General features: G+C 28.5%; 3 protein-coding genes and 3 long non-coding RNA genes across 9 annotated transcripts; 2 read left to right on the forward strand and 4 right to left on the reverse strand.

Moving 5' to 3' along the window:
* Window positions 1-1703: 1703 nt before the first annotated feature.
* LOC139425895 (uncharacterized) lies at window positions 1704-5838 on the reverse strand. Its single transcript, XR_011636982.1, has 2 exons — window positions 5705-5838; window positions 1704-4896 (listed from the first exon to the last, which is right to left on the reverse strand). It is a non-coding gene; the product is annotated as an uncharacterized lncRNA (long non-coding RNA).
* Window positions 4804-6134, forward strand: LOC139425894 (uncharacterized). Its single transcript, XR_011636981.1, has 2 exons — window positions 4804-4924; window positions 5733-6134. It is a non-coding gene; the product is annotated as an uncharacterized lncRNA (long non-coding RNA).
* Window positions 6135-8002: 1868 nt separating this feature from the next.
* LOC107442976 (zinc finger protein ZFP2-like) lies at window positions 8003-9947 on the reverse strand. Its single transcript, XM_016056696.3, has 2 exons — window positions 9851-9947; window positions 8003-9689 (listed from the first exon to the last, which is right to left on the reverse strand). The coding sequence occupies exon 2, from the start codon at window positions 9180-9182 to the stop codon at window positions 8112-8114; it is 1071 nt and encodes a 356-aa protein (XP_015912182.2). The 5' UTR covers window positions 9183-9689; window positions 9851-9947; the 3' UTR covers window positions 8003-8111.
* Window positions 9948-15294: 5347 nt separating this feature from the next.
* Window positions 15295-17164, reverse strand: LOC107442983 (zinc finger protein ZFP2). The gene has a single exon (XM_016056704.3). The coding sequence runs from the start codon at window positions 16416-16418 to the stop codon at window positions 15435-15437; it is 984 nt and encodes a 327-aa protein (XP_015912190.1). The 5' UTR covers window positions 16419-17164; the 3' UTR covers window positions 15295-15434.
* Window positions 17165-17277: 113 nt separating this feature from the next.
* LOC107442980 (protein prune homolog 2) lies at window positions 17278-43076 on the forward strand. 4 transcript variants are annotated; one of them, XM_016056700.3, is made up of 11 exons: window positions 17303-17518; window positions 20168-20309; window positions 24749-24911; window positions 26190-26366; window positions 27383-27541; window positions 29885-29987; window positions 31408-31539; window positions 33915-34001; window positions 35883-35981; window positions 37926-37970; window positions 41377-43076. In XM_016056700.3, coding segments are annotated over exons 1-11 (1113 nt in total). In that variant the 5' UTR covers window positions 17303-17513; the 3' UTR covers window positions 41378-43076. The 4 variants fall into 4 exon arrangements, with proteins under 4 accessions (XP_015912184.1, XP_015912186.1, XP_071038290.1 ...); XM_071182189.1 differs by having other exon boundaries at window positions 17306-17518; window positions 24749-24905; XM_016056698.3 differs by lacking the exon at window positions 37926-37970 and having other exon boundaries at window positions 17278-17518.
* Window positions 43077-54276: 11200 nt separating this feature from the next.
* Window positions 54277-60330, reverse strand: LOC107442977 (uncharacterized). Its single transcript, XR_011636983.1, has 2 exons — window positions 60191-60330; window positions 54277-54612 (listed from the first exon to the last, which is right to left on the reverse strand). It is a non-coding gene; the product is annotated as an uncharacterized lncRNA (long non-coding RNA).
* Window positions 60331-71321: the final 10991 nt, after the last annotated feature.

Genomic DNA, 71321 nt, shown 5'->3' on the forward strand with positions numbered 1-71321 from the left:
AAAAAAAAAAAAAAAGAAGGTAGAACGAATTTGAGATGGACAGAAGGTCTAGAAAAAAAAACTTTTGGTCTTAAAAACTAGAAAATGCTAACAGGAAAAAGGTTTGCTTGGAAAAACTTTTCGAGAAGGCAAAGGTACACCCTGGGCTGTCGAGTCATTGTTTATTGAATAACTCAATGTTCCATGATTTTTGTAGCATATAATGCATGTTAATAAAAATAACTCATAACATTTCTATGCACAAAGTTTATTTCAAGAACATGCACAAAGTTCTGCAATTTAAATACATAAAAATCACTTCATAAGCTTCATGTGAGAGAACTCTCCTTTTGTTTCAACCATGCTACTATTATGAATAACTGCTACAAACTGACAAAACTTATAAGAATACATTTTATTTGTTAAAAAGTATTTCATTTAGCAAAAGACTTCAGAAACAACCAACCATATGTTTGAAAAAATTACAAACTCAAATTTCTTCAGGGTTAAAATATTAGAAAATAAAAAAAGAATTCTATGCATGAAATTTTAAAAAAAATTGAAGTTACAGACACTTAGTGTCATGATGGATGTAACATATCTACATCAGTTACAAATCAATAAATTTAATTTAAAAAAATAATAAATATTAAAAAAGGCACTCGTTAGTCATAAATATATTTGAGAGAGATAAAACTACTCTATTAACTCTTGTCCTTTTTAATTATCCCAAAATTCAATTCAAATTCGATATCATTTAGACTTAAATATATTTGCAAGGTAAATATTTTCAGATGAAGTGTTTTACTTAGAACTTTAAAAGAAATTGCATTTTAAATATTGACAACATTATTTGATGTCAGGACTTAGTTGTTCCAAGCGTGTTAAAATGAGACTCAGATCACCGTAAAATATTTAACAATGGTCCTTCAGACCAGCACATTTCATCATAATTGTGCAATCACATAAACTCTATATTAAAATTTTTCAAATCAAATTATTTTATTAACTAGAAATAATAGAGACAGATAAATGAACCAGGGAAAATGTGTATAGACTATAGTCGCACTGGAGCGAAAGGTAGGAAATGTAATACTCCGCCTTTGAAAAGTAGTTCTTCGCTATTTTGGAATTAATTGCAGTTTAAATGCGCGTACAAATATAAATAAATGTTGTATAGTAAGAAAAGTTTGTCTTGAAACATGCATTAGAAGTTTTTCATGTTTAAATGTATTTAACTTATAAATATCTTCTCAGTAAAGCTGATGTACAAAGAAGAAGGTGTTTTATTTTGGCGCTGAATTAGTTTTCAAGGCCAAGGAATCGGCTCGTTGGCTATGTTTCTACACTAGTCAGCCAGCTTTTCCATTCTCCTTGGCTTTGCTTAAGTGTCCTATCTCTTGTGCAGTTCTTATTTCGTTTTGTATTTGATTATTTAATTTTCTAAATATTAACCTCATCTGTACAATATTTAATGAACAATTTTTTCCCCTGAGAATGAATGAAAAAAAAAAACACCCTAATAGACAGGTGAATATTAATTGGAAAAACTTTTCGAGAAGGCAAAGGTCCACCCTGGGCTGTCGAGCCATTGTTTATTGAATATGTTCCATGTTTATTGAATATGTTGAATATGTTCCATGTTTATTGAATATGTTCCATTGTTTATTGTTCCATGATTTTTTGTAGCATATAATGCATGTTAATAAAAATAACTCATAACATTTCTATGCACAAAGTTTATTTCAAAAACATACACAAAGTTCTGCAATTTAAAGACATAAAAATCACTTCATAAGCATGTGAGAGAACTCTCCTTATGTTTCAAGCATGCTACTATTATGAATAACTGCTACAAACTGACAAAACTTATAAGAATACATTTTATTTGTTAAAAGGTATTTCATTTAGCAAAATACTTCAGAAACAACCAACCATATGTTCGAAAAAATTACAAACTCAAATTTCTTCAGGGTTAAAATATTAGAAAATAAAAAAAAAATTCTAAGCATGAAATTTTAAAAAAAAAATTGAAGTTACAGACACTTAGTGTCATGATGGATGTAACATATCTACATCAGTTACAAATCAATAAATTTAATTTAAAAAAATAATAAATATTAAAAATGGCACTCGTTAGTCATAAATATATTTGAGAGAGATAAAACTACTCTATTAACTCTTGTCCTTTTTAATTATCCCAAAATTCAATTCAAATTCGATATCATTTAGACTTAAATATATATTTGCAAGGTAAATATTTTCAGATGAAGTGTTTTACTTAGAACTTTAAAAGAAATTGCATTTTAAATATTGACAACATTATTTGATGTCAGGACTTGAAATTAACATAGAGGTGGAAATTAATGGTGGTTAGTTGTTCCAAGCGTGTTAAAATGAGACTCAGATCACCGTAAAATATTTAACAATGGTCCTTCAGACCAGCACATTTCATCATAATTGTGCAATCACATAAACTCTATATTAAAATTTTTCATATCAATTTATTTTATTAACTAAAAATAATAGAGACAGATAAATGAACCAGGGAAAATGTGTGTAGACTATAGTCCATTCCACCTTAAGTTGGCACTGGAGAGAAAGGTAGGAAATGTAATACTCCGCCTTTGAAAAGTAGTTCTTCGCTATTTTGGAATTAATTGCAGTTTAAATGCGCGTACAAATATAAATAAATGTTGTATAGTAAGAAAAGTCTGTCTTGAAACATGCATTAGAAGTTTTTCATGTTTAAATGTATTTAACTTATAAATACCTTCTCAGTAAAGCGAATGTACAAAGAAGAAGGTGTTTTAGTTTGGCGCTGAATTAGTTTTCAAGGCCAAGGAATCGGCTCGTTGGCTATGTTTCTACCAGCCACATACCTGCCAACTTTTACGCATTTGGCGTAAAATTTTATTTTTATATTTAAAGTGGTAGTAAATACATATTTTCTTTACTTTAATAAACTTAATTTTTAAATGATTTTGATCACCAGTATTCTTAAAAAAATTAGGCATATATATTAATATGTGTTACTCCCATGGTCGTCATCTTAAGCTTTTTCAAATACAACGTATTTCTTTGCTTAAAATTGAAATTTTAATTCCATTTCAATACCACTGGGAAAAATCATAATGGAAGGGATTAAAAGTTGGCAGGTATGCAGCCAGCTTTTCCATTCTCCTTGACTTTGCTTAAGTGTCCTATCTCTTGTGCAGTTCTTATTTCGCTCTCTTTTTGTATTTGATTATTTAATTTTCTAAATATTAACCTCATCTGTACAATATTTAATGAACAATTTTTTCCCCTCAGAATGAATGAAAAAAAAAAAAACACCCCAATAGACAGGTGAATATTATTAAACTGATGACAGTTGAGCATATTTGCTGAGTAGCTAATTCAATATGTGATTTTATTATTATTTTTTTACTGCAAATGTAAAAATTGTTTTCGCTTTATTCAATCTTTGTGAAGATTCAAACTTTGCGCCATGTGTAGCTCTGAAGTACAATTCGCTTTTTATAGGAACTTAAATAATGTGATGGCAGAAATTTAAGCTTTTTAGTTTGTTCAATTAAAGGGACTTTTAAATATTATCTGAAATACAATTTCCATAATAGAAGTGTGCAAATCCGTTAGTTATAAACTAATAAAATGTATAGGAATTGAAATAATTTCAAAAAAGACGCAAAATTTGAATCATTAATTTTTTTTAAACATCGAAAGGTTAATTTAAACCAATCAATATTTTAATAATTATTTTTGAAATACAAAGCCAAAAAAGCTGAGAAATCCTTTCTCTTATGTAGAAAATATTAAGATATTTCAGTATCTGACAAAATATTTCGACACTAACTAATTCTACCATACTTAAATAACAAATTATACGGATTTTTCTCTTAAGCCTCCTTTCACCCGCAAAGGTCCTGAAAAGTAAAGGAAAGTTCTGATATTTCAAAATATGTATTTTCTTTTGAAGAAATGCGCCTACCCATCCAAGTAGAATTTCGCCTGATGAGAAATTGTGGATTGAATTCAATTCAGGGCTACCCCACAAAGAGTTTGCAGAAGGAACTGTCAACTGTTAAAATATTAAATGAATAACATGATAACCACCAGGATAGATGGTTATCATGTTATTCAAAGAGTTCCTGTTGAGTCTAAGAGGGTGGGATATGACAGCTGAAAACATGGGTGGGGGGCGTACAAGCAGTATGCGCCCCCCATGTGGATAATACTAATTATTTTTTTTAGGTAAGCTCTTTTGTCTCTTAGAAGTAAATATATTTCAGAAAAAAAATATTTTTATAGTAAAAAAAAAACTTTTCTGAAAATTTTTTACTTATAAAAAAAAAGAACAGTAAATATTAAAAAAAAAACATAGGTATGATATTTTTCATGATCAATGATTTCCTGCCTATGTTGACTTTTTCTTCCCCAACAAAACACCAATGAGGGATAAATTAATGTACATTAATCTACAAAAAATAAGCATATAAAAATAAATATTTAAAACAAAGTATTTATGCGCATCTATGCATTTCGTTTTTTTTTTACTTAGATTTCAGCAAAAAAGAATTTTTTTAAATATATTTTTTTCTTCTGTTGTTTAAAATTAGTTTCGTTTAGTTAAAAAATCATAAGAAAAATCTGCTTCTTAAATACTAATTAAGAAATTAGCTTACAACTAGTATCTTAAAATAATAATTAAGAGAAATGCTCTAAAAAATCGTGCTCTTTTCCGTATTCTGTACAAAATTTTAGTACGATTCTTGGTTTAAAAAAAAAAAAAAAATTGGCGTTTTGCTTTCTTAAACGCCAATACTGGCCATTGTCTCTCCCTTTTTTGCTACCTCATTCCCATAATGACTTAAAGAGTAACCCAATTTCCATGACAATGGCTGTAATCCGGTCTACCTACCTTTCTCTCTAGTGCCAACTTAAGGTGGAATGGACTATAATGATANGAGTCTAAGAGGGTGGGATATGACAGCTGAAAACATGGGGGGGGGGCATACAAGCAGTACGCCCCCCATGTGGATAATACTAATTATTTTTTTTAGGTAAGCTCTTTTGTCTCTTAGAAGCAAATATATTTCAGAAAAAAATTATTTTTATAGTAAAAAAAAAACTTTTCTGAAAATTTTTTTTTAAATTTTTTACTTATAAAAAAAAAGAACAGTAAATATTAAAAAAAAAACATAGGTATGATATTTTTCATGATCAGTGATTTCCTGCCTATGTTGACTTTTTCTTCCCCAACAAAACACCAATGAGGGATAAATTAATGTACATTAATCTACAAAAAATAAACATATAAAAATAAATATTTTAAACAAAGTATTTATGCGCATCTATGCATTTCTTTTTTTTACTTAGATTTCAGCAAAAAAGAATCTTTTTAAATATATATATTTTTTTCTGTTGTTTAAAATTAGTTTCGTTTAGTTAAAAAATCATAATAAGAAAATCTGCTTCTTAAATACTAATTAAGAAATCAGCTTACAACTAGTATCTTAAAATAATAATTAAGAGAAATGCTTTAAAAAATTGTGCTCTTTTCCGTATTCTGTACAAAGATTTAGTACGATTCTTGGTTTTAAAAAAAAAAAATTGGCGTTTTGCTTTCTTAAACGCCAATACTGGCCATTTTCTCTCCCTTTTTTGCTTCCTCATCCCCGTACTGACTTAAAGAGTAACCCAATTTCCATGTAATCAAGTCTACCTACCTTTCTCTCCAGTGCCAACTTAAGGTGGAATGGACTATAATGATATCTTTTAGTCACTGGTCCCTGAGGCCAGTAATTAAGTTTTCTTATTTTTAACCTTTTTTTTTCTTAGTATGTCATTAGTCCTAAAATCTTTAATAAATTACCAAATTTGTCTTCAAATAAACGTAAGAAATACATTTTTTTATTATATTGTTTGTAAAATAGTGGTATTTTTTAGGATATAATATAAAAAGTTGAAACTAATCTAAATTTAATTTACTAAAACATTAAAGTGCTTAAAACCTAACAGAAATTTCTATTTCTTGAACATTGGTACATAAAAACAGAACAACAGCTTTACTTTGGAGAAGGCAAAAATCAGATACGAGATAAAAAGATGTAGCTACTTATCAGGTGGATTACAGAGAGAACTTATGCGGGGGGGGGACGCACTGGACAAATGACAAAGCTACACAGCAAATACATACATTATAAGAGGTATATATTCATATGCAATGATCTCAGATCATATGCCGTTTGACAATTTATTTACAAATCTGAGAAAATAAATTTAATTTTCATTATGTCAATATTATTTCTGTTACAGCACATTTTAAACAATGATAGAAATAATTGATTAAAAAAAATACTAGCTGAGCATATTCAAAAGATCTGACTAGCCTATCACAGATTTAACTTTTTAGATTTCTTCCTATTATAAGATTCTTTATGTCATGGTAAATTAAGTAATATTTAATACAACATTAATTACTTCTTATATAATCACAACATGATCAAAAAACAAACTTTTCACTTCTTTGCATAATTATTTCTTTTATAAAAGATGTGTACAAAAAGTAATTGTTTCATTCAAAAATTTGTTAATAAAATGCTTTCTTGTTTATCACATATGTTCAGAAAATCATTAAGACTATTTATTCTTAATTATAAGTCATTCTCCTTCATAATCTTTTATTTATTTACGGTTTCCACTTTGAAAAAGTTAATCTATTATTTATCATATAATGTAACATCCGCAACACCAAATGTTACTTCCATAACAAATTAATTTGCATTTCTTATAATTATAAAAAAAAAATTTTTTTTTTAAAAACTAGAATGTTTTTGAATTGCATAATCCCCTAAATATATATATTAAAAAACTTTTTTGTTTTCAAATTTTGAAATAAATCATTAAAATAGGAAAATTAATTGCCTACTGTGCAATTTTGATATTTGAGAGTTACAACATCCGTAAAAGTAGATTTTTATGTTTAAAAAAATTTCAAATTCTGGAAGATAAGAAAGAAAGTTTTAGAACAAATAGACGGGACCCCAAGAAAAGTATTAAAGCTATTTTATGACTTTTAAGATATAAGCATTAAAAAGTCGACAAATGCAAAGTCCTTAACAGTTGCCTAATTGCTCCAAAGTAAGACTGGTCCAACCAATATCTAAATAAGAAATCATATATTTTCAGAGGCAAGCAATAACAAATAATTTTTTAATTATATAAAATAAAACCAATGCAAAAATAAAAAAATTAATTAGCAAAAATGTTGGAGATGTAACATAATTTAAATGATTCAGATAAATAGAAGATTCTATAAAGCAGTGTTCCCCAACCCCTGGTCCGTAGATCAAATGGTACCGGGCCGCCTATTTCATTGAAACTAAATTTAAATTCCCAGTTCATAGTTTGATTAGTTAAATTCTTAGTTTGAATTCCTGGATATAAGCAACACACTTCGGTGTCATTGTCTCCGATTACCCCCAGAGGGAACCGTCTTGTTGCACAGAAACAAGCTCAGGATTCTCATTGATTTAACGTTCTACTAAGTTAAAAAACTTTATATTTATTTTTTGGTGTAACTGTATTTTATTTTGAAGGCATGTTTAAATANTTAGTTTGAATTCCTGGACATAAGCAACACCCTTCGGGTGTCATTGTCTCGGATTACCCCCAGAGGGAACCGTCTCATTGCACAGAAACAAGCTCAGGATTCTCATTGATTTAACGTTCTAGTAAGTTAAAAAACTTTATATTTGTTTTTTGGTGTAACTGTATTTTATTTTGAAGGCATGTTTAAATACAATTAAATTAGAATTAATAAATCAAAATAATCTAAAATATAAACAATCTACGCCCCCCCCCCTTAGTTGGCCACAGTAAAATTATGAAACGTTGTCAGGTCCGCGATGATAAAAAGGTTGGGGAACACTGCTATAAAGTATATACTACGGATAACAACTGACAAAAGAAAATTTTCACTATTAGCAAAAATGAGAAAGAGTAAAAACAAGAAATTATTCCCCCACCACTTTTTAATGCATAAGTTTTACTCTAAATACTGTACATATGATTATTATGCATATGACAGTACATATGATTATTATTCATAATAACAAGACTATGTTGAGTTAAATTACTTTTGATGGGAAAATGTTACACAGTAGACAACAATAGGGTTTTATGCTAGTATGAAGTTTATAATGCTTATCTAAGCTTTCCTTCAGCAAAAATCTTTTTTTGCATATATTACAAGGATAAGGTAATTCATTTGAATGAACAACTCTGTGTCTCATTAAATTTCTGTGTTGCGTAAAACCTTTATTGCACACTATACAAGAATAATTTTTTTCTCTAATATGAATAAGATTATGTCTCTCTAAATACTGCTTTTGAGCAAATCTTTTATCACATACATTACAAGAGAATACCTCTTTTTTATTCTTAGAATGATCAGACATATGTTTAGTTAACCGCGATTTTATTGCAAATCTTTTATTACATAAATTACATGAAAATGGCTTGGTATGAATCATACGATGACTGTACAAATTGTTTCCAGTTGTGAACCTTTTTTGACATATACTACAAGAGTAAGGCTTCTCTTCAGAATGACGACGACTGTGTTTTCTTAAATATGCCTTCACAGCAAAACTTTTATTACATATCTTACATGAATATAGCTTCTGTCCAGTATGAATAATATTATGATCCCTGAGAGTAGGCATCGAAGTAAACTTTTTATGACATATGTTACAAGAATATGGTTTCTCTCCTACATGAAATCTCAAATGATGGTTCAGAGAGCTCTTATTTGTAAACTTTTTATCACATATATTACAAGAATATGGTTTCTCTCCTGTATGAAATCTCAAATGAAGGTTCAGAGAGTTCGTACTTATAAACCTTTGATTACATATGCAACACAAATATGGTTTCTCTCCAGTATGAGTTCTGTAATGTATGTTCAGGTGGTTCTTCATGGAAAACTTTTTATCACATATATTACAAGAATAAGGATATTCTCCAGTGTGAATATGAGAATGCATTGTTAAAGTTGTCTTGTAGGAAAATTTTTTATCACATATATTGCAAGAAAAAGGCTTTTCCTTACAGTGAACTACAGAATGCCGAATCAATAAATTTTTTTGACGAAACGATTTATGACATATGTCACATGAAATTGAGTTTTTTGCAGACATGGATGCAAATATAAAATATTTTCAGTAGTTTTTTTTTTCCAGCAGAAGCAGCACTGAATATTGTTCCTTCCTTTGAACTTGATAATTTATAAATATTTCCTTTTTTTTTTCAATCTAAATTGGTTAGCTTCTGTCTAAGTTATTAGTGAATGAAATTTTTTTAATGCACAACAAATACAACTGCTTAAAATATGTATACTTGCAATATGATTTAAATACTAAGACAATGTTTTCTAAACCAACAAAGAATTATCAAAAATAAAAAAATTCTCCCAAGAATCAATGCAATTCAATTAAAATATTTTTTTTTCCTTTACTTAAATTTAACAGAGGTCTTATAAACAGAAATACTTAAATTTATGAAATAGAAATGTCTTTGTAAATTATTATGCTTTTAATGATCAGTAGCGATTACTTTCAGATAACTGTACCATCAATATATCATCAAGGAGTGAAATATCTTCCCCTCTTGGTGTAAAAACGGATCTCCTGAAAAAGGCTGAAGAACTATGAAAGAAAAAGGAGAATTTAACTCAAAGAATTTTAAGAACAAAGAAAATTTAACTATGCAGACAGATATTTAAAAGTTGACATTTTTGTATGCACAAAAATTCTTAAAATCATAACTTATTTCAAATATTATTCAAAATAATAAATATATAACTAACTTTTTTAACATGCACTTGTGTTTATCTTAAGTATCAATTTTAAAGATATATGTAGACAATAAACATCTGCTTATAGCTTTCTTAGTAGTAATATCTTAATGTGACAGAAATAGGCCAAGGGGCAGGGTTGCCATGCGTAATATTTTTTCACCAAAAAATAGGGATGTGGTATTGGCGATCGAAATGGGCTGCAGGTGGCGTAAAGCAGAACTCTCTACGTATGGCAACACTTTACATGCCTTCATTAGCTTTTGGAGAGTCTTAGAGGAAGGAAGAATAGTTTCTCTCTTGATATTCACATAGATTAGAATCTTTTAAAATGGAAAATTATCTGGAACTGAAAACTACATGTTACTAACTATGGTTAATAGTTCTAAAGAAAAGTATCACGGAAATTTTAAATATTTTTTATTGAATAAAAAGGGAAAATATCGTAGTACATTCCTATACAACTGAAAAGAGGAGGAGAGGGAAGAGAGAAGGGCCAAAGGCATGAAATCGGTCTCTCCCCAGATGACTTATTCGAGCGTTGCGAAAGCCAATTTTTCGTAGTATTTTTTTAAATAAAAGTAGTGTATGTTTTTATTGCTTTTATCAATTTTTTAATCAAAGAGAAGAAGTTCCACTCTAGTTTCTTCAAGTAAAAAGCAATTTTTGAAATAAGCCAATCGGATAAATACATCTCGATTTCCACGGCATCTGCGATAAGCTGTCAGATATAGAAGTCACATACTAAATGCGAAGATTGGATATAGAAGCTACGTACATACTTTTGAACTCTATCTGACAGCAAAGTTTCTTCACAATCCAATTTCAATAAAAATAATACTGACTTTAAAATAACTTATTTCCATTTATGTATTAAATAACTTCTTTTTTAATTTTATATTATGTAAAAGTATTTAAATTAGAGCAGATTTTCAGTTGTTAACCTGCAACTTTATTTAAATTATTTTATATTTATTACTTTGTTGATCGAAAATAATTTTAATTTTCTTTGACAGTTATATGCTTATTTTTGTAAAATTTAGTAACCTTTTATTTTTTATAATAGTTATTTTCTAATAAATATTACAATGTGACGATTACAAAAACCATAGAGAGAACTAGTTTATGAAAGATATTGCAAATTCTAGAACTAGTATATTGCAACTTCATATCAAATCCTGGTTCAGCCTTTACATACATCATATATAATTGAATCAAATATGAGCTTATCTCCAAATGATTATAATTCTTTGAAGGTGTTTTTTGAACTGATTAAAAATCTCTATTTAAAAATAAATCATTTTCAAAAAACTTTCATGATTCAAATGTAGGAATGAAATTATTAATAAAAATTAAAATGTGAATAAAAAGAAAATACAGTAATATATGTAAAAAAACAGTCTACAAAATTAAAATATATCAAAAGCCCTGAAGACACCGAAAAATTTGCACAAAATTAGAGCACATCGCAGTATGTCTCGACAGAATGTCAAGAAAGTGTGCACCCTCGTCCCTCTACCTACTGATTACATCTTATAGCAATCCTAGAAATGCACCCCTAAAATTCTAGGAAATTTTCCATGTAAAACATTTATAACCAGATCCAAACAAACAAGTTATCTTCTCCTCTACCTTATATAAAATATAGTAGATATGCCCCATCTCATAGCTATAGATAAAACAGAGTATTTTGAAGCTGCGAACATTTTCCTATCGTAAAAAAAGAATCGGCTAACTTTGTAGGCATACCACACGTGAGGATCCTGGGGTATTGTCCAAAGTATTGAGAGGGAAGAACAAATATTTTATATTTTTGAACAAGGAAGAGGTTCATTTGATGTCAATAAAATGATTTTGTAAGTGTTATTTTTTCTACCAAATAAAAGTAGAAAAATTTTTTAAACTATTATTTTTAATGAGTAGTTTGAGAAAATATTGAAAATTGTCCTTTACAATAGGGGGTGTTTGAACCCCCTTAATCCCTCCCTTACACGCATCCCTGAATACAAGTACCTAATGGACATGTTTCGTTTTAAATTTTTACGAGGGCATCTGGTTTTTGTTTCAGGTGTTATGTAAAATTTCAGATATTGAAAGAATAAAGTTATGTAAGCAATTCTTCATTTAATTTCAGTACAAAAAGTGGAAGAAATTTCATGGCAGTAAGTAATTTGATTATTTTTAAATTATTGTCTTTATTATTTCAAAAAATGGCAATTTAAAAATTCAAACAATATTATTTTAATTTTGAATAAATCTTTAAATAAAGCTATAGTTTCATTTTTGGAAATAAATGATATATAGCTATATTTTAGAATAGATTTTTTTTATGTTAAAATTTCCATTCAATTCAAATGAAAATATAACTTTACAACCATAGAATGCAGTTTTTAATCTATCTACAATTTCAGAATATTAATAATGTATGATAACTGTACAATTACAAAAAACTAAAGTAAAATGAGATATGACTAGAGTAATGACTTTTACAAAACTTGTTTAATGAACTAATAAATAAAATTGAGATTTTATTAAATGCATTTAAATTTAAAAATTTAACAGAAAACTCATTGTATAAAGAGAAGAAAAAAATTACTAATAAAAATTAAGCTACTCTATTATGTTTCTTACTTAAATTTGAAATAGTCATTTATATGAGATAGTTGGACACAAAATATAATTTAAATAAGGAAAAATTGATGGTAGCATAATTCGGTATAGTAATTTTACTTAGTATTTCTGTTTTGCTTAGTAAATAATGCATGTAATAACATTTTAAAACTATTCTTCTGCTTTTTACTTCTTCACAACAATACTTTTTTTTTATGATTCTATACTTTAAAAATACAAATAAAAAATATATTAACAAAAAGAAAATATGAAATAATAATTTAAAGTTATTTAATCCATATTTTAATTAATGCTGTATTATTTATAAGTGTCTTGCTATGCTTGAACTTTACTCATTTCATATAAATGATACAGCATGTTATTTTATTTATAATTAAGTCAATAGTACTTAAACCTTATGCAACTCATTTGTCATTTTTACTCTTTTTTATCATGGCATTAGTTTAAAATACTATTTTATTATCTTAAATACTTCATGCAGAATTTGTAATGAATGGGGAAAAAATGTGCATTTCCTAAAATTGGTTGATTCAAGGGTTATAAATTGTATACTGCTAAATGACATTAAATAACAATGATGGAGAATGTTTTTTTTTTTTTAAAAAAATCTAGTGCCCTTAATTGAAAGTAATTAAGCTATTATAAAGTACAAACATGAAAACTTTTTGAACTATTAATTAATATATTCTCAAAAAATAATTGAAAAATATCCACTTTCTTTCCATAAACATGCCGACATATTAAAAAAGAATGAATGAAATTTTTGAATATGCTTATACATTGCTTTACATTTCAACTTAAAAAACGAATAAAATTTTAACAGCAAAATGTTATATTAGTAATGTAAAGGAGAAGTTCAATTATCATCTAAACTTTGTTTGACACAAAATAGAAAAATGACACACTTAAGCATTGTTTAATACCATCAGTTAGAAGTATTCAATTTACATAATTTAATGGTCACGTATTTTTTTCATGAAAAATTTAAGGTAATATATATTTTTTCAATTAAAAAATATTTGAAACTAATGGAATGGTAATAATAAGATGATAAGAATTAAAAATGTCAAATGGAATGCATACATACACATAAAGTAGTGAAGTAAAGGGTATGCTTTAGTATTTAAAAAATAAATAAATAAATAAAGCATAAATTACTTTTTTGATATTTATTTTATCACACTGAAGATAAGCATAATTAGCAGTAAGCTCACTAAATATAACAAAGTTTTTAAATGTAGCATTAAATTAATCATTATTAAATTAATCATATATTTTCAATAAAATTTGAATAGTTTTTAATATTTTTTAATCATGCTCTAAGCATTAAAATTTGAAAATATTAGAATCATTAATATAAATATACTGCATATAACACATACAATAAAAGTTTGTTAACACTGATAACTGCAAAAATTATAAGAATAAACAGAAAAATAAAATAGAAATTCAGAATAATGAAATATATATTTTTATTAAAAAATTATATTTCTACAAAAGAGCAATATGTATACATTTAAAAATTTCATATCACACATCTCTATTTATAGTAATACAGTCATTAAACTCAAGATTTAAAAGATTTATATAAGAAAACTATTTTTTATTTACAGGGTACCTGTGGCATTTTAGGTTTTCAAATCCAAGAATTTTTCACGACTTATCGAAGTTACCATTTTCTCCGATAAAAACACAATAAATTTAAAATAAATGTTTATTGAAATGATAAGAATAACCAAAACTGTTACACTCTGCATAATCATATTTATAAATTTAAAAAACAGAGTAAAGAAAGGGTTGAAGCAATAAAATAGCTGAAAAAAATACAAAGGCAATTTTTTTTCTGCAGAATTATATTCTATAAAGAAAATTTTTTTGTTCATGGGAAAAGAAAGAAATATTAGTGATTTTTCTGTTCTCATTTCAGAATTAAAAAAATTCGCCAATAACTGGCTAGCTGCAGCTAGAATTTTAAACTGATAAAAAAAAAAAAATTCTGAAATCACAGAAGTTTAGAAGATAATTGATGAATAAGATAAATTAGGTTCTTTCTTTCATTTTTTGAAAGAACACCATAATTTTTAAAGAACATGATAAAAGCATTTTGTATTTTAAGAAATATGACTGTGAGTGGGGTGTTGTTACAAATTCAGACATTCAGAACGCTGTGAAATTGAAGAGGGGGGGGGGGATTCCATTTTAAAAATTAGATTTTTCAGCGACTTTTCATGGCTTTCTAGGATTTTTTTAAAAAAAAGTTAAAACCATGACAAATTTTGTTCAATACCAAAATCCATAACTTTCCAGGTGCGCAGATACCCTGTATTTAGTTATATTTAAAATAAAAGTATTTATATAAATAAAAGAGAAAGTTTTTAAAAATGCCTTTTTTTTAAAAACAAAACAAAACATTGGTTAAAATCAACCAACCTTTTACATATGCTGCTAACACATTATTTTATAATTTTTTATTTTATATTAATGCTAAGTGGAGGTGAAAAGTAATGTATATACATATTTAAAATCTTCATGTTCATGATAAACATATTTAGAATATTTATAGGTACTTTTTCGATTTCATGCTAGTATTTAAGGAACATAAATGAATATTTGTGAATTTTTATTGAAAATACTAATTAATAATTGAAAAAGTTTTTAAGGATTCTTTCAATAAATTAGTTACTTTTAATTTGAGGTATAAAATATAATTTAAGCATTTATTTTTAGTAAATTAAAATTTATTACAAAAAAATCATTTATCTTTCAACTATGCAGATAAAAACTGATGCCAAAATGAATTAGTTATTTTATTTATATATATATATATATATACACACACACAGACAGTTGTTTTTACTGATATGAAAATGTACATACAGATTACTTTTTAGAGTACAATTTTTACTCCCCCCCCCCAATCAATTGAATATATGATGTTTATTCATGTTAGCAAAACTATGTTAGTTTACATTACTTGCAAAGGAAAAATGTTACACAGTAAGCAACAAGGTTTTATGTTAGTATGAAGTCTATAATGTTTATCTAAGCTTTCCTTCTGCAAAAATCTTTTTTTGCATATATTACAAGGATAAGGTAATTCAGTTAAATGGACAACTCTGTGTTTAATTAAATTACTATGCTTGGTAAAACCTTTATTGCACACTATACAAGAATAAGTTTTATCTCCAATATGAACAAGATTATGCCTGTCTAAATGCTGCTTTTGAGCAAAACTTTTACCACATACATTACAAGAAAATGACTTTTTTTTATCCTCATAATGATCAGACATATGCTTAATGAAGCGCGATTTAACAGCAAATCTTTTATTACATAAATTACAAGACAATGGCCTGGTGTGAATCTTACGATGGGTGTTCAGCACTCCACCTCTTTTAAACCTCTTATTACATAAATTACAAGAGTAAGGTCTTTCTTCAGAATGAGAAAGGATGTGTTTCCTTAAATATGCCTTTACAGCAAAACTTTTATTACATATCTTACATGGATATGGCTTCTGCCCAGTATGAATTAAATAATGATCCTTGAGAGTTGGCAGTGAACTAATTTTTTTATGACATATATTACAAGAATATGGTTTCTCTCCTGTATGAAATCTCAAATGAAGGTTCAGATAGCTCTTACTCGCAAACTTTTTATCACATATGCAACACAAATATGGCTTCTCTTCAGTATGAGTTCTGTAATGTAGGTCCAGGCTTCTCTTCGTTGAAAACTTTTTATCACATATATTACAAGAATAAGGTTTTTCTCCAGTGTGAATACGAGAATGTACTGCTAAATATGTCTTGAAGGGAAATTTTTTACCACATATATTACAAGAAAAAGGCTTTTCTTTACTGTGAACTACAGAATGCCGAAGTAATAAATTTTTTTGACGAAACGATTTATGACATATGTCACACGAAATTGACTTTTTTTCAGACATGGATGCAAGTATATATTTTAATTGCTTATTGTTCAATTTTGTTTTTCAACAGAAACAACACTGGGTACATGAACTATGAGGAAAAACTCTTTGAAGACAATAATTAAGAAATGAATATGCTAGATTCTTAATAAATAGTTTAGATATAAAAAAATACAAGAAAATGGGCACTTGCAGGATTACTTTAATAGATATAAAAATGGCACTTAAACAAACAAATAATTACCATACATAGAAGCTTCAAGCTATAAAGGATAACACAATATCAAAAAAATTCTTCACAATTTTAACTTACAGAATTACCAAGTATAAGATTTTACTCATGTAACACCAAAAAACATAATTTTCTGTTACTTAAACATCTAACAGGCCTCATATACTAGCTCGTGACACAGTTAGAAACATGCAAAAAATTACATAAGCAAAACAAGTACAAGAATTTTTAAAAATTGAAAATACGAATTGAATGGTTATTATTACAATGTTCCATAAACGAACACAAAATTACCTTAAAGAAAAAGCTTCAAGTACAATACAATGTCCATAAAATAGATTTTTTTTATACATTTATTTTAGATAAATTTCATTATTTATTTTACGTAATAAGAATCAACTTATGTAACAGGAAAAAAGTAATTTTTTGAGACATTAGACGGGGATATTATCATAATATGATTGTAAATTAATAATTTTTGAAAAAGTTAAATATTTTTTGTGGATATTTTGCCGACGGATCAACAAAAAATGAGGGTGAGGCAAATCAATTTTTAAACTATACTTTGGCAATAAGCACTTGCTTGTAGCTTTATTTTTAGAAAACAGTGAAAATAAAGCTTTAGTTTCATTTAAGACGCTTATCCTAGTTTCAGATTAACTGTACCCTTAATTCTATAAATTTTGACAGGTTCCTGGAAAAATTGAAAATCAGAGTTGAGTTTGTCAACATAACATTCTACTTGCCACGCTTCCTCAATATCCGCCTTCTCAGATGTGATGTGGGTGTTATCAAATTCATTTTAGCTACCGTGTTAGAATTTAAAAGAATATGAAGCTTATTTACTTTTTATTGTGAGAAAAGCTAAAATCTTCGTCGATATGCTGTAAGTCAATTCTTATAATTTTTTTTTTAACTTGCACCTAAAAAATTAATAAGCTTTATTTTTAGAATGTATCTCGAAATTCATGTGTGAACAATAGATGTTAACTTTTTCTTACGTTTTTTAAAATTTTTTTCCATTTTGAAGTTAGGAGAATATATGACTATTTTTATTTATTTTTTCATCGCGCAGTCTCTTTTGAGTTTTGTTTATCCTTTAATACAAGTTACAATTTACATGAGTAAACATTACTTAGTGAAACTCTTTCTCATTAATGAAATGTTTAGCCTTGACTGCAATATTTTTTGAATTGATGTTAGCGTATATTTCGGTAAAAGTTAGCAATCTGGTATCCATTCCATTTTCGCGATTTTTTTGTGTTCTTTCAGAGAAAATAACGGTGGGATTTTCTAAGAATAGGGACGATTACTCTATCTTGATCTGCTACAGAATAATCGCCGAGCCATGACAACTTCCAGACGGAAAATACAAACTCGAGGTCAAATTAATAAGAAATTCGAGAATTTATTTACAATTAGAGCTCCAGGTCACTGTAGACATTTCAAGGGGTACCTTATTCTACTGTCTAGCCTTTATTTCCATTACTTTAGAATTTGACCTATGATGCAAGCTTTTAATGTTTGTCTTATAATAATTTTAAAAGTTTGTGTTTTTTATAATTTGCATTGACCTGCTTGTTAAACTTTGAAATAAAACTTTTATAGGCTTATGAGCTTATAAATCGAACTGGAAAAAGCAGTAATTAACAATAATTCCTAAACTTTTTTGGTTCTTTACTTTTTTATAAAAAATACTTCCTTGTGCCATCAAAATGAAAATGTACCTATATTTTAAGAAAAATATCCGATAAAATTCTAGAGAAAGTAGTTTTTTTATGAAGATGTATATAATTGTATTAATTTTGGTTATTGGCTTATTCAAATCTAAATTTTTGTCTAAAGTATTCAGACAGATTTATAATAAATTAAATATAAATGTGTCTGGTTTTTACAATTATTAAAATTAGAGTTGCTTTTAAGAAAATTTTCTTCCGTGCTGGTTCAAAAATCTAGAAACAAAATAGCCATGTCTTCACTTTTTATTTTATTTATTCGTTTGTCATCCAACATTTAATGACTGTGAATGTTGCTTGGCATTCATTTTAAGTTTTATTCTTTTGTGTTTAGCATTGAATTGTCGTGTGCAGCTCTTATATTTTTTAAAGCTGTCCAACTGAAACATTATTGATTAGGTCTTAACTTTTTAAATAAATATAGTAAGTTTTGGTCATCTAGTGAATTAATTTAAATTTGTTGAATCTTGTTTAACATTATCATTGAACTAAAATTGTAAGGATATTAAATGTAAATAAGTCAACTGAAATTAGCTCATATTTGTGGTGAATAGATTTCTGTTTATGTATTTATGCTAAAATAATGGCTCATTTCTTAATAAAACTGGGCAGGGGAACTGAAATAATAGAATCTAAAACGTAAGCAGTAAAAGTAAAAAATGAAGGTAAAGCTAGTAAAGACAAAAGGTACAAACATAATAGTAGGTATTAGTAGGACCTAGTAAGCATAAAAGGTTCATACTTTTTTTAAAATTTATTCAAAGCATAACTTGTCAGACTATCTTGTTACCTTGGCGATTTCTGTTAGCATGAACAGGTACCATGGCAAAAATGTAGTTTTTTGGGATTCAAAATTAAGTTATCTTATTACAACTTCCACATGGATATTTTTATATCCTAACTGTTTGCATAAACTACATTCATTAAGACACCAAAAGTTCTTGTATTTTCAAAATTTTTAAAAAAATATGCAATGGCTTGCCCTAGGATGAGTCCCTTTAAGTTTTTTAAAGTTCCTCCTTAGTCACTGCCCAATTGTAGCTAAACCTTTGTAATTGATTTGCCATAAGTATTAATGCCTTATAAAAATTACATTAAAATTCTTTTGTAATTATCTTTTTTTAAAATGTTTTAATAAAAACAGTTTGCCCTTTTACCTTTTTTTATAAAAAAAGAAAAAATGAAAGTAGAAATAGTTTAAGTTTTGTTATGAAAATGAAGTTTTATAATTTAATATTCAATTGTTAATATACTTTATTTTCCATATTTAAAGCAAAAGGATAATATTGATGTTTGTTTTGGCCATAGCTCCAAAAACTAGTGGCCAACTTATACCTGTAATTGTACAAAAGGAAAAAGTTTCAAAACCAAAAGTGTGTTACTACCCAAAGTATTTAGATAATAAAATAAAAACCAATTTATTTTATTTCATAACTGAGATTTAACAGCTGACCTAATTTTGACTTTATAACTACTATGCTGCCTTAGAATTTTGAGTTCAGGCCAGATGACTAGGGTATTCTTAGTTCAAAAATTAAAACAAAGTAGCCTTTGTGGTGTACTTTTTGCTGGAACTGACCAACATTTGTGTTACTTGGTAAGAAAAACCTCCATTGGAAAAGGAATCAAATTCATGAACATTCTGCCACTGAGGATATTGTGCTCTAGCTTTATACTCTGCTTGAGTTACCTCGGCTCAATGGCAAAGTTATAGTTCATTTTGAAAAAAAATCAACTTATTTTTGTTCTATTTTATAAATGTTTTGAAATAATCTTCTGTTTTAATTCATTCTTTGTAGGCCTAATAAGAATAACTTGAACAAACCTCTATCAGTGCCAGATGAAAATAACAGTAATGAAATTATTGACTATCACCTTGAAACTGTAGATTTTCCAGACAGTCCTAATCATCATTCCTTGTTAGAAATCAAAGAGCTGGAGGTAAGGATCGATAAAAGTTTGATTGGAAATTATCACTTGTACCAGGTTTAAATTACTACTATCACAAATGAATGTGTGGCAGTAACAGGTTATTATTAGTCATAATTATGTAGTGCTACCTGTTTTACTTTTTCTCTTGAAATGCAAAAAGATAAAATTTTTCACAGAAAAAAAAAGAAAGAGAATGAAAAAAAAAAAAAAATTGGGGTGTGATTTTTGGAGCAAGAAGTGGTTATAAATTATAGCCTGTGTTATCTTGCTACAGTACATTATTTATGTAGGTTTCTGTTCAACTGCTAAAAATGCAAAAAATATTTGTTATTTACAATTTGTCAGACATGCAAAAATATGTTTATTTTTTGTCAGATCTGCTAGATATTTTAAATTTTGGTACTAAAAATTTTTCGTAATTTTATTAGGCGTCTGTTCTTTTTCTTTGTCAGCGTAACAGCCCCTTGCAGGCCTTGGGCTACTGAGAAGTGCCAGCGCCTATTATCCTTGGCAACTCCCTTCCAATTTCTATTCTTTAGGGTTTTCAGGTCATTTTCAAAGTCGTTGAGCCATTTAGCAGGGGGTCTGCCTCTGGGACATGAACCCCCGGGGTTCAAAAAGGTGGCTATTCTCACTATTTTCAGGGCTTCTCCATAGATGGTCCAGCCATTTCGGTCTTTTACTACGAATTATTTGTGTAATTTGGGGCTGCTTATAGAGTTGGTAGAGCTTGAAGTTATATCTGGTTAGCCAGCAGCCTTTTCTTTGAATTGCTCCAACGATTGCTCTGAGGATCTTTCTTTGAAGGTGTCCAGTAACCACTGTATATCTGAATTTAGGTTCCAATTTTCGCTTCCATAAAGCAGCCCAGGAAGTACGAGTGTCTTATAGAGTTTTAACTTTGTTTTTCGTCTGAGAAGATTCAATCTTAGTTGTCTCCTCAATCCAAAGAAACACTATCCATTTTGACTCTATTGCTGATTTCTGCTCTAAGTATGTTTTGATCGTTAACAACAGTGCCAAGTTATTTGAATTCGTTAACCCTTACAAAAGTATAACCATTAATACATAAAGGGGCGCTGTAATTTACAGTCAAGGTCGAAAATTCCATGAGTTTAATCTTATCTTCGTTAATAGAAAGGCCATATTTGTGGCAGCAGCTTCGCGATCCGAAAAGCCTCTTTGACATTCCTTTCTGACCTTCTTAGACTTCGGTTATAAATCTTATAATGAAATGTTTCAAATTGAAATGCAGCCTTACAATTTTTTCCCATCCTTGAAAACTTATTTGATTAGTCATCTTCAGTGACTTTAAGGTGGCTACAAAACAGGAGAACACTGGAATCCTATTTGTCTGGGAATTATAATAGAATTTAATTATGTCCAAAAATTTCGAGAAAAGACTAAATTTGAGTTCAGAAAATAAATCTAGATATTTTTAAATTCTGATTTTGCTTAAATTTACCTCTGATTTAGTATCTTAAACTATGTATGTATGTAAAAAGAACTATGTACTATGTAAAATTTTATCAATTTTGAAAATCATTTTAGCAAAAATTGGATTCAACATTATTAGAAAATATTGATCATGATCATGATCAGTTCATGCTATCATGATCAGTTCATGCTAACTGATAACAAATGTTATTAATAATATCTAAAAAGTATTCTTACTGTTACCTTTGATTCGATATTTATATTAGCAGCAGCATAAAATAAATGTGTGTATGATCCTTATTATATATCTTTTCTGTTAGTTACCAGAATCTTTTCATGTAAAGTGTTTGAATAGCTTATTCTTTTAATAATGCTTGATTTCCAACTTTAATAGCAATTAAAAGGGTTAAATTATTTATTTTATGAACTTTAATTGGACATAACGAAATTTTTTTCTAAAATTCATGCCATCAGTTAAAGAAATTAGGAAATTCGATGTAATCAATACTAAAAAGTTGAAATATTTTTTTCTGAGTGTTTGTGGCTATTATAACTGAATAGCAGGGTGTATAAAAATCATGATTTTTTTAAAAAATCAAAAAAATCGGATTTTTTTGATTTTAATCATGATTTTTTTATAATTTCAATTCTATGGAATATAATCAATTTTGTGTACCATAGATTTAAAGTTGTATTGTATTACTATTGTTACTTATGGTATACATTGGAAATAAACACCATTATCAACAAAATATTTCTTAATAATTTAAAAGCAAAAGGTGAAATAAGAAATAAACAATAACAAAGTGATTTCAAACTACAAATCAAGAAAGAAATTGTTTATCAAACAATATGTGATAATTATTAATTCTACATCTACAATATCAAATTATTTAAACAATCATTTAATTAGTTTTATTTAAAGATTTAAACATAAGGACTAATTTAGCTGCCTTTTCTACACCCAATTGATTCCGTAGTTTAGTATGTACAAGTCCAAAAGTGGAAAACATCCTCTCTATCCCTGCAGTTGTTCCTTTTGCAGTACATAACAACTGTATTGCATCAAACTCTTTTTGACCTACACAGTTCTTTAGAAGCGCAATTGATTTCCACCATTCCAAGATGTTTAAAGATTCTAGAGATTCTTTATCAAACAAAGTTCCATTAAACGGAGGAGAGCGTACAATGAATTTTAGCAAAATACTTAATAAGGGGGTTTCTCCATACTCCATGATTAAAATCATCTCCATGATTAAAATCAGTGATTTTTTAAAAAAAAATCATTTGATTTAAATCATGATTTTAATCAATGATTTTAATCATTTGATTAAAATCATTTACACCCTGCTGAATAGTATACCAACCTGGAGTTAATCTAGTGAACCTTGAAGTTGATCTTCTGTTCATGCGGATGTGTCATTAAAAAAAAAAGGAAGCAATTAAGAAAAAAAAATATTTAAAAGTAACTCTCTATATTGGTGATTTCCCACAGTGACCATAAGACTCTAATGACCATAAGACTGACCATAAGACTCTTCTAATAAATCACTGAAGTGAAGCGTGACTGGCGGTCAACTTCAGAGATGTTTTGCTGACCTTAACCAATAGTCTGTCATGCAGCTCTAATGTGACGTAAATAAAATAGTACATATTATATTGGTCATTTTGATCTCTAAGATTGTTTTTACTGGAATTTCATATTATGTATCTATTATTCAGCCGTATAAAATTTTCTAACTTTCAAAAGTTAGGGAATTTCCTAAAAGTTAAGTAAGCTGGTATAATTATTTTAGAAATAAGTACAGTGCATTACCCCCTCCTCCCTGACTCTGAACTTCACGTTCTAGTTTTCATTCTTAATGAATTGATGGGGTGACTTTAAATATCTTAATTAATTTGTGTACACAATATTTTAGGGGTAGCTGCCATCTAGGGAAATCTTAGGTCAGAAGAGTGATCCAAAGTTTGGACACCTTAATGTTAATTTTATTATTTTTATTTTTCGTCATATTTCGAGAAATTTTAAAGCAAATTGGAAAATTTTTGGACACAGTTCTAAAATTCGTTTATCCAAAGAATATTCCATGCAGAAATTAAATCTTAGTAAATATCTTTTCATTATTTTGTAAAGAAATAGTCAAAAAAATTTTGAATTGTAAGTATACCATTTAACATAATTTTAAAGAAAGTAATTTTATGTAGCAAAATACAAAATATGAGCGAAATCTATTGAATAGATCTTGAGAAATTGAATTTTAAAAATGTCAGATATTTGAAGTTCGGTTTCTCTGGAACTATTCGACAGATTTTGCTCAAATTTTGTACTTTGCCATATAAAATTACATTATTTAAAATGATGCAAAAAATTGTATACCTTACAATTCAAAACTTTTTCGACAATTCTTAAATAAAATAATAAATATTTTCTAAATGTTTTTTGTGTGCATAAAATTATCTTTGGATAAACAAATTTTATAATTATGTGTATACAATTTTTTCAATTCACTTGAAGAAAAGTTTTCAAGATATGTTGAAATATGCAGAAATTGAAGTTATTTTGGAGCGCTCTCTTGACAAAATATTTGGGACTATATTCCCCAGATTGCTGCTACCTCATATATTGGGGGTCAGAAATCAGAAACCATCAAAAGAAAGACATGTTTATTCAGTGAAAGTAAGTTTTTGTGACTGATTTCCTAACTTAAAATATTGTCTGCACTAATTAATTAGCGTATTTGAGGTCACCCCCTTGAACCATCAAGAATGAGTCATGGAAGGTGAAGATCCAATCATTAAATCAAAAGCTATTCAAGGTGGTCTTTTTTAAATTTTTTACCTCTTGATGTTAATTTGTGAAATATTTTTTTGTATCAATATTGGTGGAGTTCGAAATGGCGACTGTTTGGTTTTCTTTTGGTGGAATTGCCCATATTATAAATATTATTGTTATGAATCATGTAGAATTTATAATGAATTATGTTTTATTTACGAAGTGTCATGATTTTCAGGTTAATAATGAACAGTATGAAGAAGTTGGTCAAGAGTCGTTTAATTCATTAGGGCGAAGAAAAATAAATGTCACCCAGTCGCCCCTTCCTGAGAAACCTATTTTAAGTGACGGAGATAAGATGTGTGATGAAATTGATGAGCAAGATATCGATATTGGTATAAGTATGCAATTTGTACTTTTTTTCCTTGAAATTTTTTATTTCCTTCTGGAAAAACTGTCCCAGAATGAATAGTTTCCTACCTTAGTTGATAAGTAATTTCTGGGAATAATGATTTCCTAGTTTGATGAAGTATTAATTTCCAGGTTGCATATCTAGGTATCTATTTTTTTTTAAAAAGTGTGCTTTTTATTCAACTGTTTAAAGTGTTCAAAATAAAAGTTTTATCTGTTAAAAAAAGTCTAAGTCAAAAGACTCTTAAAGAACAAAAACAGAAGTGTTGCACTTTGTAATTGAAATATATAAAATGAAACAATTGTTTTTTGCAGTTTAATTTTGTTTTAATGAAATTTTAATTTGGATTTAGTATGCAACTAGATTTGACATTTTTCAGTTTTCCAAGTTTCTCATTATATACAGCATTGTTATTTAATGGAACAATATTAAATCAGACCAAAATAATAAACTAAGTAGTTTAATAAGTAACTAGGTATCTTTGGTTATGAGCTGGCCATTTTTTCAAATGTTTAGAATTACAGGTAAATTGAGGCCAAAGATAAAGCCAATTTGTAAACAATAAATTAATACAATTTGAATCCATTTTAAGGATAATTCACAATAACAGATGGAATCACTGTTACGTTGAGCTTGTTTTCATAAGGAAGACCACACATAAAATAGCATTAAAAAAGTAAAATGAAGTGCAGTAGCAGTTTTTAAGGTCATTGATAGAATTGAATGTTAATTTTAATTGTGAGCTGTCAAAAAGGTTATAATATATGTGATCATTTAAAAGAGCCTATTTTTGAAGTGGTAAGCAGGTCTCTTAAAAAATAACAGAAAATTGTTTTTTGTGTAAGGATGTTGGTTGGTCGCCACTCACAGGCTTGCTTGCTATGCGAATAACAAAGGTGACATTAAAGGTACGAAGGAAATAAAGTGACATAATGTTTATTTTCTCTCTTTTGAATTATTAATAGAAATAAATGAAAATTATCCTATTTTGTCTCTATAAAATTGCTCAGTTAAATGCAGAAAAATATTTTCCCTCCAAATGAATTTATTCTAATAGCAGAAAATTTGTAATTTTAAGTAGTTATAAATGTATGATTTTTGTATTTTTAAAATTAGAGTTTTAGCAGCGATATGAAATATTTCTTTTAATATGCTGTATTCATTACATTGAGCTTCTACCGTACTTGTAATACACGTACGTACACGTATGTAATACATACTTGTATAAATTTGTAATTGCAAGTATGGAATTCTACTTTATTTTTAGACTCCATGTCAATGGATGGAAGTCGTAAAAAGATAGCCATTAGCCCCGCTATCTTGGAAGATGATCAGCGTAGCCTATCGTCACTTAGCAGTCGAAGTAATAACGACTTTTACTCTCCTTCTGATGATGTCATTCTCGATGAAGATGAGAGGGAAACTCTTGATGAAATTGATGGATGTAAATTTCTTTAAAGACATTTTATTTAGTTTTATTAGTTGAGATTTAGTTTTAGATTTTATGCTATAAAACTTGACATGTAATTCATCATTCTGTAGATATTGAAAAAATTGCTTTTTATCATATGAATTTTTATTATTAAGGCTGTTATTTGAGAGCTCTGTTTTTCTATGAAACATTGCTGTTTAGTGAATACTATGTTATTTTTATATCTCGTGTGTTGGTTGCAGTCAAACATGATTGTTAGGTTAACTTACAATCTCGTGTGTTGGTTACAGTCAATCGTGTGTCAATGTCTCGTGTGTTGGTTACAGTCAAACATGATTGTTAGGTTAACTTTCGTCCCTCTTTATATAATTTTCTCTACTGGCCATGAAGATGCTATAATATCAATAAAAGAAGAGAGTTTTGGGTAAAAGTTTAAATGGGCTGGATTTTTTATATTCAAACCCTTGTTCGCTTGCTGCCTGGCTTGGACAATACAACCAATCAGCAATGATATTTTAATACTATTTTTTATGCAAGTTTATCTCAAAAATTTAAAAAACTTCATATCTATGAAAAATATATATTATTTTTATAGTTTATATATTGTATTCATCTGTAATTTTTTAATAAACGCTTGAACTGCCTTTGTTCATGTTTTGGTTAAATAAATTTTTAAAAAAATAAAGTTAAAAAAAAAATTATGACTTTGAATTAGTATTTTTGAATTTTATTTTATATTTCTCACATTATTCCAAAGTATGGTGAAATTAGTTTGTTAATTTTTCATATGCTAGGCAGGAAGTTTTCCCCTTTCACTATATGTTAGACATTGGCCATTTGATAGCATTTTTTTCCTAAAGTAAATTTTTTGTAAATATTTTACCCTTTTTAACGCTTTATCTATCTCATATGGATATTTCCATATAGATTTATAATAAGTTGCATTTGTTGTTGCTGTGCTTTTTTAGGCATCCTTTTTTTCCCATAAATATTTTTGTTAGATCTGTGAAAATGTTTGTTCTTAAAAGTTTCAGATTCTTCGTTTGGTAGTGATAGGATACCAGAGATGTCAGCTGCTGAAGAACTTGAGGAAGAACGTAGCTGGAAATCATGTGTAGTGAATGGGGAGGATAGGAAGATAGACATGAAAGTCATAGAGCCATATCGGAAAGTTTTATCTCATGGAGGTAAAAGCTTTTATTTTTACTCATTATTAATTATTTCTTACACTAAAGTTATATTTATAACTATAATTATGTTATACTATTAGTGTTGTTTATAATTTATTATCAGATATTCTTAGTATCATATATCCTAAGATACCTAAGCAGCCTATTGTCAATGTTATAAACGTTTAATTTGAAGTAATATAGTCATTGAAATGTTCCACTAATTTTTGTTTAATCAAAACTATGAAAAATTTGTATTATTAAATTAACACAGAACTTTTATTTGAGTATAAACAATGACTTAAGTTTTAATATAAATTTTTCATCAGCTAAGCAATTAAATAAAAAAGGTTTAATATTGGAGCACGATCAGTTACAAACCTTGTGTTGGTGTTCTTAGCAATAAAAAATATGGAAATTTAAGCAAATTATTTTAGGTTTTTTTTGGGGGTAAAGAAATCCTGATCCCCATGGCAGAATTGCGACGACATTGTCGCAGAACGTTTGAATTTTTGCAGTCAGACTTTTCATTTGGGAAGAGAAATTTTTTATTTTTCCTTGCTGCATAATTTTTCCTAAATGCTTTTTGTTTTCAAAGATTTCTTTCTTGCGCATCAGAGAAGAGAGAAATAAACATGATTTTTCTATTCTCATTTAAAATAATTTAATAAATTTTTTTTTTTTTTAATCACTGTCTTCAGCTAAAATTTTTAATTAATAATATATAATAAAAAAGCTTTCAAAGAGTTCTTGCTTTAATTTTTTCTTTTCTGTAACAAACACCATGTTTTGCATTTTAATAAAATATGATTGAGTGGTTATTTGTTACAAATTCAGATTTGTAGCAAATGAATAACCAATCACTGTGGTACATTTTTTACTTTCCTTTTAAATTTAATTGAAAGGAAATCGATTCAATACTTTTAATATAATATCATGCACATGACAAATTTAAATTGCACATTTGGGTCTTTAGCGCTCTCAACTCGCACTGATTTCATCGCAAATATATGTAATATTTTGATCAGTTTTTTTGGCAATCACTGCTATGAATTTTCAATGATTTTTTAAAAATTCCAATGTCTTTCATTGCTCAGTTATTATTATTGATATTTTCGTGATTTATTTTTAAAATAAAATATTGATATTATTACAACACGTAAAATTTAAATTGTGCATGCAAGAAATCCCTCTTTGTTACTCTCGTTTTGTGCTGATATCATTGTTAATCCATGCGGTATTTTAAACGTTTGTTTAGCTAAATATTTTCCATTTTTTTAAAAAAAAAACTAATTTTTATGATACAATTTTATTACACAGGTAATTTAAATTTCCCGTTTGATTATTTTTTTAATATGAAGATTTTATCGTTCTTCCAACAGTTTCTGCTAGTGTTTCTGATTTTTTACTTGGTTCTTAAAATTCTGTTATTCCTCAGTTGATATAATTTTGACAAATAAAATTTGAATTCAGCATTTAAATAATCACTTTTTGCCGCTCTGAATTTATGCCAATAGCATCATAAATCCACGTGGTGTTTCAATTGTATTTTCAGCAATTATTTGTATTTATTTTATCACGGTTTTTAAATATTTCGGTATATTTTAGACAATAAACGGAATTCGAATTGCGCAGTTGAGTATTTACTTTTTGACGTAATGAGTCACTTGATTTTTCCTATTGATTTTTTACCAGTAATTGTTATTAATTTCCACATAGTTTTTAAAATCCGATATTTTTAATACAATATTATTTATTATAACAACCGAATTTTAAAGCATTTATTTGAGTATCTTTTTGTATTTTAAAGAGTCCTATTCGTGTAATTTCATCTTCGATATTTATTTTCGGAGTTACTGCTTTTGCTTTTATTTTTTATTTATCTCTTTATATGTTTTGTTTATTTTATTCATGCCTTTGTTAATCAGATACTTTTTTAATATTTTTAGACTTTATGGTATTTCCACCCATAAAATGCGAGAATATCACATAATATTAGAATTAAAAAAATATTACATTTAAAATTATATTTGCAATTACATACAATTGCAAAACAATATAAATTACAATAACATTTATGATTAAATTTTTTTACAAATTTTTATTCTATACTTTCTTCTGTAAACACAACATTTCTGTTACTTTAAATTAGTAATTGTTCTAATTAAAATGTTATAGTAATTGTTATAGTTTACATACTGCAGAAATATATTAGCCCTAGTGAAGTTTGTCGCAGAAAGCCCAAAAAAATTCTGCCACTAATTATAAAGTAGCTCAAAGTTATTATTTTGTATGTTAATATTTATTATAATATTTCTTTTATGATTTTACATATTTTTTTATTTATTATCTTTATTATAGGTTATGAAGAATCTTCATGCAATGCTATTATCCTTTTTTCTGCGTGCCATCTTCCAGAAAGAAGTCGTAAAGACTATAATTATGTGATGGATAACTTGTTTTTGTGAGTACAATATACTTTCAGTTTTTAGTTTATCTCACAGCTTTTGAGCCATTAATGACCAGCCATAGAAAGTTGTCTCTATGAAAAATGCCAGTGTAAAAAAGTAGATAATGCATATTTGTTTGTTCCAAGCGTATATATCTTTCTATTAGAAAAGAGTTTGAACTTATTTTGGAAGAAAGTAAAACATCTAGAATTCTAGAATATCTAGAATTAAATGTGAAAGAGAAGTGTCGATGAGAAAATGTCAACAGTGGCAAACATAAAAGTTTTTTTTACTGTTTTTTATCATGTTGATCTGTCAAAAAATGACATCCTATACTTAGTGTAGTAGTGACAAGAACTCCAAGATGATTAAAACAAAATTTTTTAAAAAGAAACTGAAAATACTAAGCTAAAAAACGTATGACAGTATCATACAACCCCCCCCCCCTAAAAAATACAAGAAATAAAACAACCCAATAACAAAAGCATTTAATGGAAAAGCTGGTCACTATGATTTTAAATTTTTTATACTTAATAATTGAACCAAATGTTTGTTTAAAAGTAGTAGAAAAGTTTATTTTTATTTATGAATCCAAGCCAAAATCTTGTTTTTGCAAAGTAAACCATAGGAAATGAACACTTACTACTTTCTTTGTTTTTCAAAAAAACGAACAAATCTTTTAAATGTGTTAATCCATTGATTTGATCCTAAGATATGATTAGGGGTGCAAGTTTGTTGTTACAGAAATATCCATCAGAGTTTTTGTGAATTATCAACATTTTCTTTGTTATTCCTGATTTGTTTTTGTATGCTACAATTTAATTAAAAATGTTTTCAATTAAGAGTTTTTTTTTTTTTTTAATTTACTGAACACCTTACAGTTTTCAATTTTTTGATCCTTCAAAGTTCATAATATATAACTAATAAAATTACTTAGTGAATAGACCAACAAGATAACTATTTCTATCCAAATCCTGTCGAGAAAGGTGATCTTTCTATCTTTTAAATGATAAATTATTAAGAATACCTATATGTAAGAAGTGCTGTAAGAATACGAAAGAAAGAAATAGCTCGTTAACTGGAAAAATAACAAACTATTGCACTCAGCAATGAAATTTCTTATTCCTTGCTGTTGAAAGACTTGAAGATGCTTACAAAGATTTGAGTAACAGAATATTAAGGATAATATTATAACAATGCTCAATATTTTGTTCCAAAATCAACAAAAACTATATGTCATATAGTCAGTAGTATAAAATTAATTGATTACTTGCAATGAAAACAAATGCTATCAGCATTTACACGATATGGATGTGTTTAATCTAATATGTACCTTGGTATACATTGCAACATGCATTTATATATTGCAGTGCATATCTAAGGTATACTTTTTATGGATGAAAAATATTAAATGTAGTATTTTGTTTCTTTTAGATATGTGGTAGTTACTTTGGATGAGTTAATTGCTGAGGACTATGTTCTTATTTATCTTCATGGGGCCACCGACAGCAACAACATGCCCAGTTTTAGTTGGCTGAAGAGATGCTATCAAATGATTGATCGGAGGTATTGAGGTTTACAATTAAAACCTAGCAATGTCCTTAAATTTTTAGTTTTGCAAACTAAATTACGCTTAGCGATTTTAGGAGAGTCAGCAAGAAAATAAGCTACCCGTGGCCCTTAAAAGAAAAAAAAAAAAGAACTTCTGAAAAGATTTATTGCAATTTTTAGATTCCACCTGAATTAACAACCTTATCATACCCTGGGAAACATTTTTGTAATTGAGCATCGTAATAGCCTGCCATCTAGGAATTAAGCTGGGAAATGTGGTGTTACAAGTGTCTACAAGTCATTGTCTATGGAAAGTGATGCTGGGAGATGAATTTCTTCCAGTTTAAGAACAGATGGAAGTTATTGAGAGTAAAGTTGGAAGTATATTGTTGAAGGTCGAATAATGATATATGCCCTCAAGTAAAACTTCCACTGCATGCTTTTTGTAGAATTTACTGTATATGGGGGAGCATTGCATTTTAGGGACATACCTGTTTTTCCCCCTGAAGAATTTCCTGTTCAGGCTTTTTTTTCCCACTGACAACTGGGACAGATTAGCATTATTATGTGGTAGGATTAAAACTAATCTCAGGATAGGACGAGTGTTGCAATTTTAAGGCAAGTAGCTTGGGTGTCGATATTTGAGGAGTCCAATTATGTTTTTTTTTTTTTTAAATTTCTGACCACACATACATGTATATGATCTTTGATATTGAAATATTTTGGTGGAGCTCTCCGGACCTCTCAAACCACTCTCAGCTATATCTGGACAATTATGTTGATTCTTATGTTCTGAAGTATCTGAAATATTGTTGTATCCATTGTAATAAGAGTGTTCTTAAAATTAGTTAATTATAATTTATTTCTTTTTATGGCCTCGGGGGTAACTTATTTTTCGGATGACCTGCATATTTTGTTTGGGTTGTTATAACACCTCGTTTATGGGCAATTCATGCTTTCTGCCTTTTGTAGCAAAGGTGACAGTTAACTTACATTATCATCAGGCTGCTTAAAAACAAAAGAAATATGATTCTGTCAACAGTGTGATTGGAATTGTCCACTACAAACTGATAGGCAGGAAAATTCAATGCATAATAGATCCAGTGGTACTTATTAGTTATAGGGACCATAAGTTGGCAACCATATTTTTGAGTTGTCCCCATGATAAGTATTTGTCCCTACAATTAATAAACATCAATTTGAATGTTATGTATAGTAAAAAAAATATTTTGACAATTTAACTAATGTGTACTTTTTAATACATTGGTTACTATTTTCGTTTCCCAAATAAACTATCACCATTCACTGTTTCATTCAATAACTATAACTTATAAGATTCACGATATTATCCTATTTTATAATTATAGTTATCCATGATGATCACAATAATGTCAAAGTTGATACACCTACGTGCATTATCAGTTGTTGGTTACTTGTGTAATTTTTTTAACAATTCATGGTATAGAATCAATTTTATTTTATTAATGTTGCCCTAGTGAGGCATATTATCATTTGAATATGTCTCACTCGTATTCTGTGTAACGAACGAAACTCTCGGGTACAAAAAGCTGATCTGTATAAGTTGTCAATCGCATTTTAAAAATGTTTAATTTCAAAATAAAATAAAATTGTGTCAATGTCACCAATTTCAGAGGGGATTATTCTTACTCATTGGTATATTAAAGACACAATAATTTAATGGTTAAATGTTTAAAAAACCTCTTTTTGGCGTTGCCATAACTCTAATTTTTTCTCTCGTACCTTTTTCTTGAATAATTTACTCAGTTCGGATTGAAAAAAAAAATAGTTTAACTCATTCACGTCAAGTAATTTTGAGTTGTTTGTGTTTGAAAGGGTACCTTAATTTTTTATTTATATATTTTTTAAAATTAAATTTATGTTGTTTTACATTTTTATTGCAATAATTACTTTATATTACTTTTTATTGCATTATAATCAGTGTATCGACTAATATGATCTGATTTTTAAAACACAGAAATTTTTGTTTACTGAAATATATGATAAAAATAACTCTTACAAAAGCAACGAAAAAAAAAAACTCACTAATTTTTGTTCAAAAGTCTCTTACTATCTTCCCTTTAAAAAAGTTCAGAGATTGTGTCTGCCTCTATTGTACATAATTTTAGGAAACTGGGAAGAAGCTCAAACTCGTTTCTTAGGCAGTCCTTACAGTTTCGGTTGTCTACTTGCTAAGGCATTTCAGACCCTGGGGTGATAAGTGTTAATGTTTGCTGATAATTTTACTTTTAACAAATACTTGAAAGTGACAAAAAAATTATATTTATTTCCTTAAATAACAATGCATGTAAAAAGTACAGATTAAAAATTTTATAAATACTAAATTTTTTAAATAATTTTTTCCTGTACAGGTTGAGAAAAAACTTGAAGAAACTCTATTTGGTGCATCCAACATTTTGGTTAAAAACACTCGTCCTTATGACCCGCCCATTTATAAGGTATGTCATAATTTATATTTTATTCACCATATAAACTATGTAACTTAAAAGCTTCTTACTTTACCTAAAAGTAAAAAGCTGCACATGTAACCTTATAACTTGGCATTTGAGTCTTAAATATTAATAAAGAAATAAAAAAATTGTCGGATTAAATCTTCTATGGTTGTGCTCTGCAGCAGCATCTTACTAGTTTTTTTTTTATGAGTAAGTACTAATTAACTATGAAAGAAAGAAAATAGTTTTAGTGTTTAGAAATGGAATGGTAATGTTAATGCTAAGTGCAATAAAAAAGGGATAAACGTTAAAAAATTTTTTTTCACCCTATATCCTAATGAGAATAATTAAAATTGTGTTTTATGGTATTTTGATTTTTCTTTATTTAAAGTTTCTTTGAAAGAAAACTAAAAAACAATTTCTATCTTGCAAGAAAGTAAATAAATCACCCACAGGAATAAAGCATAATTAATGCAGAGCTCAAGTTAAAATATGATTATGAATGTATTTTATTTAAAAGTGTTCTGTAATATGTGTATCCCTCAATATAATTTAAGGATCTCTGTCAAAAAATGAGATAAAAAGTATGGTAAGAAATTATTATTATATACAGTGAATTCGCGATAACTCGAATCTGATAGGACTGACGAAAAACTTCGACATATCGGAAGTTCGACTTACCGTTAGTTTCAGTTTTGGACTTTCAAAATATTGTCGGATTATTTAATTAATGCTTATTAATTACAAATCATCTAAATGCTTACAATATTTAAGATCATTTTTCTGACAAGCCATTAACGATTAGACTGTTTGAAGCACTTTATGATACCCCGGTCCATCGGCTGCAACTTTGCTGTTGTGTTTGGCGGGAGGAGAAACTGCAAGTTTACTGCTTTCAAATTAGATCACTATGCGCTGTGCATTTATCCATAAAGAGTATCAGTTTTCTTTTCTCAGCGAAGAATTTCCGATCCAATTTTCTTACATAGTCTTCAAATAATACTGATGTCATCCAAAACTTTTTGTTAGACTTGTAATCCAAAGGATACGTTTTTACATTCTTGAAACATCGGGGATTTCGGTATTTTCCAATAGCAAGTAAGGGCAATTTCTCTGTCCTAGATGCATTTCCTCCAACTAGGACAGTCAAACGTTCCTTGCTCATTTTACCTCCTGAGCAGTTTTCAACCTTAAACATCATAGTCTTATTTGGAAGACATTTAAAAAATAAACCCATTTCATCAATATTGAAAGCATCATTTTAACTGTATCCTTGAAGTAAATTTGGTAACATTTCATTTAACCACTGTTCACATACTTCAAGAGGGACAGCTTTAGCTTCTCCATGAAGAGTGCGAAAGACATTGTGTGTGTGTTGCAAAGGAAGGGACAAGATATCAGCTCCTAGGTTTTTTTCTTGCTTCAAAAGATCCAAAAAAAATCGAGTTAAAGGGAGTAAAATTCGAGTAATCGAGAATAATTAACATGAAATTGAAGATAAAAGGGTCGGGACCTCATAAAAAAATCGAGTTATAGTAATATTCGAGTTATCGTACTTCGAGTTATAGCGAATTGACTGTATTATGTATATTTGATTTTTGTGAATCAATATTTAAGCAGGCAAGGAAGATACATTTTATCAAAGCTTGGCAAATCTGTGGAGAGGCTAGATAAAAACATTAAATCCAGCTTGATCTCCTGAAGAAATTAAACGATGAATGTTATAAATGCTTTCTAATTTCATGAGACAATAAACATTGGACATTTTTAAGTGACAGTACTAAATATGTATTCTATATGTGAATTATAAATGAATTGTCATAAAATTCTAGAGTAATATTGTATATTAATTGATGTTCATACATGTATGTATATATTTTATTTTAGTGCCAAATTCAGCCGAAAATTGAAGTTTGTGTACAGTTTAAAAGAATTATCAACATATGTGACACTTCAACATGCCAGTATACCGGATAAAGTCAAAATGTAAGTTATCCTTTTTCATTTATATAAGTACAGAACCCGTTATCCGGAAATCGGAAAACCGGAACGAAATTCGATAAATTTTCGCGCCATTTTTTAAAAAATTTTTTTTTCCCTCATAAGATTTTAGGATTTTTTTTTTCTTTTTTGAAAGATGTTTACCTTACCATCATTTTGGAAATAATCATTAGTGTATTCTTTCATCGTTTTTTCTTTTTAAGATTATTTCCAAAAAAAAAATTTTTTTTTTGTTGGGTTTAACAATAAACAAATGGTTTTTTGTAGCGATTCAGAAAACCGGAAAAATCAGTTATCCGGAATAGCGATTGTCCCGATCGTTCCGGATAATCGGTTCCCTACTGTATTTATGAATGCATGTAGTGTTATTCTTAATTATAAGTAAATAAAATGAGGAATTTTTATTTTTTTAAAATTATAGAGTAACTTTTTAACTAATGATAGAAATAAATCTTTATCAAGCATTAATTGTCCGGTGATCATCTGTGGGTGGATTCAGGAATTAATTTTAAGGCATTCCTGTTATAATTGAATTTTGAAATTTAGAAATGACTTGAAAGGCAAAATAAGTAAATTTTGTGTCACCAAATTGAACTGTATGTTTCTAAAAACATGTTTGTCACTTGATCTAGATTGCATTGTCTGGTGTGATTGCAGAGGATTCATTCATAGGTCTTGTGAGCCCAAGCATTATCAGGCACTGTAAAAGCTGAGAATGTAAAAAATATTCAAGTTTTTTGGCATTCTCAGGGTGATCATCATTGAATTTTATTAATTTGGAAAAATCGGGGATTTTAATTTAATTTCCCAAAAAGCCAGGGAAAAGCAATTTAGGTTTGAGGTACTTAAAGTTTTAATAATTATTTGTAAAAAAAAAGTGGATTAAAAAATTATTTAAAAGAAGAAAAACAAAATATTTGTTTATTTTTAAGTTTAACAGCAAGTATAAGTATTTTGTATTATATTTTAAGCATCAGGATAAAGCATAACTGTAAAATTAATAATTAAATTTGTTACCGGTTACAAAAATCAAGGAAATTGGGTAAAATCAACCTGGAATAATAGGGGGGAAAATTTCTGAACCTTTGTTACTATTTTGATTCCGTTTTAGGAAAAATAATTAGAATTTAAACGTAATTCACAATAGTATGATTGGTTCATTTTCTAAAAAGGCAGTTTCAATTTTTTTTTCGTGAATAAAAACTGTTCTTAGCTTTCTTTGAAGTAAGCCCATGCAGTTTTATTACAAAAAAAGAATTAAAAAGTTTTGAGACACAATTAGACAAAATACCTTGTTAATGAAAATTTTGTCACATCTTTGTACACATCATTATAAGTTTGTCGAATATGGAAACATTTAATGAAGGCAAAAAAAATGTAATAAGAAAACAAATTTAGGCAATGCCATACAAGTAGCAAATTCATGTTGTCTTTATTTTCCTTGATAAAATAGCTTTAAAAGAATTGCCTCACAAAGATAAGGTAACAAATGATTCATTTAAAATAATTTTTTAACATTAGTTTCATATAGTTTTTGGTTGAATACTATTCACAAAGCTGGAAACTAGATATGGAGGTATAAAACATATATTAGGCATGAAACATCTGTTAAAATGTATATCACGGAGTTGCCACTCTGCAAGGAAAACAGAAAAACTTGGAAAATACACGTTATTTAAAAATCACCTAAAAATTGGGAAAATGCAGGGAATTTTGAGTTTTTCTTTACAAACTGGAAAATACAGGGAATTTTTTTTTCTTATTTTGTTTTTTAATAGTTGTAACATGTCACTATCTTTTTGCGGCTTATTACAATAATAGGGGTACAAATCTTAAAATACAGCATACTCAGTTTAGCTTTTGTTATTTTTGTTTGCAATTTTTTTTTGTGTGTGTATAAAAATACTAACATACTTATATTCTAATCAGATTTGACCATGATTTATATCCCGTTGAGAGCTTTCGCCAACACTGGTATGTTTTTGCATGTTTTCTTACTACATGCATGTTGTTGCATAGAGTTAGGCTCATGTGAAGTGTATTTTGCTGCTTTTGTGTGTTGCATGTCTTTAGCTCGTGTGGAATCTGTTTTGTTAAATTTGTGTGTGGTATATTTTACTAACTTTTTCTGTGTATTAATCATTGCTTTCATTTTTATTATGATTCTATTTCTTTTAAGGTTAATTCCTAAATGATTGTTGCTAAATTTATTTAACAAAACTACTTGAGCTGCTTCTTAAAAATATATTTATTGCTTAGTGTTTTGTGTGTCTAAACAGATTTTATAATTGTTTGATTTTCTAATTAGTATTTTAAATATTTCAAAACAGTATTTATTGATGAAAATTTTTTTAGTCTTATAGAATCTAAAGGTTAATTACATTGATAGTGGAGTGAGAATTAAGGGTTGTGAAAATAAAGTGTTGTGAAAATATGTTGTATAAAACAAAGAATATAGGTCCTAGCATCACAAGTTGTCATGTACATCACTAGTGTTAGCTAAGTGTACAGGTAGCATTTTAGGTATTCAGCAGGAGATGGCAAAGAAAGTCAACCCTAAGGAGAAAGGGAGAATCGTGGGTAATAGTTAATATAGACACCTTCGGGCCGGAATAGCCTGCTTGGTAGGGCACTGGGCCCATGTCAAAGAGTTCGTGGATTCGATCCCCTCCGGCTGAAGACTCCCCATGTAGTAAATAGTGGCTGTTGCACGCTAGATCTGTCGTGTCGCAAAGACCTCCATGTTCCCGTAACAAATCAATACCTCTGGGGGTACTAATCCAGGAGTTTCCTTATCTTTTGGATTGGTTCAAAATTACAAGGCTACGTAGTTGAACATTAGTAGTCGTAAACCCAAAATTGGGTCGGCTGTTCAATGAAGCATAAAATTAGAATATAGACACCTTATTTGGTGCTGTATCTCTATCTCTTCGCTTTCCAATTTAAGTTTTTACCCAAATGGTTATTTTCTATATTGCAACTGCTTTTACATATTGGTTTCACTGAGTCACTCACTGAAGGAAATACGTTCATATTTCTCATGCTTTAACTTTTCCTAAACAAGTGAACCTAGATTACCTTTCAACTTGTCATGGTTGAATAATATCTGCGATTCTTTTTAAAACAATAGCAGAAGCGAGTTTCTCAATGTGAAAGTAGTTATGCTTTGAGTACTGCTGGTTGCTTCTCTCTGAGTGAGTGAAGAAAACGAATGTGAAACTTTTTATCAGTATATTATGTTTACTGTTACATGAATAATACTTGAATGATGAATATTATTAAATCAGCATTAGTAAAGTATGTTAAAAAATAATAAAACATCAATAAGGACATAAAAAATTCAAAAATTGCTCAACAGAAAATACAGCTTAGAAGCTTTTTAAATACATTTTTTCTAGCCCTTCAATTTTTAAGTGTTTCGTTAGTCTTTGAGACTTATAACAACTTAAACAACTTACCACTATCAACTTCATATGCTATTAAAAATAGGATAAATAGTCACATATTTCATATATATATATGTGTAAGAAATTTCTTTATTTTTCAAGTTTTAAAAATTTAAATGCTGACCCTCTAGTTTTATTCCATATATTTAAAAACCACCCCTTATAAATATTTTAGACGATAAATATATCTTGATTTTAAGAGACAAAGTTAGTTTTTAGGCATTTAGGTTTTTCAGTGGCACCTTTCTATTTATTGGTATGAAATTTTAACAAAATGAAAGTTATGACGCCTCTAAGTTTCCCTTTTGCTAGCCTAAATAATTGTAAAATTTTCCGTTTGATGCTTAGGAAAATAAAACAACTTATCAGGCCGGAGTTTGAGATGTGTTGATTTTTGTTCTTCGAATAGCTGGAAAAATTGCAAGTGATAAGATAAGTGTTGCTTGTTTTATTTTGGAAATTAACAGAAGCAATTTATCAGTGAGATTGCAAATCTAATAGTGCAAGAGTTTATGATATTTTAGAAGAATGCGAAGATCCTCCAAAACTCATGCAATGTTGCATATAAATTTAATTCACTTCTAGGAAAGTTTTTAAAAAAGTGAAAAAAACTCAATTAGAGCCTTTAAACTCATGAATATTTTGGTCAGTAACACACCTGTTTTAAACACTGGCCACCAGAATGTTACATATCTCTTATGAAAAACAACTGGAAATTTTTTCTCATGACTCACCTATGAAATAAGTTTGTGAAGACTGTTTGAAAGCTCAAACTATGTGAAATAGGAAAAAAGTCCTGATTTGAGGCAGAAAATTTTTTGGGAAATCATTTAGTCTTATAAAATTAAAAAATGAAACAGTATTCAAATGAATCTTAAAAGAAAATTATGCTAATATTTTGAAAAAAGAATTAAATTAATAGAACTTGAATTAACTGAAATGTGCATAATGTTATTAAAAAGAGATTCGGAAAAGAATCTTATTGAAGAATTGCATGAAGCTTATTGAATTTCTAGTAGTGTTTATTCTTAAAAAAAATAGTTTCATACGGATCATAAATTACCCTGCTTGTAGTGTTTATTCTTAAAAAAAAAAAGGTTTCATACAGATCATAAATTACCCTGCTTGTAGAGTTTATTCTTAAAAAAATGGTTTCATACAGATCATAAATTACCCTGCTTTTTTTGGAGCACGAGAAATCTTTTAAGAAACATTTTGGTGCTTGCTGCATCATTCAACTGGTCTATGGGATAGGCAACTGGCGTATATGATATGCACTTGTAAAATCCCCTGAATGAGATTTCCTATTTTTAAAATTGCAGAAAAAAATGGACAAAACGTTTCAGAAATATAAATGAACGACGTCTCTCATAGTATTTATCAAAAAAAAAAAAAAAGTTTTTTCTTTTTTTGATGTGTATTTTGAGATGCACATTTTACTGTATTGAATTCTGCTTTGAAAAGGATGTTACGGTGTAGGATGCTACTATAGCATCCTCTTCAAATGGTATGCAGTACACTGAACCATAAACTAATTTGTAGTAGAGCCAGAGGACGTTTATAACTTTGTTGGCAAAAACAGATTTTATAACTATCAAGGTGTTGAATTGGAAAAATCTTCTGACAAAGAAAACTGCATGAAGAAATATTCCATAGATGGCAAGACCTCACCTTGGGCTGTGGTGCTATTGATGAGTGTGCACTGAAAATAATGCTCTAGTGTAAAATCGGATAATTTAGTTTTTACTGTTTCTTCTATCAATGTTTTAATAGCAATATTTAGTTGTTTGAAACTTATGTAGCTGTTTTTAGAAATTTTGCATCTTCAGCTACCAAAGCATTTATCTTTTTATTGCATATTTTTTAAAAGTTATTTGAAATCTTCTTTTCTTCCGAATTTTTTTATAAATGAACTTTTTCTTGATATTTTTTAGATTCGATTTTGAGAGAATATTTCCAGGATGTGCAAATGAATGTCGTAGCATGTACAGTGTTGTCTACAAAGCTTATGTTGAATCTCTCACTATCCACTGAACTTGAGTGTTGTGTTTTTTAAAATTCATAATTGGTGTTTGAATGCGTCCATCTTCAACTCTGATGTTCTCAAAGTGTGATGTTTAACACAAGAATTAGGTCTTCTATGCATCATGAAAATATATATAGTCACTGTTGTGGTGAATGTTGAGAATATTAATATTTATGTTATTCAAAGTTGCTCTATGATAGTAATTTATTTGATAGTTAAGCTTTTGTTTATTAGTACTTATAGATTTTATTAATAGTTATAAGCAGTAGGGTGGTTCGAAAATACCTTAAATCTTTTCTAAATAGTGCAGAAAAGTTGCCAATCAGTACTATTAAGAAGTATTTACTATCTGCTTTAGTATATTTTGCTGCCTCAATCTGCTGAAATTTCGGAATATTAGCCTGCAATGCTTAAAATGCAAATAAATAAATAAAATAAAAAAAATTATAAATAAAACAGATTTTGTTGATTGACTTAAAACCTCAATAGACCAATTCTAACTGAAGTTATGTATTGAGGAAGCAGAATTAAAATTTACAAATTCTAAAATTTTGTACCTTTACTCTTGTTAAAAATAATTTTTAAGTGCTACAAGCCAATCTGTGATTTTTCATAATCTTTCAGCAAACTTGCCACTTTTCTGCAAATCTATAGAGTTACGTTTTTTAAAATTTTATTTATTTATTTTTGTTTTTAATTGAAACAACTAAATTAACAACTCTAAAAATAAATTGATCTGGAAAATAAAATATCTATGTTGAACTGGGGTACCAGCAACAATGTACAGAAAATAATTGAAATATTTTATCTATACTATACTATTTGTTTTTGAAATTTTAAAATTTCAAATAAATTCAAGAAATTAGATTAAATTTTTTTTGATGACATTTCATAAACTAAAATTGAGTCGTATACATATTTCATTATTTTTAGAGGCGGAAATTAAATCTTGTATAATGGAGATTAATTTTTTAAAAAAAGTTAAAGAATTTTTAACACATTTTTTGTTATTAATGTTTAGCTGCTTTTGACGTCAGTGAAACACTTTAATTTAAAATCTTAAGTAAATAAATATGGAACCAAATTACAATTTTATATAAAATTATAATTCATCAGATTAGTGAGAAATGATTCCAATTGAAAGTTCAATAAGTAATAACAAAGAACTAACAAAAGAGTCTAAATTAAGAGTATAATTACTGAGTATGATTCCTTTTAGTTTTAATTTTTAACTATAGTTTATTTTGTAGTTAATATAGTAGTTGGATTTATAATTTGGCAAACATGTTTCTGCAAATTATGTTATTGCACTAACTTCAGATTTTTGTTTCAAAATAGCATGTCTGAATCTTAAGCATTTTTTGTCTTATTGAGGCAGTAGTTATTAGACTTTGCATACTTCTTAATGTTGATAGTTAACTTTTCTGCTTCATGGCTAAAAGATTTAAAATGCCTTTTTTTGCTCCTGACTTATAAGTAGCATTTATTATGCATTTAATTCTTTTATGAGCTGCAGAGTGTGAGATGATTTCAGTGCTTAAAATTTTATTGATCTCAAGTATGTTGATAGCATTCCTGAAAATTTTAATAAAAATTTTTTTATTTCTATTTTGTAGTTTTAGTTTTTTATATATTTTGTTTGTGTAAATAAGTAAAATTTTATATAAATCTTGATGGATTCTATGTTATATCATATGCCTTTTTTTATACCCTTTTACAAGATTTATTCTATTGCCATTAGTGTTGCTTAGGTAACAACGTTTCAAATTTTTATTCCATGTCGGGGAATTCAAATTTTCATTCCATTTTAGCTATGCCAAAAGTAGCTGGTCCAGTTTCTTTGGTTTAAAAGAAACCGGCCTGTATGGAAACAAAAGCTGGCTTTTACTGAAACAATATTTTTTCTTCTAAAACTGAGTGAAATTGTTATTACATATTAATAATTTGTTACAGTGATGTAATCAGATGTTTGGAGCAGTAAGTACCATTTCGCGTTTGGAACTATAACTTTTAACTTGAGAATGATTTCAAGTAATAATTTTAATTGGAAATTAAATTGATTGGAAACTCTAAATTCATAGAAATTGTTTAACTTATAGTTCTGTTATATGAAATAAAGAAACGTTTGGTTGTTTACTTATATTGAATTTGCATATTGATTAAGACAATTTAGTTTTCTGTTTCAATAGACATCTGATTCATAATTTATAATAAAATAAAAAAAGCATGCTTTTTTCATAAAAATTAAAAACCAGTTGCCTTAACTTTTTTTTCTCAGTAAAAGGCGGCTTTTTTCCAATTCTGTTCAAAGCCATTTTATTTCAATGTATTGCAAGCATTGAATAGCCAATCCCTGTATTAAATGTGGGGCATTTAATGTTTCTACTAAGTACATTTTCAATTAGGAACCCAATCCATAAGACGAGGGTACCTCTGTGTCAAATATTATCACAAAGTCTTGTGTTGCCAGAGTTAACATTAAAATTTTTATATGAGCCAGCATTTAGGAAAAAAAAATGACCTTTTTGACCTAACTTTTGTTTTTGCTTTTATATTGCTTTTATACAATGGTTATTAAAATGATTCTATAATATTTTAGCCTCTCCTTAAACATACATATCAATAAACTTTTCTAAGTTATACTCTTATTAACATAATATAATCTATGTATGGGCAGATCTCTAAAACCTTTAACTTTTGATAATAAATAATAAAAAATAATGGGCACACTATTTTTACACCTCCAGAATTGTTTGAAAATGTATTAAATATCAGAAAATAATCGAAAACATCGAAAATTTTGATGCCCTTGTAAGTATAAAAAAAAATTAATTTTTTGAACTAATTTTTCTAAGTTTATTTACATTTAATTAAAAATCATAAAAACGACAAAAGTGTCATTTATTTAATAAACATATAAACTTATTGAACCTATTTTTCTTTTATTGAGCAATTTTTTTCTTTTTTATAATTTCATCCATATTTACCCTTTATTTTTCATCAAAAATTATTAGTATCATAAATGAATTGAAAAATTTTAATATTAGTTTAAATTGTTATAAAATGTATAAAAAGGCTTACTTTAATTATTTTTAGTCAAAAAATATATTCAATTAGTAAAACATAGGGAAAAAACTAAGTTCTGATATGTTAAATTCAATTAATTAATCCTGAGGTTAGGGTTTGACAGGGTTAAGATATGGACAACCTAGAGAATAGATAGATAACTTTACCCAGATGCAACGCAATGCGATGCACACAACACAGAAAATAAATTAGGCAGTGACAAACGTGTGATCAAAATTTTGATTTTTAACATTTACTTTTTAGATCTGTGCCTGATTACGGTCTTGACATCGTAACTGTAACCTCACCGAATGACAGTTTGTGATTATAAACCTAGAAAAATTAGTTCAAAAATTTTAATTTTTTGTTTATACTTATAAGGGCATCAAAATTTTCGAAGTTCGCGATTATTTTCTGATATTTTATACATTTTCAAACAATTCTAGAGGTGTAAAAATAGTGTGCCTATTATTTTTATTATTTTTTTTACTATCAAAAGTTAAAGGTTTTAGAGATCTGCCCATATATATTATTATTAAGCTATTGTTTTTTTATATTTTGCAGTAGTAATAAAAGATAGATTAATTTAAGATTTAAAAAAATGTACTATTATATATACTAATATAATGTACTAATATAACAGTTTGTTTGAAATAAATGTAATAGGGCCCCTGCTAAGCATTTGTCACCTCGCTAAATGCGATAAAATCACAAATTAAGCGAATATAATTGTGTTTTGGTGAATGATTTTTCCCACTGAAAAGAAAAATATATACTATCCTCCAAAATTACGTCAAAATGAATTTTTCTAAAAAATAATTTTTCATTAGATAACAGTAATTTTCAGTAGATACACTGTTTAACAAATTTAAATCTGAAACAAACTACTGTAAAATAGGCTTATTTACTGACTTATAATTTAAAATCCTTAGCACATGCCCTGTATATATATATATATATATAATTTTGTTAGCAGTTGAAAATGTTTGTTATTAAATGAAAATATTCCGTAATGTTTATTAAAAAAAAAACATTTTAATTTGAATTTTGTGCATTATTTGAAAGCTGCTTTAAGTTGCATTGAGTATTGTATTTGGCTTTATATATTAAGTATGGGTAATTTATTACATATAGTACACAGTGATTCTGCTTGCACCTTATAGCATATTGAATGAGCTGAAAATTGCAGGGTAGATGTGAGAAAAAAGGAAACTGCATTCTTGGGGCATGTAATTCTCTATCTTCAAAGAAAAGAGATAAAAAATTACTGTGGTAGCAGATTTATGTAGGAAATGTTAAACTTATCAAAAAATTTTTTTCCTCTATATTAATAGCAGAAAGAGAAAATAGACATTTTGAATTGAATTGATGTAGAAATTTTGGTTTTAATTCCTTAGTTGAATTTTAAAGCTGATTCAATTACTAACCTAATTTTATCTTAAATATTTATTTTTTATGTGCATTTTTAAAACTCATTAATAACCCCTGGGGACAGGCTTTTAGTAAAAAAAAAAAAAAAAAACCCAGGTACTTGAAAGTCTTGTTGTTCCAAGATTGGAATCACTAGTATATATGCCATGTGTAAAATAACTTTATATTTCAACAATCATAAAGAATAAGAACAAAATTTATCATTAATAAAGTTCTAACCTTATAGTGCATATGTATATTTGTTTCTAATTCATCTTTATTTTCTGAGATAAATACTAATGTGATTTTTTGCAATAAATCTTCCTTAAAATTAAATTCAAAATCGGTTCTTTCTCAACTTTAGAATTTAATCACAATAAATTTAAAACGTATATTTCTGAAAAATTTCAAATTTCTTCATGGTTAGTATCTTGGTTTTATATGTTAGAATGTTCCAACGTGCCATACTTTGCATTTGTAGCGTCTATTGGTCTTACTTTCTTCTCACTGTAAAGAAAAATGTTTCACAATGACACCTCTCTTTAATATGATTGCAGTTTAAGCATGTAAATTTAACTAATCTAGTTTTTTTTTTAACCAATGTTACCCACCTACTACTTCATTGAGAAGTACACAACTGAAATATATTTTTTTTAATATTTAAACTGCATATTCTATAATATGTTGAATTGTGCTTAAAACATATCAAAATTATAATTTCTTACTTATAACTGATACATTTGACAATCACTATTTATTTTACTTAAACAAAATCAATTTTATGAATGGTTATCTTATTTTACAGGGTTTTTCAAAAAGCCATCAACAGTTCCACTATTGCTTAAGAGTTAAATATGATGTTTTAATGAAGAACTTTTATTCTTAAATGAATTATATAACTCTGTGTTTATTGTATTTAATTTAACTTTTTATTGAAATAATTTTTTTATTAAATATGTAATTATGCAAACTATTCAAAACTAACTCAAACTATTGATCCGTAGAGATGTCCAAGTCAGAGGCTGAACTAGATGATTCAATCAATTTTTGCCACACTGTTCCTGATGGACGCTTCATATTCCTATCCCAATAGGAATTTATTCCTATTATTTGGATTATCTGATCATTTTTCCCAGAATAGTGGTTTTCTTGGATTTTACCCTAATAATAGCAGAGGAACCTCTTCTAATATAACCCAATATGGTTGCCAAACGTATGAACCCTTAGGATGTAATACTGTTAATTTAAACATTCCTGAAAGTTTCCATCAAGGCAATGTTAATTAGAGAGCACAATTTTAGTACTATTAAGCTACTGCATTTTTATAATTTAAAAAAAAAATTGTTTTATATTACAAAAACATTTACCAATATTTAAATGTTTAAAATTTGTTTTATTTTACAAAATTTGGAGTAGTTTAGTCTGGTGACTTGGTTAGTGTAGGTGATTCTAAATATTTAATAAATTGTATTTAAATAGGAATTTATTTTACTTATATGCCATTTTTATTTGCTTGTTCTAATTGATCATTGACATAATCATGTAATCACAATGGGGTGTGTAATCAGATTTCTTATTCTTTTTAATTTCTTTTAGATAATTTTTCTCTTTAGAGCTATCAAAAATATTTTTATGAACTGTGAAGAAGACTGTTTATGATTACGACATCAAGGAAATTTCAATGAAGAGGTTTTGTCTGCTTTGTTTATGCAGGCTTTTTTTATTAATTGACTGTAAATTGTTAAACTTTTGTCATTACTTTTTGACAGTTGATCTGTTTTGTTTTTTTTTCCATCAGAAAGTAAACATCAATCTATTTTTATCTTAACACACATTACTGTCACCCTTGATGTAAGTTTCTGCGATTATCATGGAAATAAATATGAATAAATATTATTTCTCTCCCATAAATTAATATTTAATGATTATTTTCTGAATTTTATTTCTAAATCATTTCAGAATCCATATGAGCTGTAAAGAACTATAAAAATCGTTTAACATATTTATCCATCCAAAATATGCTGTCCATAAATATTGATGCATACCCTCCAATTCAATTATTTGATTTAATGCACTGTTAATTATTACACGTGTATTTCATTTAATGCACTTTGTATCACACATTTCTGTTATGAAAAAATAAAATTGTGTATTCAAAACAAATTTGATTGCTTTTTTAAAGGATAGTTTGTAGTTTAGATTTGTTTTTTAAATTATTGAATAACCTTTGAGGGAGCAGAGGGGGGGGCACATTTAAAAAATATGACAATATGATTTGGTTTCAGGCCACGTCTGGAATTGTATTATTTCTTGCTATATTTGATTTAAACAAGTAGAAGGGTGAAGGACACAATGAAGTTGTGAATTACTTTGAGTATGGATTGCAGTGCCATTAGTTTTCCTTTCTGAATATGCCAATATTATTGAATATAAACTTTATGCTAAATGATTAAAATAATGCCTGATGGCCTTGCTGATCCAGCAGTGTTATGATTTCTTTGTTTTAATCATTAAATTTAAAAGGAAATATTGCCAGCTTTTTATGTTAAAATTTTTGAAATTTTTTTTTAAATAAAAAATTGGTTGGTATGTACGTAACATATTGTCTTGCGTTCATAACACAGTTACAAATTTTTTTTTTTTAAGAATTAAAGGACGTTATTAAGAATTGGAGTATATGTTAATAACACCACGAGTTCTTTTTACAAAAGTCATTAGTACTGCTTGATTATTAAACTGAATTTTGCTTTTAAAATCTGAAAGAAAGAAGTTCATAAATGGTGTAATTGCTTTTCAACAAGAGTAAGATTGGCAAAGGTATCGGGTATGTTTCAGGTCAAGTCTTTTGTGTTTACATGTGCAAGCAAGGTATCAATTTCAGCAATAGAGAATTTATAGTGAGGCTTTGAGAACTTTTCCAGACTGAAAGTCTGGGGCTGTTATGGTAACAAGCGAGAGCACATTTCTCATGGGGGTGAAATGGAGGAAAGAAGGTATCGATTGGTTTACTCACGACGACCTATGCTAAGATTAAGATAAAACTATTCACCCCACACCCCTATTTGAAGTAACTTTTCCTCGTTACCATAGTACCCGCCATGACGCAAGAGGAGTGTCTGGAGGAATTCTCATGAAAGCTGCACTATACCCTTGCTATGCTACCGGTTGAGTAAATTAGGGCCATGGAAGCCCAGTCGTTAGAGCATTGTTTCGGAGGGGCCGGGATTCGATTTTCATAGTTGCTGAAACCCACAGAGTACGTGCCCGTATAATTTATGAAATCGAAATTCCTATGGGTACAAAGATCTGGAAAAAATTTTCCCTTTCAGATCTATGCCTAAATTATGGAAGTGGCTTCACGGGTGAATGGTGCTGCCATCTATCCCGAAGATTCTGAGCTAAGTACAGGGTTCCCACGGTCCTTAAAAGTCCTTAAAAACTGCTTAGTTTTTATTTTGAAAATTAAGGGCCCTTAAAAGTGCTTAATTTTGATTCATGGTCCTTAAAAGTCCTTAATTTCTAGTATCACTAGTTGGTTGGAACAATTTTTTTATCTTAGGAAAATATCCAGAATTAAAAAGTAGGTCTTTCGCCTAGAATGAGACCCTGCATTGAGGGTAGAATATTTTGAATGCGTGTGAGGGTAGGGGTTACAAGCAAGTGGCAGAAAATATGTCCTTATTGTTTTTTTTCTTTTATTAATTGTTTCATTAAAATATTTCTTTCTGGATCACTCTGAAAGAAAAAAATTTAGTGAATGGAGAGGGGAGCGTGATACTGCAGGTAGGTAGAGGTCTTGACTTATGTTTAGACACTACTTAGAGGTACTTTATCAGCTGAAGACCTGCATTGACCTTCTACATCCATAGGGTTCGAGAAATTCATTCTTCTGATAGCACACGTGGTAGCTTTGATACTTCATTCAAATGCGAAATTGTTAGAAATGCCAGGAAAGTGTGTTTTTAATAATTTATGGACACTTGATGAAAAATATAAGGAATGGATCAGCATCTAGTGATCGTCGCAAGGCAAAGTGGATTTTTTTCATTGTATCTGATTTTCTTCTGAAATTGAATTTTAAAAATGACTCCATTTTTTAAATATTAGGGATATTACGAATATTCGGCGAAGTATATTTCTAATCAGGAAAGTCATTTTCGTCGTTTTCTCATCGACACTTTTTTTTTTTAAAGAGTGAAATGTTTGCTTTCTGTTTTCACTTTTGCTGGGTTTTTTTATTTTATAGCGCGGCATTTTAACAGCGTTTCTGATATATTTTATCTCCACTTTTTCTTTTAAAGTTATACAGATAATTAGATAACCAGTAAAATAGAAAATTGATTTTCTACGTTGCAAGTTTTGTCTTAAGAATTTAGGAAAATTTTCTGTTTCTATTTTGTTTTTTTTTTGATTAATTGCGTTTTTTTTCTATTTATTTTGATAGCATATTTTAAAGAGTTTCTTTTTTGTCATTTTTTCTAAAAATCCGGGGATGGGAAGCACTTAAAGTGTATTTTTCAACGTTAAATTTTTCTTATAAAAAATGAGAACGATTTTTTGTTTTTATTTCGTTTGGCTTTCCCATTTTTTTTTTTAAAAAAAGCTCTTGTTTTTGTTATGATGCGGCAATTTTAAAGAGCGCTACTCTTAGACATTTTTAAATCGATGTATCGCGAATTATCGACTTAATGCACATATCGGCAGGCCGATATAATTACTTTTATTTTAGGCGATGCATCAGGAATCTGATTTAAGACGCTCGCGGTTTAACGTGCGAGGATTCTTGCCTATGCTAACGCTATCACCGCGCTGACGAAGACTATTTTGATTTCGTCTAGCTGCGAAGATGTTGATTACATTTTTAGCTACGAAGATGATGTTCGTTTCGTGATATTGAATAACGAAGAGTGAGGATCAGCGTTGAAATATAGAACGCGATGCATAGTTTCCTTATGTGCCATTTTTGACCTTGGGATTTTTCGTTTCTTGAAGATTATTTTCAGCGGGACTTATGCCCAGTATAGTAACTCGAAGCGCGCTGCAAACGTAGCGGTTGAAGTGAAAACTACAAGCGTCGCGTTTTGGCGACGTTGATTCAAAGCGCGCGTTTTTTGTTTCCATGTATTTGGCTAACGCGCGTTTGACAAACGAGCGCTCAACGCGGCGTCTAACGCCCTCATGTGTACAAGGCCTTATCTTGCGTTCGCTGTGCGTTTTATTTCGACTTAATGTAACGTCTCAAGTAAATTATTTTCAGTGAGACTTTTGCTACTTAGCGATCGTTGCGCATTATTTCATCACTTTATTTCTGTTTGGATTTAACGTTGTCAATTATTTTCAGCAGACCTACTGTTACTTGGCTGGCGATCGTTGCTCAATCGCTGTTGTCTTAAATTTTCGTTCTGAAATTAATATATTACTGAAACGAAATCATGAATTTAAAAAAAAGATTCTTTATTGATTTTTTTAAAAGTGATACAATTTAATATTTTGCATTTAAGTAATTTATATTTTGTCATAAAAAGTAAATTTTTTTAAAAATTTATTTAATTCACGTTGCTCCCCAGAGCCCAAGGTTAAGAAAACTGAGATGAGGACAGTAGGCCTTGGCCCTCTATGGGCTGTCGCGCCATTGAGTTTAGTTTATTAAGTAAAATCATTTGATTAGTTTTTAAACCAATAAATATTCAGTCGCTTTTAGTTTAAAAAAATTAGAACAAAGCCTACATTTAATTAATTTGCTTTTATTTTTGTGGAAATTGAAACAGAGTTTGTGTTCTTTCTTTTTTTTTAATTTGGTTGTTAGTTAAAATGACTAAATTTTTTTAAAATAAATGAATAGTTAAGCAATGTTTTAACGCTTTTCAATAATTTAACAATAGAACTAACAACTTAAATATAGAATATATATATATATTTTTTAAAAAATTCCTTCAATACATGTTCGTTTAATAATTTGTCAGATAGTGAGTATTATTTTTAAACATTTAAATATTTAGTCTATTTCATTTTCAGAAAGGAAAATAATAATAAATAAATAAAAAAACTAACTTTAAAACCATTTGACCATTAGTCAATACAACTTTATTATTTTAAATAAGTAATTTACAAAAGTCTAACAATGTTTCAAAAGCACATTTTTTTTTCAGCGAATAATTTAAAAAATGTTTTATTTAAGTGGTCATTTTCCTTTTTTTTAAATTTGTAATGTATGTAAAATATTTTGTAACAGTTTTATTATTATTTTTTAAAAATCTAAGTCGTTTTTAATTTTAAAAAAAATTAAAGTAAAGCTTGTGTTTGTTTTTACTTTAAGGCAAGTCAATCCTTAAGACAGTCTTAAGTCAATCCATCTTTATTTTAATTGAAAAAATTAAGCAATGCTATTGATGTTATAGAATCAATTTTTTTTTTAAATTAAACATTTTCTTTTGTTATAAATTTATTTTTGATTGATTTAAAGATCTCTCATTGATAAATTTCAAACATATGTAAATTGCGATACATCGCGATGTCTGACTGACGATCTATCACGATATAAAATTTCTTACAATGCCCAGGCCTATTTTTACATAAACAATAAAAATTCTTGAGGATTTTTTTTTTAAATGTTATTTAATCACTGGGTAGGTGGCCGTTTTATTTGGCCAGATATTTGACTATTCCACCAAATCACTATTCATTATTCCCTATTTTATAATAAGTAATAGTATATATATATATATAATCCATATTTGCATCCAATTTTCATTACCTTTGATTTATTTGACAAATTATTGTTTTATAACTTCAGACAATACTTTATTACGAACAATTTTTTTTTATCGTCGATTATTTTAGTTCCTTTAATATCTATACAAGACACAATACTTTTTAATAGGATAAATTCTGATTCCATCTTTTTTTATGAATGATGTTTCTGATTCCACTATGTTTTGTTGTTTTTTTCCCTTCATTTACAATAAATTTTGTACTTAATGAATTATTTCATTTCATTTTCAATTTTTAGATATGGAACTTTTTCATTTTTATTTCAATTGATCCTTACATCCTGCCTTATCCTGTGTTTCTATATTTCTGTTAGCACTTATTTTAACTATCATTTCTGTTTCTCAGTTCTTAATTTTAATTAATAAGTTTTCCTTGTAGTTTATTTATTTCTTTTTTGCTGATTGTTAGGTACTGAATATATTCTGATTTTAATCATTAAATTTTTTATATTTTGTGATTTTAATAAATCTTTAACTTATTATAATTAGGTTTTACTTAGTTTAAAATAATTGTCTTAACCTCAACAAACTTATATTTGTTAGTTTTTTTTTGTCTTGGTTTAGTATTAGTCACTCAAAATAATATTTTTATTAATTTAATGAATTTAATATCTTAATTTATATATTTCTATCTGTTTACGCAATTTCTTTCTATTTGTAAAATAGAAAATTTTAATGTTTAATCTGAATTCTTTGAGTTTTTCTTTATATTCTATGTGAGGTGATTAAATGCAATTTAACCTTAATTAAATACAGATTATTTGTATTAAACATTTCTTTATTTAGTTTTTTTTTAAATTTTTTAAAGGATGACTGAGTTGAAGAAAAGCTATTCCATTTTTTTAATCTATTATTATTAATCTATGATGTTTTATTTGATGATAAATAATCATTTTTAAGGTCCTTAATTTCTACAAAAAAAGTCCTTAATTTTTTTGATAAAAGTCCTTAAAAGTGCTTAATTTTTACTTTGATAAAAGAGTGGGAACCCTGTAAGTAGCTCTTGAGGTTGCTCCTTCCTGAATTAATTCGCAAGGTGAATGGCAGATGAACTTTGGCTTGTTCAAGTGTCGTTAAAAACAACGTGAGTAAATTATTTATAAATGACGGTAGACTCTCCGAAATTAAGGGCTTTTAGATTTTGGAAAAAAGTGACCACTGTAAAATCTATTGCTGGAAAATCTTTCAAATGCAAGATAAGAGCTTCTCTGGCTGGAAAAATTGGGTGTTATCAGTTCTGTTTTAATTTTCTGTTTTAGCTTTTACAAATGCTGATGGAAGGAAGTAAATTTTTTATGGGTTAATCCAGAGTGTCAGTATATTCAAAATATCAATTAAACATAATTTTTTCTCACTTATAACCGGATTATCAGCACTTGAAGGTTAAGAATCAATATTAACCAGCACTAACTGCTTACTCTTTAGAGATTTTTGTCCCTCTCGGGATCAAATTTATGGCAACTTGCTATACATATTAAGTTTGTGCCCCACTTTGAACATCACCTGCCCAAGTCAGCTTTATAATTTATTTAATAAAGTAAAGAAAACGAAACCAACAAAAATGAGATTTAATTGGAAGTTTATAACTTTATTCATAATATTTCTTGTACAGTTGGACAATAAAATGTGGTAGAGTCGTTACGAGTTGTGAGGTTTACTTTAAGCTCTTAAACGCGTGAATACTGGTATCAGTATCGATACTTAAAATTATTAACACTTGCAACTGGGACACGGTTCGGTGGAATAGTCGATGCCGCAATCTTCTTTGCATTTTGGTGGAGAACACATCATTCCTCCAGGTGGAGGGGGTGGAATGTTGCATTCGCAAGTTGGACATCCTCCGTTGTTGGGATAAGACAGTATGCAATTTCCTTTGCACTCTTTTATGAAACAACCATCTAAAAAGTAAATTTTAAACAATGAACATTTACTTATCAGTGGATACATTGAAATTTGAAAAAATGTACGATGGGTGGCTGTTGGAGGGTGCAAGCCCGTGTCAAGAATCTCTGATGCTATGCCCCTAAATGTTGTTCTTTCCCTATGTATATTCGTTAGTCGTGCTCTAAACGGTAGAACAGTTTAACAAGGGCGATACCGCGCACTCTCGTCTCTTCGCAGGCTGTTTAATACTAAGTTCACCTGTAAGATAGTGTTGACCATAAGCACCTTTAGTTTTGCAAAATGTTTTAACTTTTTTCAAATATTCTAGACACATAAAATTCCATAAAAATAAACACATTTTCTTTTTATTTACTATGCAATCCCCAAATTAGAATAGCAAGTCTTATTTTAAGACAATTGCAACAATCCTCTTAAAATAATAAGCATTAATTAGACAAAACGCAAATTATTTTTTCTGATTTTTTTTTTTTAATGACTCTTTCTTATTCTGTAGCTTTAATATCGAAATATGTAAAATTTATTCTGTGAAGTAATATAATTTAATGTCCGTCAAATTAAATTTTATTGTTCATGCTAATCTTATTGTTCATAAACAACCGCAATCCTCGCAGAAATAAGCGTTAAATTAATTATAAAATAAAAAAACTCAACGAATTATTTTTGATTGGTATGACTAGAATGCAATCATTTCATTCCAAAATATAACTTAAAGCATGCTAATTAGTTGTTTCTAACTATTAATAAGCATCTTCCCTCAGAGTTAACTGAATCATTTTTATTTAGTTTTCACAAATTAACTGATTATTGATATTTACTCTATTACATGGCAGTTTTTTTTAAAAACAAGATGATCAGGATAGAAGAGATAAGTCTAGAATCTTTTGGGAATTTTCTGATAAAATGTCAATTAAATTCTGATATTATAAGATTCAGCAAGTAATTTGGTATTTACACTTGTACCTGATTTTAGATTTTTGAAACTTAACTTAGTTTTTACATAATTTACGTTGAAAAAAAAAAAAAAAAAAAACTGAACTTTCAGCGTCTTTCAAATCAATTTCCGGAGGTTAAGCAACTGAAAACAAACAACAGTATTACCTGTTCAAAACTGCCGACTGGTAAATTTTATTTCTTTAAATGCTTGAGCAAAAACCTGAAGAATTTTTTAAAACTCTCAAGTGCTATTTCAAATAGTTAATCTTGAAGAGTATGCAACTTTTTTATGAGAGAGTTGTAAAATTTTTTTGTAAGAAATTCACTAAAATTAGTATTCAAATTCAGCAAAAACCGCAAACCATTCCATCAAAATATTTTGTTACTCAAAAAACGGATTTATATGCTTTTTTTAAAAAAATTCAAAAATACTTTCCAGTAAAAAACACGATTTTTTTTTCTTTTTTTGCGAACGATTTAATAAGTAATATTGTTCAAAATCGTTTTCTTTTCGGTTTTAAACTTCTTTTTCACCTATCTCTTTAAAAACATAATGAGACTTATAGAGATGTTTTGAGTGAATTATTCTTTAAAATAATTTGCATGATCTATGCAAAATCTGCAAAGTAAGCAAATCGCGAATCTTCTTTCGATGATTACACAATTTTTTTTTCTTTCAAAATTAAGTATTTTACTGATTTTTAAAAAATAATTCTTACTATAGTATCACTCAAACACAGTTTTCTCTCCTGTTAGCTACATAGGTAATTTGCTTATCCCTTTCCTCTTAGTTAAGTGGCGTAGGTATGTTGAAAAGCAGGTATATTGAATAGGTATGTATAATTAGTGTGTAATAGTGTATAATAGGTGAAGTAGGTATATTAGATAACTCAGAAACAATTCCACCGATTTTGCTAAAATTTTATATTTTGTTATTTAAAATTACGTACCTTAAAATAATGTAAAAATTTGCGTACCTCAGAATTCAAAATTTGTTGAAATTAATAAAAAATAAAACATCCATTGTGTTTGAGAAATCGCGTCACGTAATCATTAAAAAAATAATCTTCGTGCTTTAAGCATTTATAACTAAATCATCTCAGCTCTTCATCAAAAATTATCTTCAAAGGTACTAAATCATCTCTGTTCATTTCAAATGAATATTTAATTCAGGCAGAAGCGTTTTTACAAGTGGTAATCAAAAAAATCTAAACCAGGATTGTAAAGTGGATGGTCAAGAATATCCCAGTGGAAACTTTGCATGTGTTAAAGAGCATAGGGCTGATTGACTGAACAATTAAAGATTAACCACAAAATTCAACCACAAAATTGTACCACAAAATTCAACGAAACATTACACGAAGAAATTAAATGTGTTTTGAAACGTACCTCAAAGTGAATTTACTACGCCGCAGCGGAATTCACACCAGTTATTCGCATTTCAATTAGATGAGCGAAAAAACTGGAATCCTCCCCCATTTGGTCTTGTTATTCCTATAGAGGGACCACTATAAAAAAAATACGAATATTTTTTTGGGTGGGGAGTTACTCGCTGAAATAAATTTATCGGTAGCGGGTTCGATTTTCTTACTATCTCTGTGCGTATCTTTGTGACGCCCTTCTAAAAGTTTTACTTCAATTTGACGTCCCGCACTGGACTGATTGTAGGGACACAATTCGCACTAGGACATCGAAGTCAAGCATCACTGGGTTTGGTCAGTAAGCAGGTGGATGGCCACTTTGATTATCCTGTTTAGGGACCGAGGGTCTTCGTTAAACTGTTCTAGCGTAAAGTGCTCGACTTCGCGTGCAGGTCATCGGCCTACCAAAGCGGAAGAGCCTTCACCTCTGCAGAGGATCGAAATTGTGCATGTCTTCGGATCATTCTTTGGTATCTTTCCCAGATCGCGGCCAATAGCCCATTGTGCAGCTCTAGTGTGACGTAAATAACGTACCTACCAATCTACCTACTTCAATTTGACAAAAGTTAATAATAAACTATTGCTGTATGTGTTTTTATTACCGTTTGGTATCACCCTTCAACCAAACGCTCAAAAGCATAGAGGTAACGGGTTCGAACCTCACCGTAATCCAGTATTTATGTGATATGCTTTTTTTGTTTTATGCCATCTGTTCTTCAATCTGACTTAGTATTCAGTGCACTAACCTGTGTATGTAAACAAATTACTAAACTAGCCAGAAGATTTATGTAAGAAACAAAGGAATAAAATTTTTCACGAATTTTCTTTTCCCCAAGTAAGAACAAATTTTATATTAAAAAAAAAATTGAGGAATATATAAACATCGTTTTACGAGTGAAAGAAGTTCCTTTAAGTAGAAAATAGGTCAGATCTGGAAAATTCAATGACTGTCGGAAGTTTTGATACTCAAAAAAAATTCTATATTTGACATTTTTGATGCAAAATTGTAATCCACTCACTGTAAATGAAAGTTAATATTCAACTGATGAAAAAGGTAAGTTTTTTACCATTCAAAATTTGCTTCTTGTATCAACCAAAAATTGCTGATTTTTCTAATTCAAATTTATATGAAATACGAAGTAGGTAGTTATAACGACTTCATATAGACAATATAATTGCTGCTAATTATTGAATTGAAGTCGTAAATAAATTCTACCTCAAGAGTGTACTTAGAAAATGCATCAGTGCATTTAAATTAAGTTTAATTATTGACATTATATATATATATTGTATAACAAAATAAAATAAATATTTAAAATTATGTTTTTCAAGTCTATTTAAAAGGGTGAAATAATTACATTTTTGTGAGACAATGAATGAAAACGTAGGGCTCATCACTTTCGAGAAAGTGGGGGAAATACAAGTTTGTTGATCAAGTAATGCAGCTTTACGTTTACGTAGGTCTGACAAAAATCTCTTAAGTCAACTATAAAAATGCAATTTTTAAAATTTTATTTTATCATTTTGTTCCTTTTAGTTTTGAGGTAGTTACGTAGCTGTTCTTTTAAAAAATATTTAGTATTAGAATTTATTTTTATAATACAGTAGGAGAGAGAGAGATCCGTATATAACAAGGGACTCGAGCAATAGAAAATGCTTGCTAAATCCTGTCGCTCACGAAATCCGAATTCTTCGTTTCGCATATTTTACTATTTATTGAAACATTTATTTCTTCTTCATCTAAGAGTTTTAGAATATCGAATTTTTCTTTCACGGATAAAAAAAAAAATAGTCTTTTCAACATTTTAAACAGCTGAACAAAAAACCATGGTTTCTAGAAATGGTAAGGGCTTGGAATCTGCTTTTCTTACAAGTAATTCTGAAATCGTAAATGCTTCGGCAACCATTCAGGTTCTTCGACGATATTCAAACCGTATCGAAATTAGTTCGAGACAGGACTGACCCTGATTGGCATTCTTCCTTTCTGAAAAGGTTGCAACTGTCGTCGATAACTTTAAAAAAATTTTCAACTATATTTCAGTGACATAGATACATATTTTACAATAATTACGAACGGAAATAATTTTAATAATTTTTAAACAATTAATAGTTTATTAGGGGGATTTTTCCCCACAATTTTTGATACTATTTCATGCTTCCAAAAATATTTCCTATGAAAAGTGAAAAAATTACTCGCTATGAGAATGCATTCTCATACATTTCTATCATATTGTATCAAACAAAACAATCCATCTCTCACATTAAATACGAAATCTCGTGAAATCTGGGCTCGTTATGAATGGTTTCTACTGTAAGAGTTTCAAAAACTAATTAATAATAGTGAAAGTAACTAAGCTTATCACATTTACTATTATATCACCGTCTCTGAACAGTCGATTCAATTTATGAGCTTACGACTACCAATGTTCAATTCCGTAGTCTTGCAATTTTGAACTCAATCCAGGAGACAAAGGAACTCCTGGATTAAGTATTGGGAGAAATTTGCCTTCGTGGAGGACTTTTTGATAGAACTAACACACATTTGCGTTGCAAGAAGAGGAAAACATCCTAAGATTAGCCTGACAGCAAGGGGACTTTAACCCATGATCAGGATCATTTGGATGCGGTTAGGATTAGCAACTGGTTCCGTTTCATAGAGTTCGCCCGTTTATTTTTTTGCTGCCAAAATTCGAAAAAAAAATTCTGATAGGGATAAAAAAAATTACCGGCCGTCATATTTCTCCAAAAATTTTATTTCTCAAACTAACCCATGATTCGTCTAGCACTTAGGATATTTTAAGTCAGCACTGTGGTCGGTGTGAGCCAGGTGCGGAATTCGTATCGACCAGCCATCACAGGGATTCGAATCCGGTTCACTTCATTGGGAGGCAAGCGCTCTATCCCCTGAGCCACTACGGCTCTATCACATCTATAAGCGAATATTAATTAATTAAAAAAATTTAAATATTAATCAATTTATTTATTGCACGAATTTAATTGTTAATTGATAATGCCCCACAATACCGTAATTTGGACATTATCTCGCGCTTTATTTGGATCAATTTCTGAAAAGTCCTAATACTCAGAAATTATAAATTAGTCATTGATGATTGGTGAATGATAAATCCGTCCTTTAAAATTTCACCCGTAGTTATACCGATGCCGGTAAAGATAACGAATACATTTTGTATACATACAAAAATTATAATTTACTTACGGGCAAGTCCAACAACTGCAACGATCACCAGGAAGAAAATAAAACGATTCATATTCTTTTCAGGATATAAACTGAGCGAAGATGCATGCCATCAGCAGTATTTATTGTTTTGGATGACGTCGACTTTATTTTGACCGCCACGCGCCATCAATAATATTTCCGAGGTCTCTTCTTTGGAAGTTTCCTCCAAAAAGAATACTTCAATTTAACATCTCATTGTGCAAACAAAAATTCCGACATTCTGCGACAATATGAATGGGAGGGAAGATCACGAAATGTCAATCCAATATTATACATTCAACAGGAGTTTTTATTTCACGGATATGTCTTTTTCAGATGAAACCATTGTGAAGAATTTTATGATTTCATGCATGCTAGTTATGAAGTTAAATTTAGAAACGACGTAATATTGTTATAACACATTTTTTACTTACTGCGTACTTTAAGCGTAATGAAGTAAAAGTTATGCCATGATTGCCGACTGCATATTATGTAAGAATTTTTATTCTAATGCACTTTCGAGAATAAATCTCTTCATTTTTTTCTCCTAACATCCAACTTAATGTTATTTTTTTCTCTCTAAGAAGATTGAAATTAAATTTTAAATGTCATACAGTACATTTTAAGTAATGCTATGAAATTAATGACCAAATAGAAGTATAATATATTAAAAAATTGAAAGCAAAATTTTTAAATTGAAAATGGCAACATTATTTCGAAGTATTCGTTTTATGGCCACATGCCACTGGTTTTAAAGGTAAAATCAGAGTAAACGATAAATTAGAAGAATATGCTATATTTAAGTAATTAAATATATATATATATATAAGTTCAAAATGAAGATAAAACAAAGAAAAATTATCGACATATGAAAAAAAAAGGGGGGGGGGAATAATAATTAAAAAAATAACAAACAACTGTTTAAAAAAAAAAAGGATGAAATTTTATTTAAAAGAACCGGAAAAAAAAGATGTAATCTTTTCATCAGCCCACACGATTATATCCGCAAAAATTAAAGATTATATCCTTTTTTCCGTTTTTTTAAATAAAATTTCATCCTTTTTTTAAATTTTTTTTATATTTTAAACAGTTGTTTGTTATTTTTTTAATTATTATTCCCCCCCTTTTCATATGTCTCTAATTTTTCTTTGTTCTATCTTCATTTTGAACTTATCTAATGAATTCTGTTTACTTGCAGCTTATGCGCAATAAATGAAACTTATTGTTTTTCTTAACTTTCTTCGGGTTTTCTTGTATTTATTTATTATATATATATATGTATTGACCCAGTTCATCCAATTTTATTTCCTCATATTTTCGTTCGCAACTAATAATATATTTTTTAAGCAAATTCTTAAAATTGAAAAATGAGAAAGTTACTTCGAGGTACTACAATTTAAAATGATGTGTGGTTAAAATTAATGATTTTATGTTACTAGTTATGAAAATAAACTTTGGAAAAAAAAACAACTTAAGATTGTTATTACATATTTTTGGTACTTAGTGGTCCTCTTGAAAATAATGAAGCTAAGTTATATCATAATTGTCGTCAGCATATTATGTTATGTACTTTATTTGAATCCACTTATGAATAAATTTTTAGTTACATCGTTCCTCTCGTCTTACTTTATATTTAAATTATTTTTCATTAGAAATGTAAAAAAATTAAATTTTAAACATTACACTTGCTTTTATTATTCCTATAAAGTTATTATCCAAATGAACTTTAACATATTAATAATATATTTTTAAAGGAAAATCTTAATGAAAATAATGAATTTATTAGTAAGCATTATTCTTAATATATAAAATTGTTTGCTAATGTGGTTATAAAAAAATTCCTTTTTATGACTTCATGTTAATCAATTTTTCGAAACAACGTATTATATAACATATTCTTTACTTTATGCTAATTTTGAGAATAATGAAGCAAAGTCACGAAATGATTATCTTCAACATATTATGCAAGGATTTCCTTATTAAATTAACTTTTAAAAATACCCAGTATTTTTTCCTGTATTAAATGAATTTTAATGCAGAAAAATACCCAGTATTAAATGAATTTTAATGCATTTTTAAAGCAAAGTTTTAAAATTAAAAAATCATTTGAAGTATTACAATTTATGAAATAATTTGTTTGACTCATCGTATGATATTGCATGATTTCATTTTTTCATCGGTTTGAAGAAAAATTAAAAATAACGTAACATTGATAGTATAACATATCTTTAATTTGTGCATATTTTTAGAATGATTAAGCAAAGTTATGATTGTGTCTGCATATTATGTAAAAATGTAAATATATTTAGTCGTATGAACTTGCTAATCAAACACTTGATATATAGACTATATATTCACAATTTTTCCTGAAAAATAAATTTAAGACTGGCTGATAACCCACTCTTTGTAAGGGGCAAAAAAATAAAAATAAAATAATAAATAAATTGGATTTAATCAACACTACTAACTCATGCTTAATATTGAAAGGAAAATACCGACATTAAAGATAAAACTAACATAATACCAATTTTTATTTATTTATTTATCATCAATATTCATAGCTCTTCCCGGTGACTTTACGTTATTAGATTAAGCAAAAAACGTTTTAAGAAGTGCTTTTAATCAAAATAAAGATTGATTATATTCAGAATCTTTCTGTATGTTGCCATTGCTCGCGGTCTACTCATAGTTAAAATTTACCATAATCAAGTCATTTTCTCCAGTACTACTCACTTTCGGATTGCCATGAAAAAAGGCCATGATCACAATACTTAGATATATATTAAATACTAATATTGGTAAAATTGTTTAATATTAAAACAGCACCGATTATCAAAAATATCAGTTGTATTAATTGACAAGATTAACTGAGCATCAATGTCGATTTCTTACGGTTTCTCAAAATCTTTTCTTCATTAATTTTGGCATTCGTTGCATATATTTTTGTTTCCTTTTAATTAAAATTTTTGAAATTATGATTTTTAGTTACTTAGTTTTATAGAAACAGGTTTCAAAAGTGTAACTATAACCAAAATATGTACTGTTTTTAGTTAATTTTAGAATAGAGTAAAAATAATATTTTGCTGGCTGCTGGAATCCGATTTCCGGCGAAAATTGAATCTTTTACTCAGAAGGTTAAGGGCAAAAAGTTTTACTTATCCGGCAGAGAATAATTTTGATTTATTACCCGGTAGATCCGGGTATGCGGTCGAAAATTGCAACATTTATGAAAAATAGCATAAAAATCATATAATTTTGTATCGAAAAAATATTTCACAAGATGTAGATCTAGGGGCCGTGGTGGTTCAGGTGATAAGGCGGTCCCCTCGAGGTGACCCGGGATTCGAATCCCAGCGAAGGGTGGTCGATACGAACTCCGCACCCGTCTTGCACCGACCGCTGATGTAAAATATCCCGATTGGTAAACGGATAAAGAGTTATCCGATAACTGAAAACGTTCAATGCGCATGCGTTAAATTTTAAATGTTTTGATAATCGGTGAAAAATCTTGTCATGAAATTCATATAGTGGTTCTGTTGTCCTTAATGTAACATTTTTGAGGTCATCTACTCAGGGCCCGACTTAGCCTAATTGGGGTCCGGGGCAAAAACTTCTTTGGGGGCCCTTCTCTGCTTCACTTTTTCAGTAATGAAGGACCGAACTTAAAGAAGGTATTTAAATTTTTCACCTCGTTATAAATAACAAGAAAATTGACTAGAACCTAAAATAGTTATTAAATCCCCCTCCCTCCCATGGTCAGACGAAATATCGTTCTGTCCTTTTTATTGATTTTCTGACAATTCTATGTCCATCATGCCAAATGCAGTTTTCTGATTGTTAACTTTCTTATTTTGCTGCGAAAAATTCATATCCTTGCTGACATTAGGGCGGAATTCGGCTGAAATTTCGCAATTACGATGGCTCAATTAAGCCAATCAGAAGCCTGCATTTTTGTTAACATATCGCATTTTGGGAAATGTAAAAATACAGGCTTTTGATTGGTCAAATTTGTCCATCGTAATTGGGAAATTTAAGATGAATTCCACCCTAGAAAACCACGGATTTACGAAATATGGATTGCGTTCATACGATAGATTAGTGGAGAAGCTAACATAAAACTGATGGATTTTGCACTGTACTGATACTTTGTTTAAAAAAAAAAAGTCATTATAGAAGGAAATGTAAAATGAATTTTCTATTCGGTTTGGGGGCCCCTTATGTGTGGGGCCTCGGGGTGACTGCCCCGTATGGCCCTGCTTTAGTCAGGCTCTGCATCTACTTGTACCATTAAGATTGAGTTCTAGTATGTGAAAATCCGATCATTAGATCAAAAGTTATTCGAGGTGTTCACTTCAGTTATTCAAGTATTCTAAAAAAATAAAATAATAATCCTTATTAAAAATTTATTATTTTTATGTTTATTATTTTTATGATTCAAATATCAATGAAGCAAATGATCCAACTGGAACTTAAAAATGGTGAATTCCTTACGAAAGTGCATACATGTATATAGATGCAATGTATAAAAGTTTTATTTAGTAAATCAAACATTGTTATGCAATTTATGGATTGTGATCCTACATATGATATTTTTTTAAAAAAGTTGTATACTTAAAAACTTATATCTTTAGATTTTTTTCTCCATCATTTGTTTCATTTGGCATTTGCTGTGTGCAAAACAATAAAGCAAGTTCGTAGAAAAAAGAGAAAAAAAATTGAAAAAAAAGAAAAAGATATTTTCTTCTGAACTATGACTTTAACAGTTAAGATTTCACAATAATTGAATTTCAAGTACTTTTCTATGAAATGTGTTTCTGTTGAGAGGCAATAGTGTGTCAAGCATTGCTGTACTGACATACTCAGAATCTGCAATTAAAACTGTTTTTTTTTTTTTTTTTTTTTTTTTTTTTTTTTTTTTTTTGATTAACATTAAGCTATGGCTTTTTTGGATTAACATTAAGCATTTTAAGTCAATTAATCAACTACACTGAGCTGAAGTTACGATCTGTTCTTAGTTTCCTTATTCTTTATGTGAAATTAAACAAACTTTTTATTTAAGATATAATAGTTTAAGTTGCATAAAAATAGCTCGTGGCGGAAAAGACAGCTGTCCCGCATATTTCTCAATAACAACTAAATAAAATATTACGTTTTCAAATTATATTTTTAAGCATTAATTTATCATTCCTATTGTTTGAATTGAAAAAAATATACAAGTTTTTTTTTCTTTCTCGAATAATAAATTTTTGTTCCTTACGTGACGATACAACGTAAAATTTGGTAAAACACTGAAAATTGGGCAACGTTTTTTGTTTAATTTAATTTCATAAATATGTGATAACAGTAAATAAAATTATGTAAAGGTAATATTTATATTTACTTTGTATACTATATTTTATTCAGAGCATCGATTTTAAATCCTCACGAAGTAATATTTTGATTATTTCTTGGGTTAATAATTTCAAGTTCTTGGGTTACTATTTTTTAAAAAATTTTTCGTCGAAAAGAAGACGTGAAATTGTAATTCCTTAACCCTTTCGCGCCGACTGTCACAAATACCTGCCAGCATAAAACCGTATCAATCAGGGTAAAAAGATAAAGCTGGTAATCAAAGTATTTATTTAGCAGTTTATGTGTGGGCGGAGTTATAATTGTTTGATTTATTTAATGCACCATTACTTTGTTCAAAATAAAACTATTTAGTTATACTTTGAATTAACATTTATTATATGTATGATTAAACTAACAATAATTAAAGTAAAAGCAAAGTAAGTCTGTCAAATTAGCAACGACTACATTTAAGTTACCGTTTTTTATTTAATTACACATTTATTCTGATTTTGTACGAATGCTTTTCTGAATCACCCGTCCCCAAGGGGTTAATCTATATTCGGCTCTTTACAATAGACATACCACATGAAACAAGGAAAAAATCCTGATTTTCTAAATTTTTAGAATGAAGAGAATGAAATTTCATGATTTAGAAGAAACGAATGAATAAAAAGATAGGAATAAAGAAAATATGAACATGACAAAAAGAAAATTTAAAGCTCTACGAAATGATAAAAAAAAAAAGAAAAATCAAATTACGCGTACATGACACATGCATGCCTAACTAAAGCATGCCTAATTCAATTCTTAAAGATTCAACTGCATATGCAGCCTAGGGAAGATAAGGTAAATAAAAATTTAAATCATCGAATCCAAATTTTTTTCGGATATGGTACCCTAAATAATCGAACTTTTTTTGGCGGATCATAAAAAAACATTATTAAAAGAAGTTCATTAGCAGCAGGGAATATACTTAAAAAAAAAAAAAAATTATTTTAAAACTATTTGTTGTTGTTTCTAATGTCACTGGTCAATATCAGCAAGCGTGCTTGGTGAAACCAAGTTAATTTAAGGCTGAGGGTGCATTTCTTGTTTTTTTAGGGGCGAAATCTATAATCAATAATACGACGTCAGTCACACGCATCTCACAATCTGCTTATAGGGCGGACCCATTCATACATTCATTCATTCATCCACAGCTCTTAATTTTGGCGTGAACCAGAGAACGATCAATCTCCGATTCAGTACCCCAGAAGCATAATTTGTGAAACATAATACATGAAGGACCTTATGACCCGACAGATTTAACGTGAAACCAGGCACTATTTATTACCAACCAGGCTATCCCAGACCTTTGAAACTATTTAATATGTAGTATCATGAATTTTTTTCTTGGTGTATACATGTGCTGAAAATGATTAAAATGGGCTGAATTATGGTTTTTAAAAACAGTTATAAACGATGAGAATAGTTATCAGAAAAACGAATTTTTTATTCATGAATTTAGTTATTTTATTTTAAATTGAAAAACTCAATGAGAAATACTTATGAAATTTTCATAAATGTATGTTCTTTTTATAATTTATTGAATATGCTGTTAATGAAAAAAGGAAGATATATTTTAAACTTTGCTGCTTTTCTTCATTCGTATTTTACATAAAGCAGTTCATATAAACAAGTGAAACATTAAATAAATTATGGATTATTGATTGGATGTAAATATTATTAATTTTGGTAAAAAATATCCTTTTTCTCGGAATTCTTACAATCATACCACGGAATTCTGGCTCCGTGGATCGCCATTTTGGAACAACTGATTTTGAGCACAATCCTGAGCGATATTTTAGTTGATTTACGATCAATGATGAAACATACAAGCATGAAAAATGTTCGACACGCCTAACTTGAAAAAGACACGCGCAAATAGATTTTGCAATGTAATTCTCTCTGGAATAGTCTACAGCTGTGCTATGCACAGTATCTATTCTTATTCTTTTTAAAATTTTTTTTTCATTATCAAAGTTAGTGAAAAACAAACGAAATTTCGAAAGACATTAAGGCCAAATATATATACATTATGTATTTATACATTCTATATGATACAGATTTTAAAAATGCTTATTTACAATGCATAACGAAAAATGAAGTTATCATAAATCGATCTACCTTGATCGAAATCTAAATGCAAATTTATCGATGAATTAATGTATTTACTAAGATATATTGCTACGTCATACATAAAAGGTGAGGTTGATGGATTCATAAAAAGCCTCGTTCGAGTTAAAATGAACAGACGAAAAGAACTCGTCATTCAGTTGAAAAAAAGATTTTGCGGAATCAGCATATACTAATGTGAGAAAAAAACCAAACGATTTTTCTAGTTAAGGTATACATTAAGAATGGAATAAATTAGATGGAATTAATGGGAAATAAATTAAAATAACAAGTGTAGAGGAACAATATTAACTGCTCTCGAAATAAAACAATAGATTATATGGGGAGAAGAAAAGAACATTCATTGTGATTTCGATACCAATGGAACAATACCGAATTACTGATGTTATGCTAAATATACCCACACATACTGTGACGTCAGATCGCTTAAGCAAAATGGCGTGTTAAAATTGAACTAAGTTTCTCCACGTAAATTATGTTAATTAACGTGAAGTTAATTAAATACAGGGCCATATCACACATAGAATTTATTAAAATACAATTCTTTCTCTTTTACGTCTTTTACTTAACTTAGATTTATTATTTGTTCATTTATTTTATTGTAACCGTAATATATTTTTGCTTTGTGTACCTGACAACTTCGATGCGTAATTAGTTTGTTTTTTTGTCTGTCTTTGTGTTAAGTAAGAAACATATAGTGAAAGAATTGAAATCTTTGTGAAAGAATCTTTGTGTAAGAATATAGAATGTATCATTTAAGAGAATTGATGCTTGACGGCCTTAGCTCACTCGAACAGAATGGTAAGAACAGTTTCTAATGTAAACAAATGCCTCTCAACAAATAATTAGGATCGAGATACCCACACTACGTCATTTGCAGGTATCCCACTGTCGATAAATTCAGATTTGAGGAAAATATATAATTGGGTGCTTGCACTTCAAGGAGAAGAAGACCTCCCATACCCACACATGTGACCTATGACGTCAGCGTCATCTAATCTTTATCAGCAAAATGGCGTATTAAAGTTGAGCTAAGTTTCTTTAAAATAAGTTAGAATGTTAAGTAACGATAAGCTAATTAACACTAGAAAGACGGAAAATTGGTATATACCTATATTGCCTAAAAGCAGTCAAAATGACAGGATTGTGAATGCGTAAATAAATTTGTTTAAAATAAATTTTTAAAATTTTTAATATTATTTACAGTTATTTAACAAGTTATTAGTAAATATTAACAATAAAAAAAATTATATGTTGTACAAAAAGTCACAAAATTCTAAGAAATTGTGTCATTATAGACATCATTGTTTTTCTAATTGAAATTAAAAGCAGTCAAAATGACTTCCTTAGGCAATCTAGTGTTAAATACGGAGTCGTATTATATATCGAATTAGTTAAAATATAATTCTTTCTCGTCTATAGTGTGGCTTTCAGAAGAACTCCTTCAGACATCTGTCTCGCGTCGTTGCGGGTACCATGGTTACGAGGGAAAGTCACTTCGAATAGGGGTGTGGGATGTATAGTTTTATCTTGATCCTTGCATAGGTCAGTCTCCATAGTCAGCATGGGTCTCCATGGATCAGCCAGAGTAAACCAATCGACACCTCCATTCCCCTCCCCATCAGAGATGAGCTCTCGTTTGTTACCATAGCAGCAGACAGCCCCAGACTTTTAGTGTGGAGGAGTTCTTCTCAAAGTCTTTCTCTTTTACTTAGATTTATTATTTGTTTATGTATTTTATTGTAACCGTGATATATTTTTGTTTTGTGAACCTGGCAACTTCAATGTACAATTAGTTTGTTTATGTTGATTGCTTTGTTATTTTGAGTTAAGTCTCTGTGTAAACATATAGTGAAAGAATTGAAATCTTTGAGATAGAATCTTTGTGAAAGAATTTAGAATGTGTTACTTCAGAGAATTGATACTTAACGGGCTTGGCTTACTCGAAATAAAATGGAAAGAACAGCTGCTAACGTTAACAAATGCCGCGTTTCAACAACCAAGATACCCACACCCAGGATAAGATACTCAAACTACGTCATTTGCAGGTATTCCATTGTAATTCTGGGAGAAAATTTTTCGCTTCATATTTCATTGAATTATAGAATCGAAATTTAATTTTGCCACTTAATTATCTTAAAAAATAATTTTAATGCTGATACGTTTTGGAAAAATAGTTAATCTTTGCTATTCGCGATCGCAACGAACTATAGGGGGCGTTGTTGTATGAGACGAATACCTGCGATTTCTATATAAACAGTCATTCAGTTACTCTGGAGACGTCTTTAATGTAGCGTGTAGCATTGTAACGTTCCTACGTTATTGTGGCTTACTAAATTTAAAAAATAAAAATGTTTGATGTTCTTTCTTATGCAAGCGAAAACAAAGTGGTATCTCTTTTTTTTTAGAGAAGGAAGATCCAAAACACATCGGAAAAATATTTGTAAATAAACAGAAAAAAATATTTGTAAATAAAAGCAAAAAATAATATGTATCTTCTTATTTGAGTTAAAACCAAATGCCTGAGAAATGGTTTTACTAAATTTAATGATATAACATGAAAGGCCTATTTAAATCATACTTTCCATAGTTTTTAGAATCATATTACTTCAAACATTAAAATATACAAAAAGTATACATAAGTCTCATAAATTTATATAATTTAATTTTGTGAAAATAGTTTTTTGACAACAATTTTTATCAAAAAATCTTAAGTTTCAATAAAAATCATTATTTAGAAACTAAAAGACGTAAAATAGAGAATGCTTACGGAAAAAAAAAAATTCTAAAAATTTCTCTCATTGAAATAATAAAATTTCCGGCTTTTTTAATTTTTTTATTCATAATCGGACGTGGAAAACAACTCTATAGAAAATTATCATCAAATAATACTGGATATCATCTTTTGGATTCCTTGTTGCCTTGTTGTTTGCTGATTTTTGACGCCATTTTTTAGTGCTACCAAAATGCGTCTTTGGTATTTGCCAAAAACAGAACAAGAGGCAATTTTATTTTTTCAGGAGCGAAATATTTTACAAAAAAAAAAAAAAAAAAAAAAAAAAAAAAAAAAAAAAAAAAAAANACTTTATCTTGGTAAACGTACGTTTTGGAAATGTTATTTCATTTGGAATCTTATTTATTACAGTTCATATGGAGACACTATCAAATGTCTTCGTATAACAGTCTTAAAATATATTAAAGTAACAGCAATAAAAGTCAAGAATGAAATAAAGAATTTACTTTTTAGATATTTCTTTGAGCCACAGCAACTTTGTGACCAGCTGTATTTACCATTGATATCCGTGATGCATTCCATAATTAAGTATTGAACTTCAAACTCTTACGCACAGAAGACATAGTTCTAAATCGTGATATGTTTTCACGAAATTCAATTTTCAAAATCACCTTTAATAAAACATAAATGCTGATCTTTAATTCTCGACTGTGTAAATAACAATGTCAACAACATTCAGTAAGTTGGAGTGGGAATACGGCACGACATTGCATTTCAACATAATAATGAAATCGTCCAGTATAATATATATATATATAACTTATTGTTTTTCTTAATTTTCTTCGTGTTTTTTTGTAGTTATTTTGCTGTATATATATATATATATATACA

The sequence above is a fragment of the Parasteatoda tepidariorum genome, chromosome 6 (genome assembly GCF_043381705.1).
Source record: "Parasteatoda tepidariorum isolate YZ-2023 chromosome 6, CAS_Ptep_4.0, whole genome shotgun sequence".
Lineage (NCBI taxonomy): Eukaryota > Metazoa > Arthropoda > Arachnida > Araneae > Theridiidae > Parasteatoda > Parasteatoda tepidariorum.

What these genes read in the sequence shown, in the direction of transcription:
- LOC107442976 (XM_016056696.3), bottom strand. Translation starts at nt 9,182, where the DNA reads ATGTCTGCAAAAAACTCAATTTCATGTGACATATGTCATAAATCGTTT.
- LOC107442983 (XM_016056704.3), bottom strand. Translation starts at nt 16,418, where the DNA reads ATGTCTGAAAAAAAGTCAATTTCGTGTGACATATGTCATAAATCGTTT.
- LOC107442980 (XM_016056698.3), top strand. An exon ending in GAAAGTTTTATCTCATGGAG is followed by an intron (nt 27,542 to 29,884) that starts GTAAAAGCTTTT and finishes TCTTTATTATAG; the next exon opens with GTTATGAAGAATCTTCATGC. An exon ending in ATGACCCGCCCATTTATAAG is followed by an intron (nt 34,002 to 35,882) that starts GTATGTCATAAT and finishes ATTTTATTTTAG; the next exon opens with TGCCAAATTCAGCCGAAAAT.